At 38.6% G+C, this 63,981-nt stretch overlaps 1 protein-coding gene across 3 annotated transcripts; it reads left to right on the forward strand.

Moving 5' to 3' along the window:
* Positions 1-17,422: 17,422 nt before the first annotated feature.
* Smp_055720.1 lies at positions 17,423-56,131 on the forward strand (the record flags this gene model as incomplete). Of its 3 annotated transcripts, XM_018797421.1 has the most annotated exons (21): positions 17,423-17,450; positions 17,522-17,592; positions 17,629-17,717; positions 17,753-17,821; positions 17,857-17,947; positions 17,987-18,095; positions 18,131-18,205; positions 18,238-18,470; positions 30,232-30,440; positions 31,780-31,862; positions 33,206-33,482; positions 35,059-35,298; positions 37,522-37,627; positions 38,866-38,977; positions 39,474-39,839; positions 43,351-43,529; positions 47,713-47,794; positions 50,750-50,787; positions 52,699-52,831; positions 54,037-54,132; positions 55,849-55,920. In XM_018797421.1, 20 exons carry the CDS (start codon positions 17,531-17,533, stop codon positions 55,918-55,920), a joined length of 2,721 nt encoding a protein of 906 aa, XP_018652465.1. The 3 variants fall into 3 exon arrangements, with proteins under 3 accessions (XP_018652465.1, XP_018652466.1, XP_018652464.1); XM_018797422.1 differs by lacking the exons at positions 17,423-17,450; positions 47,713-47,794; positions 50,750-50,787 and having other exon boundaries at positions 17,531-17,592; positions 55,849-56,131; XM_018797423.1 differs by lacking the exons at positions 17,423-17,450; positions 47,713-47,794; positions 50,750-50,787; positions 55,849-55,920 and having other exon boundaries at positions 17,531-17,592; positions 54,037-54,520.
* Positions 56,132-63,981: the final 7,850 nt, after the last annotated feature.

The following is a 63,981-nucleotide window of genomic DNA, read 5'->3' on the forward strand; positions in this document are numbered from 1 at the left end:
CCAAATAATTAGATGAAATTCTAGGAATGTTAGATCGTTTAATCATTCGTTTCACGATTGATTTTTTGTTTTTGAGAATTGCATTGAGTAAGCTAGGAGGGTATCCATACGTTTTCTGTGATACAACTTATGACTTCTGTCAACTACTTGAAAGGTTTAAACCGTCCTAATAATCAAGTCTATGCAGGTGAACAACGTAGCAAATTTCTGAATATGGAAGATTATGCGGAGTAACAATTTGTAAATTGACGATAACTGTGCTTCATATTGACTACTGCCACGTTTATTCACCTAACGAATTATCTAAATATAAATATAACAACTGTACAGTTGTTTGCATTATAATTCTTATTAGTATGTGTAATTATAGTCTAATTCGGTACTAATACTACTTTAATAATAGACCTAGATCCAAAACGGTAAACTTATCGTGTGATTGCCTAATCTGTAAGGTTTTGTGGGGAAGTCGCAACACTATCTACACTGACCTATAGTATCGTGACAATTAACAATGATACTTAGTACTTCTGAGGAACACATTTATGCTGGGGATAGAATGTATCTAATGTGAATAGAAACCAGTTTAACACAATGAGCACGTCTACAAGACTGAGCCATGCCATCCAATTGAATGAATGTCTCCACGTCCATCACTGCCGAACTTTTCCAAGTGCTACATGTCGAATATACATCTTTCCAGTCATTATATGCTTGGCTTCGGAGACCGTATGGTTAGGAAACAATGCCACCACAAGTATTCATCCGAATATACTGTCACAAAGCAACATTTAGCGAAACATCTAAACCCGTACAATACTACAAGTTTTTGTAACGAAACTGGTACTTATGAAACAAACACTTAGTAGCTTTTTAATTTAAATTTAAAATTGTCGGTATACCTCGCCATAAAAGTATGAAGAAGACGAAAATAAAAATTGGGCAAATGTTCATAGATGCATCATTACTACTTGTACAAAAACAACAAAATTCGATGAAGAAAAGTCAGTTTGCAAGTTGTACATATAGTGAAATCAAAAGTACAAACACAAAGAACTTTTTACAGTAAACAGCTCTTGTCACGTATCCGCACTTTGCTACATCCCGAACCGTATTTTTGATTGTAAAGAGGAGTGTAGGAAGAGAAGCGTTTGAGAAATTGCAGTCCTACCCAGTTATTGATGGTTCCTAAGTAAAAATTGTCGACTTTCCTCTTCACCACATTTCTCAATTATCTGTTGTTTGTGCATGGGGAAGATGGAATACTAGGTTACGCACCATCAACGCAACCCCAACTTGCAGGCGCCTGTCTTAATCGTCCACTAAGACAATTAAAACAAATTATGCCACCTCACCATAATAAGGATTTTTTTCTGCCTCCAGAAATCCCTTGTTCCACTAACACTACAATTCGCTCAAGCTATAGCCCATGCGATCCGGCAAACACATTAAACCGTAGTCCAGGCATATCTAGAACTCATACCATCGATAAGGATGGTCTCGGTTTTTTTACACCACACAACCCCTTTTTAAACTTATTACTTATTAACGCACGTTCACTTTTGAACAAAATTTCAGCCTTGAGAACCTTAGCCTTTCTAGCCAAGCCTTCTTTTATACTTATCACTGAAACATGGTGTTATCCAGCAGTAGCCGATTCCGAATTAAATATCCAGGGAGACAGCCATTTGTATCGGAATACTGTTTTCAGCACTTTATTTTATAGTTATACAATTCCATACTTCCTTCTGAACTACCTTCATTTGTACAGTTCCTTACCCACTCATACCTTGCCCACACTTATTCTTCTTTAACACATTAGTATGTTCTTACCTAATAAATACTTCAGTAACAGACAAATAGACTAAAAGGTTACACCTCAACTATTCCTCCATGAATATTGTGTGCTCTGCTTTTCGTCCTTCCTTTTTCTTACACCTTTTTCAGCCTCCTGCAGATACTCCACCGAAAACAGATATGGCACGGGTGACGTCGTCTTACACCGTTATTAAAGCTTCCAATATTCTGGAGGGATATAAGTTCGAAACTTCTAAAGGCCCCCAACTTCGCATGTATCTATTCTCGACCATCAGTTGTATGTTGCAACGCTACCTCCACAAAGTGCGCCAAGTGTGATATTGATATGTTTCTTACGAAATCCATTTACATTCATATCTTATGAAATATCAACCCAGCTGAGTAATTTTCAACAGTGAAAATTGTAGCTTCTGTAACAATTTGATCTTGCCTGTAAACCGGCATGCCTCATGTAACAATCTGTTATTTGAAAATAAATTATTATTATTATTATTATTAAAACTATCGACTCTATCGCTGTGACAGAGAAACTAAGCGAGGAGGCGGTTGTCTTATATTTGCTTTGGATACCTTGACAACTAACAAAGTTGAAGATAGTATCTTGAATAGTTTACCAGAATCGATCTGGATATCAATCAACACCCTGAATCATAGTCTACTCCTAGGTTGTATATACAGAGCTCCTGATAGTTCGGATAATTTGAATGATCTTATTATCAATGCATTTATACATGCATCTACTCTAAACTTCAGCGCTAAGATTATCACTGGCGGTTTCAATTATCCTGGGATTAACTGGAGTGCCGATAGTTGTCAGTCAAGCAATGATGAATTTTTATCAATCCTTAATCTGTACTGCTGGTCACAGTGGGTTCGTACCCCAACAAGGGGTGATAATACACGTGATTTAATATTTGGTAGAGATGTCATCCCCCTATCTGTACAAGTATACAACGAGTTTGAAAGCAGTGATCATAAGATAGTAGCTTGTGCTCTCCCCATCTATCCCTCCTACAACCGACCAATTCAAAGAACCTGCAATTATAGAGACTATAAGCATGCAGACTGGGACCTCTTGCGCTCACTGATCAAACTCTCAGACTGGGATGAATTCTTCTCATGTAATAGTCTGACAGATGCCATCAACATATTCTATTTCATTGTTAATTCTTGTCTAGACTCCTGTGCACCAATTAAGACTTACAGGATTAGTAAACATTATAAATTATATATACCAGCTAAATATCGTGATAAACTAAGACGCCTAAAGAAACGTTATTTTAAATCAAACGACTTCACGGCAGTCACACAAATAACAATAATTTTTAACCAAATTAGAGAGAAACATAGGTTAAAAGCCATCAATGAAGAGCTATTAGCACTAAGCACTAGCTCAAAAGTGCAAAACCTAATCCACCTTTACAATAAACGTGCTAAATCAACTCAAAATGTTGATATACCATGCATCTTGCATAATAATAGTTTTATATATGACCCAAAAACTATAGCAGACCTAATCAGTGGTAATTTTGCAAATGGCAAAGAATCCATAAATGGCTCTGTTTCTAGAGTTATATGCATGACTGGTAACTCAATAAAATCTATCTCCTTCACAAGGTTATAAATAACCTCAAGGTTTCGAAAGGTCACGGAGCAGACGGGATTTCATCATCCGGAGATAAGACTGACATGAACAACTATCGGCCAATAAATATTACTCCAGTTATCTCTAGCATTATGGAAAAAATTATTAGTGACGAACTATCCAACTATTTATTGACTGAACAATTTATTGATGATTCGCAACATGGATTTCTTACAAATCGATCTTGTATGACTTGTCATTTTGACTTCTTTAATTTAGTCTATTCTCTTCGTAGCCAGGGATATCTAGTATTAGTGCTATACCTGGACATTTCTAAGGCCTTCGACATGGTCAACCACCAACTTCTCATAGGTAAACTCGCATCTTATGGGGTCCAAAACCCGTCACTAGCCTGGTTTGATTACTTCCTCAGCAATCGACATCAAATAGTTAAAATCAACTCTTCATTGTCGAATGCCGTCCCTGTTAGAAGTGGGGTAATTCAGGGTAGTGTCTTAGGTCCTTTGCTCTTTTTAGTTTTCATTAATGATATTTGTGAGTGTTTTAGTGTAGGTAAGTCCCTTTTGTTTGCAGACGATCTTAAGGTGGTGTACTCATTTTCTCCACATGAGCTGAGCAATATTCAAAATTGTATCAGCACGGAGCTTAACAAGGTAGCACAGTGGTGCTCGAAATAGCAACTAGAGCTTAATACAGCTGAATGTGGATGGTTATGCTTCGGTGATACATCACTCAACCTCGATTTCACCATAAATGGTGAAGTGTTATCTAGGTTACACACACTTGTAGACCTAGGACTTAGATACTCCTACGACTTGTCACTTACCAAACAGATAATGAAACAAACTTCCAGGTCTCAACGCCTTATAGGTTACATAACTCGGAACCTTCGTAACAACGAATCTCGTATTCTAATGTACAAAGTTTGTGTTCGACCACTCCTCGAATATTGCGCGTTTCTTCTTAGTAGCGCGCGCATAAAGGATAAATTAAGGCTGGAATCAGTACAGAGACGATTTACACTTCGTACTCTTGGAACTGATTGTGCCTTGACATATAATTCTAGATGTAGTAAACTTTACATTAACACTGTCACTAGCAACTCTAAGTCCTTTGAATAATATCTAACATGAACAGTGGTAACCTGACGGGCATATTTTGACAATCATTGTTTTGTTGTTCCGTGCTCTTTGCTTTAATCTTACTTTCTCTAGTTGTAGATAATTATCTGGAATTAACCTTAAAGAAATACGTTCATAAATCATCAGGCTATCCACTTAAGAAGAAATTAAAAGTTCCCTGGTGTTGCATTGGCTTGCCGTGATATATGCCATATATAAACTACTTATCAATTACTAAACCAGCAAACATAAAGCAATCTTATATTTCATGTTTGTTCTTTACATTAAATGTTGCTTTTTATATCAATCTGATCATGCCTTAAACTGGTGTGAATTCTGTGAATATTATTTTCAGAATATATTATTATTATTATCTTCTGGCTTCTCTGTATCCGCATATACTGTTTCCTCCGTCTGGGCAATGATGTCGTATTATTATGGAAGCTATGTGTGTTATTTATCTTCCATCGGCCGCATTGTCTAAGAATATGATGAGCTATTTAATTTATTTATTTTGTAATTGATTAAGATTACCTGTAAGAGTTCGTCTTCTGAACTTATAGAAGATCCAGGTTGCATCTGCGCTAAGTTCCTTTTGCGTTCTTGCGAACAGAAAGGGAAGGCCCCGTCCAAAATTATCGGCTATTACCAACTGCAATAACTAGTTCCTACAAAGTAGAATTGAAAAAAACAAATCCTATATATTATTGGTGTTTCAAGTAGAACTAATTCTATCTGCACATAAGTACTAAAACAGATTCTGATGACATATCCGTTTTCTGAATACTCTCTTAGTTCACCGGTTTTCCGCAATATATCAAATACTTGCGGTCGTGTATAACAACATAAATTTACTTTTAGACAACTACCTGTGGAGAGTTGAACTTCCATAGTCTTCACATCAGCGGCAGTAACCTGCTTACCAGTTTAGTCTTTAATACCGGCTTCAAATTTTCTTTTTCTTCTAAGGTCAGTCTTCTGGTTCATGGATCACAAACCATCCATTAACTACTACAAGGATGATTATGAAGCATCTTGTACGACTTTATGACATATTCTTCACCGTCCACGTTTACACGGGACCTTGATTGGCAGTTTACAAGCTTAGACCCTAAACGTCACATGATAAATGAAGTTCTCAGGGTTTCTTGTTCGCTGTCAGACCCAGTGGTTTACACCTATGACCAAATAATAATATATTCTCAAATAACAGATTGTTACATGAGGCATGCCGGTTTACAGGCAAGATCAAATTGTTACAGAAGCTACAATTTTCACTGTTGAAAATTACTCAGCTGGGTTGATATTTCATAAGATATGAATGTAAATGGATTTCGTAAGAAACATATCAATATCACACTTGGCGCACTTTGTGGAGGTAGCGTTGCAACATACAACTGATGGTCGAGAATAGATACATGCGAAGTTGGGGGCCTTTAGAAGTTTCGAACTTATATCCCTCCAGAATATTGGAAGCTTTAATAACGGTGTAAGACGACGTCACCCGTGCCATATCTGTTTTCGGTGGAGTATCTGCAGGAGGCTGAAAAAGGTGTAAGAAAAAGGAAGGACGAAAAGCAGAGCACACAATATTCATGGAGGAATAGTTGAGGTGTAACCTTTTAGTCTATTTGTCTGTTACTGAAGTATTTATTAGGTAAGAACATACTAATGTGTTAAAGAAGAATAAGTGTGGGCAAGGTATGAGTGGGTAAGGAACTGTACAAATGAAGGTAGTTCAGAAGGAAGTATGGAATTGTATAACTATAAAATAAAGTGCTGAAAACAGTATTCCGATACAAATGGCTGTCTCCCTTTTTTTTCGAAGCTGTTTGAACTCTCTTTTTTGTTTTTAGATTTTATAGGGTATAGAGTGGGCTTCGTTTTTAGCCAATTGTCTAGTTTGCTTGTAGTAGGATTACTCGGTAGGAAGTGGAACCAATTCAGCTTTTTTTTAGCATGATTCAAAGTGGTATTTTGCATGAATAATTTCGCATCAATACCGTTGGTTCGTGACATCCCACTAGACATAAAGAGCCGTAATTTATATGTTCTGCCTCACAGACACGGGTGGATTGAAGTTATCTCCCCACCATCATGTTTGCTGGTCAGTAACGCCACCCTCCCTCCTTTTATGATGTTAGGCTCTCTTACGTTTGTGGTCGGTTTGAATATTGCTTTAATCAAGGACCATAGTTGGAATACACTGTCTCTACATGTTCCATGTTACAAGCAAATCAGATGGTAATAGCATTTGTAATGTGGGTTAGATATCCATTTAATATATCGTACTACTATGAAGATAACTAATGGTAAAGGTTATAAGAGACAAGCAAGATTATATGTGGTTATGAGATGGTAAGGACTAATAGCAAACCAGAGGATATGAAAGAGAATATTGTAAAATTTTCAGGGTAAGGAAAACAAAACATTGAACAACTCACAAGAATTTAGGACATTTGAGCTTCTTTTGATCGGCCTTAGTTGGTCAGCATCCATAAGATTAGTGAGTTATCTGTCTACTTGTACTAAGAAAAATAAAAGGACATGACACTTAGGAAGAATAATTTGGATTTAACCATTAGAGAGATTCGGAAACCGAAAATGAGGGTTAGGAGCGGAAGGCCATGGTTAATAATCAATAAATAGTGGTGGAGGATGAAGTATGTTTTCTTTAGTTTTGCTATATTCAAACTAACGACAATGGAGTTCGTTATATTCCTGTTCCGTCTAGATATTGGGCGGTCCATAATAAAGTGTCTCATTGGTAGGCGGGAGTTCAAGGAATAGTTGAAGTTCTTTAGAGTTTAGTAACAGGGTTATTAGCCTTTTAAATTTGGTGAAGGTGTCACAGTTACGGATAGGTATTGGCAACCTGTTCCACAATAAACTATACCGAACTGTAAAAAACCTACAACGCATTTGTTTTTGGTGTTTTTCGGTAAATAGTTTATATGCATTGTTTCTTAGTTTATAGGCTGGGTTATTGATCGTAGTTGGGCAGGAGGTTAGGAATGACAGACCATTTATTGCTTTGTAGAGAAATATCAGATTGTTCCTTAACCTACGGTGCCATAAAGGTTCTAAAGAGAGGTGCTTACATCTACTTGTGTAATCAAGAGTGGTGTCACTTCCTAGCAGTTGGCGTGTAAAGCGTTTTTGAACATCTTCTACTCTTATTTTGTCAGTGGTATTCATATTAGAGAAGATAAAAGAGCAGTATTCTAAGGAAGGTCGTACACATATTTTGTAAAGGGTAAGCTTAGCATCTGTCGTGAAGAAATTTTTCGTTATAAAGCCAATTAGACGTCTGGCTTTAGAAATAATAGAGGAGGTGTGTGCTTTAAAGTTTAGGCTTCCTGTGTAATTTATTCCTAGATCGTGTACTGAATTAAGTGTCTGGACTTTACTTTTATTTAAGTAAAGTTGGGGTTCATAGGGGTGCTTTCCAAAGTGCATGATCCCGCATTTGTGGAGGTTAAATGGTAATTGCCACTTTTCGCTCCAGATAGTTAGGTTATTGAGATCATCTTGAATCAGGCGTACACTTTCATTTAGAACCTCAGGCTTATAGCTGTATACTATTTTGAGATCATCAGCATATAAGTATGGTTTCCCATATTTTGTGATGTTACATATATCGTTTATATACATGAGAAACAAAAATGGGCCCAATACACTTCCCTGGATGACTCCACTAGTTATTGGTCTAGGTAATGAGAGACAGTCGTTGTACTTTACCATTTGTTTACGTCCCTTTAAGAATGAAACAAACCATGAATAGAGTGGGTTGTTGATTCCGAAGGACCGTAGTTTGGCTAGTAGCCGTTTGTGTGGAACCTTATCAAAAGCTTTCTTAAAGTCTAAAAATATGACTGATACAAGGAGTCCATTGTCTCGTTTCAGAGTTATATCATTCATGTAGTCCACTAGGCATGTATCACATGATCTGGACCTAAGAAATCCATGTTGGGAGACCGAGATGAGATTATTAGTAATTACATGTTGGACTAACGCCGCCTTAACTACTTTCTCCATCACTCTAAACACCACTGAAGTTATGTTTATGGGTCGGTAATTTTCAACATTTGCTTCAGGTCCTGTTTTAATTTTGGGAATGATGTGTGTAGTTTTCCAGGCAGTAGGGTAATGCGCTGTAGAGAGTGATATCTCAAATAGTTTGAGTAATAAAACACATATCATCGCCTCCACGTTTTAGCATGCTAGCCGGAATACCATCTGGTCCATCAGTGTAGGAGTGTTTCAGTGTACTAATTGCCTTAGAGATATTCTGTACACTGAAGTCTACGTTAGTAATCTCACAGGCAGATGCTGTGATAAGTTCTGAATCATTAAGTGGTTTTTCATCAGTTAATGAGGAACAAAAGTGTTCATTAAATAGTTCCGTAACAAGTTTAGGATCTTCGTATACTTGTTTGTCTTTAATAAATATGTTTCCTCTCGACTTAGAACGTTTAAGTTTATTTTGAAAGAGTGTGGTGAGTGCTGAGGAGTTATTATTAAGTTCGACAGCACGTTTTTCCTGTTCGATTGCTTTTTGTGTACTTATTGCGTCTGTCTGGACAAGTATTTCTGTCATCGTTACTAAAGAGGAGAAATCATTAGAGTTGTAGAAGCGAGTACAATGTCTCTGCAGACGTCTTCGTGTACCGACCGGTATATACAGATCTTTAGAAAACTTAGGTCTCCAGTACTCTAAAGGTGCGATTTTGTTGATGATACTTTCGATGTTGTAATAAAATATATCGGTTAATGTGTCGGTATTGTTTGCAGTAAAGAATGTTCCCCAGTCAGTGCTTCTTAGGTAATTGTGAAAATTATTCCAATCTACCTTGCGATAGTTTCTACGAAGGGTTACATTTTTACGTCTACCGTTTGTGTTTTTTATATTAAGGCTACATACGACAGTGTTATGATCACTACCTGGAAACTTTTGTCCAATATACACCAATGAAACACCATAAACATGTATTTAAATCTCATGTCCTTCAGCAGTTTACCTTCGCCGTGAATGTACTGAGTATGGGTAGTCTGGGAATAGATAGAATTATTCTTCCACACTTTTTGGAACTCCTTTAGGACACCATCAAATTCAATCCAGCTCCCGAAACGTCTGTTCAGTATTATGCGTAGAAACGCCTCGCTTAAGTCTACTGGAATGTGTTTTGAACATGAATCACTACTAACAGCACTTAATAGTTAAAAAAAAAGTTATTTCTTGCGATAATACTTTAATAACTGAAGAAAGCATCACAAACATTTAGGACTTGCCGGTTACTCGAGACTTCGTCTTAATTCTTGCAGATAACAACGATTCACACAGACTCAGAGCATCTTTTACTGTTAATTTATTCCCAATACGTAGCTTTGTGGACCCCAACAAATTTTAAACAAGAACAGTGAGGTTCAGAAGGGTGATTAGTACCCTAGATCAAGTTACGAAGCAAAAAAAGAGCCAAATTGTACACTACAAAAAAGAGGAAGCTAAATAAACGCTCTTCACATTGATTTCGCGAATTAACTGCAGCAAAATACAACTGAAACACGAGGAAACCTGATGTTCGTGCAACTCAAAGCACAACCAACAGACCCTCGACAACTCAAATACGGAATGACCGCCTCTTGTCAGGCCGTTCAAGGTCGTTAAAACGAAACGGCGGGCGTCCTTAAAATCCGCTGACTTTTTTACCGTGCCGTACATTCGTTCGTGCTCATTTTATACTTCTTGAATAGATTGCGTTATTCCTGAGATTACTAGTTTATACTATAATCCAAATACTTCAAGTCATCACGTTATTATATTGAAGAACTTTACCGTACTGGAACAACAGTGAAGCTCTTAAGATGTACAATGATTGCAATAAACATTCACTACGCAGATGATGATCAGCGTGATGAAAGTGTGATTCAGTAGTCCCAAATGGACCCAAACGAATTTTCTATGTGTATTTATCCCATATTTTTGATAAATTAGACTAGCTACTTGTTCTAGGCCAGCAAAATCGATGTTCATCCAGCTTACTAGTTCACTGTACATCAGGATGAGGTATGTTGTGCAACATATTTAAGACGTTGTGACAATATGGTGTCACCACAAACTGGCGGTCTTTAAATGCGGAAGTCACGTAGTTAAGTCTCATCACGTTTTCCATCCGGCTTTAGATGTAGTTGTAGAGCTCTTAGTTACATGTCCCAATGAGGATCATGAATTTCCCTTTTAAAGCAAAGACATTTCGACTAATTCAAATCCTAGTAAATAACACAATGAACATGTGATAGACAATAAAGTCATGAATTCACCGTTTTCTCCAGAACAGTAGCTATCAGTGGTCGATAGGAGATGAGTGACTTTAATTTGGTTCGGGTTTTTCGTCAAATTCCCTATAACAACCTGTAGGCTAACAACTACCACTCTTCTTTTAGTGGATATTATCCAGCTTAGATTGCCTTTGACTGTTATTCTTAAATGTAGGGTACGGTCAAATTCTTTCCCCATTTTCACTAGTATGTCGGGCACTAATTGAGCTCTTTTCTAGAATTCAGGCTGCCCCACTGTAGAGGTGTAATATAATAATAATAATAATTTATTCTCAAATAACACTTTGTTACATGAGGCATGCCGGTTTACAGGCAAGATCAAATTGTTAAAGAAGTTACAATTTTCGCTGTTGAAAATTACTCAGCTGGGTTGATATTTCATAAGATATGAATGTAAATGGATTTCGTAAGGAACATGTCAATATGTAACATTGGTGGGTACAATTTTCATCATAATTCGTTGTTTTCGGGATATTTAACAAGTGTTACGTCCAATTTTTGTTTTTGTCCGTTATCGAGATACAGTCAATTGATCGACTCTTGACTTACGACTCCAAGTCACAGTAGAATCAAATTCCAATTCATGCACCAAAGTTTATTCTCAAATTACAAGTAATTAACCTAAATATGTTGTTCTAATGGTAATTATAACAATTACAAAACAAACCTTCAATTTTCGGGTCCCTGGAGCAAAACGTCTACACTACCAGACCAAAAAACAGAGTGAAACCAAGATGTGCGAGGTCAAGTATAAAAACAAGATCAAAAGTTGAGCAAAAAAATTTAAAACACATCGAAATCACTAATATTCAACATAACAGTTCCGAATCGATCAAATATTTCCAGTTTTCCTATAACGCTAAGTGCTGGCTAAAAGTACAAGTAAACTACTTGTTCATCTCGGGCTAGCATAAACCATGGAAAAAGTATCGCACTGCTAATGGACAAGTTAATATTCCTATCTATTAAACTTACTTTTCTAAAGTCGACAAGTGGGTTGTGATATTCCAGTAGGTCCATGACAATGACAAACACTGGAAATTTCACAATCATAAAATTCTAACGCGTTGGTCTGAGTAAACACAGGCTGGGATGCGTGTGCCATTCTCATACTTCGGGTATCTGTTGATAAATACTGTCTCTTTATGATAGTTAGCTAACATTTGCCTCGACATCAACAAGAATGGAGAACCGTCCTCATCACATGAGGAATGTATAACACTCTGACATGTGCTAAAGAGAAAGTCTACAGAAGTGATGGTTTTACGTTTAACGTCAAAATGACTATATTGTTTTCCATAAGTGCTGTTTCGCTTATTGAGAAAGTACTCATTCATGGTAAAATTATGAAACTTGCTGAACTTCTTGTTCCATCAGAGGAATGATTACTGGAAGCCAATTTGTCTATCGAAGAGGTTGACCAGGGCCCAAGACGGCTAAATGAAATGACTGCACGGAATCAGCCAATGAAGCAGCCTAACTACAATTTACCACAGGACAAACATTTATCAAACTTCTGCACAAGTTCGCGAACTGCTTCGCAATTCCTCGATGAATTGTTACCTGCATGACCTTTTGTACGCATTGGATTGCGACAACTAAGTAATGCAATAAAGCTCTTAATGTCCTGGAAGTCAATTTCATGCACTGAAATCTTGAAAAGAACACTTCTGCATTTGCATGAGCTCTCTATCCAAATTTGGTGCATTAATCTCGAGATCTACTCACAGTTCATGTAACTAAGAAAGCTATAACGATAGAAGACGTTTTGCAGAAACATAAGAACGTGTTCCAGAATAAATTGGAATGCTGCATTATTAAGTAGGCAAAGTTATACTTACGACAGGATGTAGGACCTGTTCTTTGTCCAAAACGCCAAGTTCCATATGCAGCTATCGACAAAGTTGACAAAGAATTAGATCGAATAGAGAAACTCAGTGTTATACAACTGGTTAATTATTCGGCATGGGCGGCACCAATTGTGGCATTTCAAAAAGCCAACGGAGCTATTCGCCTTTGCGCAGACTTTTCAACAGGATTAAATGACGTTTTGCAAAATCATTTATACCTACTTCATTTACCAAAAGATTTATTTATTGGGCTGAACGGTGGACTTTATTTTTCTAAACTTGATGTGTCTGAAGCTTACTTCAAAGTGGAAGTTAACCAAGATTCAAAGGAGTTACTAACCATTAATACCCACTTCAGACTTTATCAGTTTAACCGAATACCGTTCGGCGTAAAGCCAGCTCCAACAATTTTCCAACAGATAATGGATACTATGTTGTCTAATCTCGAAGGTGTGGCAGTTTACTTGGATGATATTATAGATGTTGCTTCTTCTGCTCACGAACTAATGGGTCGGTTAGACGTGGTGCTCAACAAAATGTTGCAAGCCGGTGTTCAGTTACAAAAAGAAAAGCGTGAATTCGTGCTGGAGTCTGTTAAATACCTTGGATATATATATGATAAAGATGGTCGCCTGCCAGATCAAGATAATATAAATGCCATCAAAAATGTGCCCACATCAACTGACGTTACAACCCTTCGTTCATTTTTGGGGATTATTAGATGTTATAGCACGTCTGAACCCCATATGTATAAATTGCGACACCCATTAAACCAACTTTTGATGGCTAATTCAATGTGGCACTGGACAAAGGAATGTCAACATTCTTTCGGTGAAATCAAAGGGATTTTATCTTCTAAATTATTGCCGACTCATTACAATCCTAAGCTTGAAATAATTGTGGCCGCTGATGCTTCAAACTATGGAATTAGAGCCTTTATCACCCATCGTTTTCCTGATGGTAAAGAAAAGCCAATTGCTCATGTATCCTGAACACTTAACCCAGTTGAACGAAAATAGTCAGATTGAGAAGGACTAGCTATACTTTTGGCAGTAAAGAAATTTCATAAAATGATTTATGGTCGTCGGTTTACTCTTCTAACAGATCACAAGCCGCTTTTATCTATATTTGGGTCAAAGTCAGATATTCCTGCATATACAGCGAATCGATTAAAACGCTGGGCTATTACACTGTTTGCTTATGATTTCCGAAATCTATATAAATCAACTTAAAGGTTCGGACAAGCTGATGCTTTGTCTTGACTAATTGCGAATCAGAAGCAGGAAAGCGAAGATTCTATTATTGCAAAGATATTATTGGAGGAAGATATCCACCAAATACTACAAGTTGCTATAAAAGTAACACCATTATCCGCTGAAGACATTAAACGCTGCACCCAAGGAGACGGCGAGCTGAAGCGGGTTATAAGTTACCTCGAACATGTTTGGCCTGCTCACATAGACAGCAAAAACATTGAACAGTATACTCACCGACAAAATTCCCTATCACTCGTAGACGGGTGCCTAATGTTTGGAAATTGATTCATTTGTACCCACAAGCTTACGCCGGAAGGTGAATTTAGAACCGCATGCTGCACACCCAGGGGCAGCACAGACTAAAGTACTTGCACGCGGTCATGTATATTGGCTGAATATTAATGCGCAGATTGAAGAATATGTTGCTAGATGTTCAGTACATGCAAGAGCCATAAAAGCCCCTCGCAAGACAGAAATACAGATTTGGAGAACATCGTCAAATCCGTTGTCGAGAGTGCATGTAGACTTCGCCGGTCCTATAAACGGGAAGCAGTTCTTGGCAATTACTGATGCCTTCTCCAAGTGGTCAGAAGTCCACTACATGAAGTCTGTCTCGACACAAGCTACTGTAAAAAAACTGAGACAAGTATTCAGCTGTTTTGGTTGTCCAGATATATTGGTGTCGGATAATAGACTACAGTTTACCTCTGCTGAATTTTCGAGATTCTGCATTACCAGTGCCGTTAGGCATATCAAGACACCACTATACCATCCACAATCTAACAGTTTAGTCGAAAGGTTCGTGGACACTTTTAAAAGAGATTGATTAAAGCCGAATGGGGAGGGAGAAACAGAAGATGTAGCTCAAATACTTTTACTAAGCTACCGCGCAACACCCAACCCAGCAATAAATAATCAAGGAAGTCCGACAGAAGCAATTTTTGGAAGAAAGATTAGAATACCTATATAACAAGTGAAACCGAAACCTATAACCAGTCTCTGCAAGAATAAACGAATGGAACTGCAATGCACCAAGCGACATGGTGCATTACCAAGAAGGTTCAATGTGGGACAAGCGGCAATTGCAAGAGATCTCTAGGGAGCAAAGTCGACCTGGAAGTTCAGCATCATAGTCTGAAGAAAAGGGAAAGTTATTTATGAAGTAAAAGTTGGACAAAAGATATGGGTGCGACATGCAAACCAGACACAATCAACCAGACAGGATTGGAGGATATGAAGTGATAGAAAGCATGATATACCATCAAACACATTAACTGAGTCAGATAATGAAATCTAAAAAGATCCGAATAACAAGAAGACGTGTACAACACTTCCAAGACAGTTGCATCGCATGCGGCGGAAACCTAATCGTATAAAAATAAATCCCAAGGATCGTTATTATCGATGATGCTCCAAAAAAGGGGAGATGTTATATCCTAGTGAAGACGTAAGTACATGTAACTTCCGGGACCTAATAATGGACTATTGTTCTATATATATATATTCTTACTGTTTAACTATTGAGTAGCTAGATTGTGTATATATATATTTATCTTACTATGAGCTTCATTTCGACCTATGAATTATTAGAATACGGTTTTATGTCCCTAAATTATATTCAGTTTATTGATTATTGTCTCCCACCTTCACAGCCACATTTGGCTTGATCTTGTACGAATATTATTTTCTATTTTATGATGTGATGTGATCTGTCTGTCTGGTATATAAACCGAGTATGCTTGAGATAAATGAATAACATATTAGGAGCTGCAATTGGTGTTCTGGACTCAATTGGAAGGGCTAGACGGATAAGGGACCAATAAGGACGCTAGACTGCTCATACTGGTCGAAAGTCATTGATTTGGTACAGCGTTAAGATTAGACAAGTCGTATTTCAATTGGCGGGTAATTCACGTGACAAAAAGCCGGACATAAAATCATAACGAATTGGCAACGGCCTTCTTTTATGAAGTCATAACAAAGTTGTTACTGGTTAAAACGTTGTCAAACTCGAAATTCCTGCGGCACCTTCTGTTAAAAAAAACCAAAACGCAGACAAATATATATGGACACATAGCAATGGAAGACATATTACATGGAAAATGGTAAACAGGGGAATACTGTCACAGGTAGTGTATTAGTGAAGTGACTTTCAAACACACAACCGTAAGCATACCTGAAGCGTCTTGGATTAGGGACCTCTGCTCTATATTCACGGACCAAAACAGAATAAATTGTGTGAGAGATACAAAAGTCTTTCCTCTACTTGGCTTACAAGTGTATTTTCATGACAAGAGAGGAAGTAAATGAAAAAATGAAAACAACCAAAGCATATCTGTAGAAGTTACATAGAGTTTTATAGAGAAGAAAACTACAGTATCTTCTCCGGGATATGAAATGATAGGGTGGAAAATTAAGATCCTGTGAATACGACAGAACGAAATAATCGTGGCTTCCATACCTTACAGACTGACAATGATCCGGGTAATAATGATTATGAGGAACAGTGTGCTTGTATTTGGGGTGGGGCAGAAAAACTCTATATTTTCAATCTGTGTACTAAGTAAAGCGTCTTACGAAGTCTGTAGTATGGTATGTCCACAATACTCAACCCAGTAGTAACCTCTCAAAATAACAAAGCTCTGTACGCTTTCATACAAATCACCTTCATCAAGCCTCCCAATTTCATGAAGAACGGGGTTTAGGTCAACATATCTAATTCCAATCAGTGGGGCATCTAAAGAGGAGAATTCCACCCTATATCTTTATTATCTGTAAATGACCCAGCAGGGATTAAAATAATTTGTGAGGATGAGACTATGAGCTTGAGTGAATAACTTTTTAAAAGTGGAACTCTGTGACTAAACACAGTAAGCTCCAGTTAAAGTGATTTTATCCAACTCTGTCACGTTCAGTCACATTATTAAGTGGTTACTGGAACAAATTCATAGGAGGTTACCGATTTTTAGAATCTCATTGTCAATTTAGTCCTTGAAGTAAGAACCACAGCTAACTGTGAAACATCAGTCCCCAAAAGCTCCTCAGTTTTGCAATTAGATTTTATACCTAATACATAACAGACCACAGCAGAAAGATGAATCCAGACAACTATCCGCTGTCCTTAATATATTTGAAGAGGTCCAAATGATAGCAACTCAGTGGTACATTGGCTCTTTGGTTCGTTATACAAGTTAAGGTTGATATGACTCAAATCTTAAGGCTCATATGCTCATAGGTGAGAGGTTATCATACGGCCCTAGGAATCGCTAAAATTTGTGTTCATCTGACCTCCTCTTCTAACTTATGATGATCAGATTATCAACATATCGTCAGTTTTACTAAATAAAATATCCATGAACGCTATCCGACCGGCTATAAAACCAAAAACACTATGAAATAAAAGATTTTGTTTCAGCTAGTCTTTGAAAATTTGGCGCCCTTGTCGAAAGTTTTTAGTCTTGAGGTATCCCATTGCCTACTGTTGTTATTTGTTGTCTGTTAATAACTGCCAGAATTAACAGCATTTCATTGTAGAATTGTCTTATGGAGACATATTCTCAACTAAATCGTGCTCAGCTCAGTTATGACTATCTCCATACCAACTCGTAATTTTATCTCGTAATAACTGGATTTATTTTTAGAACGACACATGAATTCCTTTTCGGTGCTATTGCGGAACTTATTGATAATGCACGTGATGCAGGTGCAACAGAGTTGGACATATACACAAGTTAGCTTTGAGTTTTCTTATTTGTAAAATTGTAGTTAAAGACAGCTCAGTGCGTGGTAACTTTCTTCTCTGCTTTGCAGACAACGGTTGCGGTATGACACCAGGTTAGTACGATTATTTTATTTTTTTATACCTTAAGATGATGTGAAAAATGTAATAATTTTCGGGAAGTCTTTAAAGAAGTGTGAGGATACTGCCGCTATTGGTATGTATGGGAACGGCCTGAAATCGTAGGTTTGATAATAGTTATTATCTACTATATTTTATAGTGGCTCTATGCGCATTGGAAACGACCTGGTTCTGTTTACTAAAAAGGATGGTATTTACACCTGTCTATTCTTATCAAGGACTTTTCATGAAGAGGAGAAACTTGATGAGGTTCTACTTTGACTCTTAATATTCATGTCTTGCAGGTAGTTGTCCCGATGCCCTCTTTTAGAGGTCCTGAGAAGACCCCTATCGCAGAGACTCCTGAGGATAAGAAAAAAGTAGGTTTGTCTTGTTTATAATGTTTCCTTAGCATGACCTCGAAATGCATTTAATCCTGAAGTACTCGCCATTCCGCTGCCTAAAGGATTTCTATGCACAGTTCGATAAACTTAAAGAAAATTCAGGAACTGTTGTGATTATATATAATATGAAACTTCTTGATCATGGAGGACCTGAATTAGATGTCACTACGAACCCACGCGATATCCTACTTAGTCCGGGATCAGAACAAGAAGAAACTGTTGAACCTGATGCTGAGGTTATGTAAGTAGAATGTTCTGTTTCTCTTCTTGTTAAAACACATACTTCACAAACAACCATTGGGTTGTTTGATCAAACAAAGCGTAACCTGATTTAGGAATCGCTAATAAGTGCTAGGCAAGGCTTGAAAACATCTAATAAATGCAAGCGGTTTGTGTTCGTTTTGACTCTACATTCTCAGAACCCAAATTTATTTGAAGAAAACTAACAACGTGGCTCTAGAATACTTGTGTTATAATTTCCTAGCTTTTGTTTTTATCAGTAGTTAGCCTTTCTTGTATACCATTTTCTTCCACTCTTTTTCAATCAGTTGTGTTAAAATGGTATGCCAACCCTAACCATAATACTTGCGTACTAATTTGTACTAGGCTTTAATTCCCGGTTGTGTTTGGTCACCTAATCAAGTTTAGGTATGGGTTATAACTACTCACTGTAGTGTCCTAGAAGGGGTTGTTAACGATGGATATTGGCATTGACTGATGATTTTGTCAAACCTAGTAGTAATTTCGTATCAAAGCTAGTTACCCTCTTTATGTCCTGTCTAGTTTGTGGGGACCTACGTTTCCAATTTAAAGTGACTCAAGGAATGACATCACTTGTGTGTTGAAAATTACCAAATGTAGCTGCCGAAACAGACTTGACTTCACCTGAGTTCAGTCAGTCAGCTACAACGTAAGAATAGGTACGTATATGCATCGATCCAAGATACCACACCCTATTAGCACAACAAGATGAACACCAAATTCATAGCAGTTACTCCAGTGTTAGTAATATACAAAGGAAAGATTGTGTATAAGGATACAGTACAGGAAGAAAGAATTAGTTAATATAAAGGAAGATATAAAGCAATCACTTGATTCAAGCGTAGTTGTTAGTCCCTATAGTCATAGTATCAATAGGTATGCGATGCAACCTCATCACGAAGTTTCCAAATTCCCAAAAGTAAATCTGTATTTCGGTTGGGTTATTTAATCATTTAACATACACTACTATTACTTTTTGCTTATCATCGGAAAGCGACTAAACGTTGCTGCTACCGTTGCTGCTACCTTGACGTGGTGGTCGGGCTTGCCTATCGTGATGATCCAATCGAGCTATGCTGGCTGGAACAATCGTTCCTCAAGGTCCTACCATGCCAGACAGGTCGGTTGAAGAGCGGTGAGACTAAAAGCAGCAATCCCAAGGTCCGAAGGCGAAGTCGTACTGCTGACTGTACAGAGGTGTGAAAGCAGTAAGGTGTTTCCTTCAGACAACCAGCATGACAGCGATGCTGCCTTCCCACAAGGAGGGGTGGGGTTAGAAAAGGTCGACCCTAAAAATGCACACCTCGCCTTATCCCACGGATTTCCGTCTCCGGCGGTAAGGACTTTTGAAGAACGGAGCTAACACGTCAAAAATCCCCCACAAAAAGGCCGTGCGTGACCGGCCTCAAGCAGATGTCCCTTGGGCACTGCGGTCACGCTCCCAGGTCGTTAAGACCAACACTAATCCAACTTCTTTTTCAGGTCCCTCAAGAAATACCCTTCCACGGTGTGGGCAGCCGGGAAGTGATACTAGCCCTCATACCCTTAACTGCACACAAGACCAAGTTGGTCGCTTTCAAATCCCTCCTACACCTAATAACTCTGTTATCTCCTCGACTAACCCTTCCCACGTCCTTTTATCGCGTCGCACCGCTAGGGCAAACGATTCGAGAACACAGAACGTTATTCCTGGTCTCTTGAAACCACGCTCTAAACTACATATAGGAACTTTTAATGTCCGAACATTGTGCCAAATAGGACAACAGGCTTCCTTAGCTAGAACTCTAGAATCTTACACCATCGATGTGTGCTGCGTCTCCGAAACGCGCATACAAGATCCGAGTAGTGTCATTCATTTGACCGCACCTAATCAAAATAAAGTTTCATCTCGATACACGCTCCGTGTATCTGGAAGCCCTGACGCTGCTTCCCGTGGCCTCGCTGGAGTAGGTATAGCATTAAGTCCTAGGGCAGAACTAGCTCTTTTAGACTGGATCCCAGTAGACAGTCGTCTATGCGCTGTTCGACTAAACGGATCAGTAAGGACTCGGAAAGATAGGGAAATTCGTCGTTGCCTCTTCGTCGTCTCTGCCTACTCTCCCACTGACTGCAGCTCAGACGATATAAAAGATGAGTTCTACAGGAAACTTTCTGACCTTCTCCGAGAAGCTAGGCGTTCTGATGTAGTAATAGTAGCAGGTGACTTTAATGCTCAAGTAGGTAAACTAAGTGAAAGGGAAGGACACCTGGGTGGATCTTATGGTGTCATGGCGAAAAGAACAGATAATGGCGACCGTCTGTTGCAGCTATGCTCAGATAACCGCCTATTTCTTGCAAATACTAACTTTAAGCATAAGGAAAAACATCTTTTGACCTGGCGACCCCCGAATTCGTCCCAACGTTGGACCCAATTAGATCACATCGCTATCAGCCACCGATGGAGGGGCTCGATAGAAGACTGTCGCTCATTCTGGGGCACATGCTTAGATTCAGATCATGCTCTAGTGCGAGCACGTATTTGTCTGCGTCTTACTGGACGTAGGAAAGACACTGCAGGGAAGCCTCTAAGGGTTCTACTTAATGGTAGGCAAGCTAAGAATATATTTCAGGAACAACTAGAAAAACAGTTAGGCAGCCATGTAAGTTGTGTCCACCCCGAGGCAGCGTGGAATGACATCCGAAAAGCTGTGGAATCAGCAGTGATATCCGCTAATAAGGTAAACCATAACGTTAGGGAGAAACAATGGATCTCGGCAGCATCTACCGCACTGATAGATGCTCGTAAACTCATCCCACCTGGCTCTGAGCATAACGAAGAGCGGAGTCAACTTAAGCGCAGGCTTATAAGAAGTCTACGTAATGATCGTGAACAGTGGTGGGTAGCGAAAGCAAGAGAGATGGAAAAGGCAGCGGCAATAGGTAACAGTAGGCAGCTATTCAGACTCGTTAAAGAAATCGGTATTAGGAACCCGAATATCAGTGAAACCATCTCAGATAAAGATGGGCATATAATTCATTCTCAATCCAGGAGGTTGGATCGATGGGCAGAACACTTTAGGGATCAGTTCAACTGGCCTTCAGCCACACTTCAATTACCCACGATCCCCAGTCGTCCTGAATGGCAAATTGATGTAAGTCCTCCAACCCTCTGTGAGGTTGAAAAAGCTATAGGAAATCTGAAGCGAGGGAGAGCAGCAGGCCCTGACAGGTTGACCCCTGAGATTTTTAAGGATGGTGGTCCAGTACTAGCAGTGAGATTGACTGAGGTCTTAGGTAGAATCTGGGAACTGGACGTAATTCCATCTGACTGGTCCCAATCACTGATTGTGCCAGTTTATAAGAAAGGACAAAAGTCCTCTTGTGATAATCACAGAGGGATCAGTTTGACTAATATAGTGTCTAAAATATTAGCTTCAATAATACTAGGTCGCCTAACCAAAGCTCGTGAAGAGCAGACTAGAGAAAACCAAGCTGGTTTTCGACCTGGACGTGGTTGCATAGACCAGATATTCACCCTACGTCAGGTCCTAGAACATAGACACAAATTCAGACGTCCCACAATAGTAGTATTTCTTGACCTTAAGGCGGCATTTGACTCTGTTGATCGTGAGGTTCTATGGCAATGTTTGTCACTGAAAGGAGTACCAAAGAAGTACATTAACCTCATAAAGGCTCTCTACTCGAGCACAACTGGTCGAGTTAGAGCCTATGGCGAACTGTCATCAGAACTGATTACCACAAGTGGCGTTCGTCAGGGCTGTCCACTCTCCCCATTCTTGTTTAACTTTGTCATTGACTTACTTTTAGAGATAGCACTTTCATCAGCTAAACCTCCAGGAGTTGAACTTTTACCAGGAGACTCACTTGTCGACTTAGAATACGCCGACGACATAGTTTTACTCGGTGAAGACGCTGACAACATGCAGAGTCTTCTGACCACTATAAGCAACTATGCAGGCATGTTCGGAATGCGATTCTCTCCCTCGAAGTGCAAAATGTTACTTCAGGATTGGGTTGCATCGACACCTGAACTAATGATAGGGAGTGAAGTAGTTGAGCGTGTAGACCACTTCACTTATCTTGGAAGTCTCATCAGCCCTTGTGGTCTGGTATGTGACGAAATCTCAGCACGGATACAGAAGGCTCGTCTAGCTTTCGCCAACTTGCGTCATCTATGGCGTAGGCGAGATATCCGTCTAGCAACCAAAGGACGGGTTTACTGTGCAGCAGTTCGCTCCGTCCTACTCTATGGCAGTGAAACATGGCCAATAAGAGTAGAGGATATTCGTAGGCTACTAGTGTTCGATCATAGGTGTCTTCGAAGCATTGCTCGTATATCCTGGGACCACCGGGTAAGTAATGCAGTTGTTAGGAAACGAGTACTAGGTAGGGATGGCAAATCGATTGATGAAGTAGTGAAACTTCATCAGTTGAGATGGCTGGGACATGTGTTACGTATGCCCGACCACCGACTGCCCCGACGTGCAATGTTTCATGGTGTAGGAGTAGGTTGGAAGAAAGCTAGGGGTGGCCAGACCAAAACGTGGCACAAATCAATGAAGTCACTGACAAGTGGACTGGGCCATGTTGGTAGGTGTAGACTACCTGGTTGGGATTCGCGAGATGACAGCAACCGATGGTTAGAGACCTTGAATGACATGGCTCAAAATCGTTTGCAATGGCGAAGATGCATCCACTCTTTGTGTTCTACCAAATTCTAATCTTCTGAATTCCTCATGTCTTTATCTTTTTCTCTTTCCAAATTTATTTCACTGTACTATACTCCTTCAATAATTTCTTGAAACCCCTAATCTTTTGGATTTCTGATTATACTCCTACTACTTCTACCACTATGGGATTTGAATCGACAACTGCATCTCTGTGCTAATGTGGTATGGCAACTCGAACTGATGTACGTACGTACGAAGTTCTACGTTGTGACTGACTGACTGACTAAACGATGTCTCTCCACCTTGAATAATAAGAAAACAACCGTTTTTATTACCCATTAAGTTATTTTTCCTCCTAATAAGCGGAAATATTACACAGGATTTTTTTTTAATTTTCCTTTTTGCTGAACAACTAGAGGGTAAGTTTTAGACTTCATTTGCTTGAGCAACGTTTCCCGTGTGAGTTTCAGTGTTACACCTGTTGTCATGTTTTTTTTCTTACTGGAAATTGATTACTAATGATACTGACATTAAAACTTCGTATTCCTCATAACTTGTGAAGCATGAAAATAAAAATGAGAGTAAAATAAGCTTTAGACATAACTTAATCTCCTTGAAGCCATTATTTTCTGGTTTTTCGTTTAGATAACTGTAAATTCCCGTGGCTAAGAATCTAAACAGTACAATGTTACTGATAGCAATAACCTTATGTTTTCGCTTTTTTCATTCCCACTACACGTCTACTTGAATATAGAAGTGGTTTGAAATTATTTCAGTGGTTATGTCGGAAAGCAGTACCAGCCTATTAGATAACTCTGAGTTAGCAAGTAAAGCTAGGTTATTTGGTGTCAAACAGTAAAAATTAGTAATAACTTGCCTAGTGATCTAAATTTTTCTCAGCACTTCCCAGATTCCAAGTTATTCTTACTTATCTTTAAAATAATCACACTATTAATTGCTTAACGCGTATAGTTTCAATAGAAAATTATGATTGGAGTTAATCATAAAAATCACTGAAAAATGACTGTTTAAATTACTCATATTGTTTTCTGGAACAATACAACTTTGGCAAAAGACGTGAGGCAACTGTTATACAATTTCCTGATGTATGTTAAACATTTGATCTTCAATTCCAGACAGATAAAGTCACCTTTCACTTTACTCGACCAAAACTTTTTTGGCCAAACGAAATCGTTCCTAATACCCTCTTTACATCCTCTACTGCCTTTAAAAGGTTTTTTCATCTCAGTTGCTGTGAATTTTATTAGTACACTCTTATAAACTAATCGTAACTCAGAAGTTAACTTATGCAGGTACACCCAGCTGACGAGTCCCAAATAGAACGAAACGCGCGTCCTGGATTCCACTGCTAGCCACTATCCATCTTTGCTTATTTGTAGATTGTTTACCTAGCATGTTTTTCGACTATATTAATTTGTACTTAGCGAATTTTACTGATGAACATGTTTATGCGTTAACTTTAATAGACATTTAAGTTCACTGGGAGAAATTATAGTTTCAGTAATTACCGATAATCTGAATATCGGGTATTCAAACTTTGGTGTCGTTCGGTTAATAAGTAATAAAAGAAATAAGCATAATTGTTACGGAAAAATTATCAAAATTTCTGAATCCTAACTTTACATTTAGGGGTATTACTTTGTAAGCTCCATTTTTATCGTTTGACCCAAGCATGACATTTAAAACAGTGAGATACTACTTGTCCTCATCATAAAGCTGGTGTAGCGTCCATTTAAAGATAATATATATCTTCTAAATCTGGCTTTTATGTTTTTAAATATTAGTCGTATTCCAGATATCTTTGGCACCAGAATATAGTTCAAAAAGATAAAATACATTTCTGGGAAAGTATAAAGTAGTAGAGGAAAACACCTTGTGAACTAAGTGCATTACTAATCAATTGTAGACCTCTTCAAAATCCAGTCCATCGCATGACAAAAATACGTTATTTGGACACAAAAGCGTTTGATCCTTCTTAAATCCCATAGAAAACACAAATCAAGCTCATATTCTCTTTAAAAAATCAACTTCATATTTCATCCGTTTCTTTACATTTGTATTGCTTTTGTCTCGATTTCTATTAAAGCTTATATTCCTCTTCCTTACGTTCCATTTTTTGTTGATTCCCTCAGTGTGTGTGATGTGACAACTTGAACTGACCCATATGTGCCTGGTTTTACGTTAACTATAGCTGATTTCAATGATAGTGTGGCGTATTGTAAGTTTAAAACAATGAAAGACAAATAAAAGGACAAAAGAGAAACACTCAATGTTTATAGTTCGCTAGCGGCTTCGAGAATGTCATTAATAGCAAACTTAAAAGCTAGTTAGTAGATTGGTCAGCTATCGCACTCGTCGGTTTCAAATCGCGGAGAGACATTTGCATACTCCTATTCTGCCTAAAGTATTTCTGCATAGTGTTATTAACGTATTGATAGATCTTTCGGACATAATCTCTGACGAACAATTTCTAAACTTAATCCTAACAAATTAGTCAGACTTAATATCAAAGAATAAAACTTTTTGGCCTATACTGTGTGATGTCCAAGCATCTTATTATTTATTATTATTTTAAACACATATATATTGGTACAAAAGGGCACCAGGTACATATGCGCCACACAAAATAATGAAAGTAGAAAGAGAAGGGATGAAAAGATAAGGCGGACTGAAATGTACAGCCAGAAGACTCTTTCAGTTAAGAAAGTTAGAACCATTCTTTATGTAGAAAGTAAAAGAAGGTTGCAGCAGGATCGCCACTGGCTTCTATTCTGAGCCATATCTGATAACGTCTCTAGCCACTGTGTTGCACCATCTCTCGGACCCCAGCCAGGGAGTCGTGAAGGACCAACAGAAGCTAGCCCTTTGCAGCTTTCTTTCATACCACGACACCATGTCATACACTGACCTCCTCTCCGCTTTTTCCAACCAGTCCCAGGGTCGGCAAATAATGCACGACGTGGAAGTCTCTGGGATGACATTCGTAAAACATGTCCAAGCCACCGAAGTCGGTGTTTCAAGATGGTGACACCAATTGAATTATCGTCTCTGCGCCCGAACACACGATGCCGAACCTCTGCATTACTAACATGGTGTTGCCACTGGATGTCAGCAATCCTCCGGAGACAACGATGATCGAACACAGAGAGTCGTCTAGCATCCTCAACTCGGAGAGGCCAGGTTTCACAAGCATAGAGCAAAACTGCTCTCACCGACGCGTTGTAGATCCGACCTTTTACAGCCAGACTAACATCACGAAGGCGCCAAAGATGGCCCAGATTGGCATAAGCCGCTCTGGCTTTCATTATACGTGCACCAATCTCATCACTCACGCCACCACCAGCACTTATATAGCTACCTAGATACACGAACTTCTCAACTACTTCAATCTGCTCACCATCCAGGGTGAGTACAGGATGAGAATCCTGCCAGTCTTGTAGGAGTACTTTGCAATTGGAGGGTGCAAAGCACATGCCGTACCTGCGGACACTGATTGCCAACTGATTAAGTGCGGATTGCATGGCTTGAGCATTATCGCACAGTAAGACAATATCATCCGCATACTCAAGGTCGAGAAGTCGTTCTCCACACCGCCATTACTTACATCCATCAGAGCTGTTTCCAGGATGTCGTCGATAGCAAAGTTGAAGAGGAATGGTGAGATCGGGAGATTGGGCAACCCTGCCTAACCCCACTGCTCGAATGGAACAAGGGAGAAAGGTGGTTGTATGCCCTCACTCTGCCTGAGGTGTTCGTATACAGGGCCTTTAAGATGTTAATAAACTTCTCAGGCACACCCTTCTTCAATAGACAATCCCAGAGAACAGTCCTGTCCAACGAATCGAAGGCAGCCCTGATATCAAGAAACACTACGATTGTTGGCCTGCGATAAGTATGACGGTGTTCTAACATTTGGCGGAGGGTGAAGATGTGATCAATGCATCCTCGACCAGAACGAAAACCAGCCTGCTCCTCGCGAGTCAATCGTTCTCGGGTTTTAAACAACCTACGAAGAATGATAGAAGCCAATAGTTTGGACGCAATCGAAAGTAGACTTATCCCCCGATAGTTATTGCAGGAACAACGTGAACCCTTTTTAAAGATAGGGACGACTATCGACTCATTCCATGATGTTGGAACACTTTCTTGCTCCCAAACCTTTCCAAACAACACAGTCAATTCCTTAGTCAGAAGGTCACCACCATCTTTAAAAAGAGCCGGAGGTAAGTCATCTGGGCCAGGTGATTTGTAACGTTTCAAGAGTTGGAGTTCCTTGCGGACTTCCGCCTCGTTTGGTGGAACAGTCGTCACCGGCCATGAGGGGCAGGACAAGCTGGTTGATGTTGCCGGAGCAGCAGGCCAGTTGAACTGCCCTTCGAAAAATTCCGCCCATCGTCCAAGACGTCGAGAGATGTTAGTGATTGGCATCCCATCATCCTCGTAGATTGTTTCACTCACACCAGACTTGCTGCCAGTGGCTCGGATGAGTTGAAAGAGCTTCCGGCAGTTACCAGATGCAGCTGCTTCTTCCATCTCATTAGCACGCTCCGACCACCAGGCTTCCCGGTCCTTACGCAAGCTTTGCCCGATTTCATTACGTAACAGCCTTCGTTTGTGGTCAAACTCACGGTCACCCGGAGTAGACCGACGGACTTCCATCAGTTGTAAGAAGCCAGAAGAAACCCAGTGCTTGTAAGCGGGACGTTTCGCGAAGCCGCAAGCGGCTTTACTCGCCATTTTCATGGCGTCGTGAAGATGCAACCAATGCTCATCTATACTTTTCGGTGGGGTGGTAGCTAGCCTAGAGGCTAGCTCCGCTCGATACTTACTTGCAACAGAAGTTGCAGCCAGTTTACTAACATCAATCCGTTGGTGGTGGTCAATCCTTCGGCCACTGAAAAGTAAGGTGAGATTGGCGCAGACCAGGGCATGATCAGACTCCAGATAGGAACTCCAAAAGGAGCGGCAGTCTTGTACACAACCACGCCAGCGGTAGCTGATCGCGATGTGATCAATCTGAGTCCAGGCTTGAGATGCAGAGGGAGGACGCCAGGTGGCACACCGGCGATGACTGTGCCGGAAGTTAGTGCTGGCCAGAAACAGGTTGTGGTCTGTGCACAGTTGCAGCAAACGGTCCCCGTTATCTGTCCTGCGACCAACAAGTCCCCATCGGCCACCTAGACGACTCTCTTCTGTGCCTAGACGCCCGACTTGTGCATTCAAGTCTCCGGCTAGTACTACAATATCTGTCGAACGCGCTTTCTGGAGAAGAACTGTTAACTGATGGTAAAACTCATCCTTGATTGCATCCGGGCTGCAATCTGTCGGGGCATAGGCGGAGATGACGAAAAGACACCGTTTCTCACGCCGATTTCTTCTCACTTTGATGGAACTTTCTAATCTAACAGCACATAACCGACTGTTAATGGGGATCCAATCGATTAGTGCTGCCTCAGCTCTAGCGCTTAGTGCAACACCAACGCCAGCAAGACCAGACGAAGATGCCACAGGGTCCCCGGATAAGCGCACGTGGAACAAGCTTTTCGAGGCGACAGATGGAGAGCGGATTTGTAGTACTTCACTAGAGTCTTGAATACGGGTCTCGGATAGACAACAAACGTCAACATTAAGACCTTCCAAAGACATAGCCAGCCCTATCTGTTGTCTGATATGCATTAGTGTGCGAACGTTGAAGGAAGCCAGCTTGAACGGCGTACGTGGTTTCAGAAAGACTGCTTCAGTATTCGTAATCGGTGGAAGCATTCACTTTCAACCAGACAGTGACTGGAGATCGTTTAGATAGGACAGATTTTCCACCATGGGCGAGCTGCTGCATAAGTTGAAAAGTAAGGTTACACAAATTGGGGATAAAAGGGGGTGAGTTAGCGATATGGTAAATAATAATAATAATAATAATAAAGGTAATAATAATAATAATGTAAATTGTCTTGCTTCTAGTATGAGCAGGAATAGTATCGTCAATAGAATTCATCATTTCATTTATTTGTGTGTGGGCTGTGATACTGCCCGGGTGCCCAAACCGAAGCAGGTGGTTTTCTTAGGGGGCCACACCCCGAGCCTTTGACCAAAAGGTCTGATCCACAAGGCAGTGGAGCATCGTGAGGAGATGCAGTCCCATGGTAGCCGTTGACCAATGACAGGTTCGTCCGCCATTCGTTCCATCAGGATACTGGAGCCCATGTGCACCATTGGTTTGGAATCAGGGTTTTCCAACTCCCCTAGGTGGACCCTCCGTGTCCACCAACCCGGTTGAAGCGCCGAACATTCGCTTTTCGTCCTCTCAATTTCGTAAACAACAGTAATGCCACGAGAAGGCAGTGAGTAGGACTTCCCTGGCAAAGGCTATATATTCGCTGGCCATGTGAGAGCATTTCGAGAGGGAGAGTAGACTCTCCCCACTCTCGGCCGTACCAGGGCATTTGGGGGCACCAAGCATCTGACATACACTGAATGACTTGCCTGATAGCCTCGTAAACCAGTCCTTTGCACATCGGAGGAAAAACGTACGACGCATAGACACCGATTTAATTTGATACAACAAAGCCGAATTAAATTAAAACCTCTGTAGTTCATCACCTCTTAGTGGCAGACATTGATTTGCATAAGCAAATTATTCAACGTTCTTTTTTCGTCAAATGACAACTATACAAATGCACTCTTTCTTCCTATTCGAAAAGTTTATGGATGACTTCAATGCTATTTTAGTATCAATAAATAGTTACTAATATGCTCATTTTACTCTAACACCAAACTTTTTCATGCTACTGCTAAACTAAGGGTTTTCACACTATCAACCAGTTTGTTCTCTATAAAATTTGTTTTTTATCTTGCACCTTATTCACTATTTATTTCTAATATGATTTAAAAGTTATGCCACTTAATCAACCGATTGCATTTTTTATCTAACAAGTCTTTGTTTGCTTTCTTGACCAAATGTATATTGTTTCATTTCACATCGTATATTGTATAACCTTAGGCAAGTACACAATACATATCTTTATTGTAAGTTCTCTCTTTCATCAATTTTAGGCTCCCACCAGAAAGACGTAGTCTTCGTGCTTATGTGTCAATTTTATATTCTGATCCACGTATGAAAGTATATTTGCAAGGACGAAAAGTTCAAACTAAACGACTACTAGCAACGTTGCATAGTACTAGAAAATATAATTTTGCAAGCAAAACCTTCCGTACTAGAGCTGAAGCAGATTTAGCAAAAGCTAAGAATGATGTGAGAATAGGTAAGTTGTGATAAATGCATTTGGAAATAAGACTTGATTTTCAATACATACTTGCGTTGTTCAACTTGTATTCCATATAATTCCTCCTCTAATCTAGATAATACTTTAGATTGTCTTTTTAGTCCAAATCATTTTTATTTAGTACCATAAAACTTAATAAATTTTAGCTCAAACACATTAACTGCTTAGTGACTTCCAACAAAATATTTTCAAGTATAAAAACTAAAAAACTGTGATATTCCCATCGCTTATTAATTAATTCTACCCAAGCTACTATCAGTAGCTTGATTGGGAAGATTGTGTGGTTAGACTACTTCATTAAGCACATATCTTTTTGTAAAAGCAAACGGCACTCTTGTATTCAACCTGAGAACTGTATGTAAGAAGCACTTCTTTTCACCTAAGTGATTTTAAAAGCATAGGCTCCGCGACAAATAGAATAAATATCAAAACGATTGTTGTTTTGGTATTGATATGTTTAGGCAAGAAGAAAGCCTAAAATTCAGATATTGATTGGTCATCTATGAATTCGATGTCGTCTAATCGTTTATGATATTTGGGCATGTTTATCCTTTTGTTCAGTGTTTTGTATATAAGCATGTTATTTTATCAAAAAAATTCTAATGGGCAGCTGTTTTATCTATTCAAATGGAGGTCTCGTGAGCAATCACTGATCGATCAGCGCGTTGCATTCATTCATTTGACAACCATAAAATTGTAATCCTTAATAGGTATTCACAGTTATGCATAGAAAATTAATCAATGTTAACGGTTTAGTGCACAAATCACAAAAACATGAACAAATGCAATTTGCTTCTGGAATATTTTCCTCACACAGGTTTCTTAATGTGTACCAGCTCCCGCATATTGTAACAACTGGTGTGACGTGTGTCTACAATTGGTCAATATATGTGTAGTGACCAATGTCGTATATGCCAAGTCCTTCTTAGTGCTGGTCTAATTCTGTCGACCAAGTTACATTGTGGCCACTAGTTTGAGTGACCCGACACCCGTGTGCACTATGTTAGCATGTAAGGTGGTGGTTTCGACTACCTCCAACAACCGCTTTATATCTTAAAGTGATGAGATTTGTTCCAGTAGTTTACAGATGCTTTTACTAAAAAGTATAGTTTTATAGATAAGGTCTTGATAACCACATGTAGCAATTATATGTTTATGGTATAGTTAGTCTTTCCAGTAAACGGATTTTTTGCACTAAACCAAGTTTTATGATAATACTAGTGTTCTCCAATCATATTATTTGTTTAATAAAATGGTAGAGATGAGATGTTACTTCATCGTGAATTTCTTTGCTTGTACTTTACTCTTCTCGTTTAAGCTGAACTTAGAGCTCAGGAGGCGGAAAGCAAAGCAAGGGATTGTGAACTTCGTTACCAAGGTTCTGAAGATCCCGAACATTTGGTAAGTTTTGTGATTCGAACTGTATTTTGTTTACATATAGCTATAGCAAAATGTTACGGATAGATACTAGTGAAGCCATATCTATATTGCATCACACATTTGCTACCGTTTCTGGGAATACCTTTTTAACATGATCAAAAAATTGTTTTTATGTTGGCACTTGGCTAAATACCACAGTATTAAAATACATAATCCCCAAATAATTTACGTATATTGACTACTGTAAGCTCTACTTGTTTTATGATTGTCCCGTATTTGTTCTCTCTGACACACATTTCATGCTTCATTTGATTACATGCTAACCTCCAAAATTGACCAATGGATCTTACTCCTTTACTCCCCATTAATATTATATTGCCTTACAACCTATTAATTATCTTCTATAAACCACACCCGATGAGTTTATTACTAACCATAGTCCCTGTTTGCTTAAAATTGGGCAATGTCATTATTACTTAGCAATAATTCGCACGCACTGCTCAAACCGAAATATTTTAAAGCTTTTATTTCGTAGGACATCGTACTTTATTCAGTCAAATTTCGTAACTTACCTCACCAACAATAGTTTGTAAAGTACTTCTCTTTACGTGTTAGGTATTGATATACTTCAAAGGAAAATAATCAGGCTTTCACTTAGGCCAACAGTTTTCTTCACCTCAGTTGGACAGTATTGGTAAATTCACACGGGCATCACGGATTTCAGTCTTTTTCGGGAAGTGTTTTATTTCACTGTATTGTTACACCCACCACAAAATGAGTTTCGCAAACTAATGGAGCTGAATGGAATTGCAACTAATTCTTTTGGATACTCAACTTGCCAGTCACAGGTTTGGAACCTACTTGATTCACTAAGATTTTTGTGACTTAATCGTTCACTCACAGTTGGTATGACTTGTAACCTAATTCCCACTCTCACATGCGACTTCAGAAGTGAAAGTTTTTTTTACCACTTGTTAACCACATTTTTACAATACAGTCACTGTAGAATATTCGATTTAGCATTACTAGAGGGTATAAATTTCAATCGTTAATTCATTCTCGAAGTTCACCTGTATTTCATTTCATAATATTGCATACTACTGATTTGTACTTTTTTAATAAAGTCTCCTGACAATTATCTTAATTGAGCGGCTGAATATCCAGAATGTAGATGATTATTTGTTATAACGATTCTTTTGGGTTTCACGATTTCGATAAATTATCTATCAAAAACCGACATTAGAATTTTTAAAAAAGTGGTCACCCTTCTTCAGTGAATGTATTACTCGAATTATCAGAATAGTTATGAAAATTCAATTCAAAACATGGTAACGGCCACCAAACACGATATTTTTTCCTTTCAGCGTCAAATACGCCGTCTTCGAAACACCGCTGCCGACCTACGCGGAGCTGTGGCGATGCGACAGAATGTTGTCACGCGCAAACTAAAATCAATCAAGGATCCGAAAACACTGACTTTTTATTTCGGTGTAAATGTTATGAACCGCGCTTGTGATGGTATGTTTGTCTATAATTGTTCCCGTCTAATCAAAATGTATCAACGTATCGGACCACAACAAGATTCAAGTATGATGTGCCGTGGTGTAGTTGGAATTGTCGATGTACCTTATATGGTTCTTGGTGAGTACTTATTCAAATAAGTTGTACCTATATCAATAATATAATACTCATCTTCAATGATTTAAGATTTAGACCACTGGCATAAATATATTGTGCATTGACCGTGTGATTCCTAATGCTCTATTTCATCATTACGTGAAAAACACTGGTTAGCAATCATCATCAACGTGTTTCAGCTTCATTTTAATTTTAAAAATCCAAATATTATGTGTTGTCTAATACACTGTGCTAACAAGGTATGGCAACTTGTACCGATGCATATGTGTGCCTAGTCCTACGTTGTAGCTGACTGTGTTAAATAAGTTAAGTGATTTGTAAAGATTTTTCCGTGAATTCCTAAACTAATGCCAACTGAAGAACCACTAAGTGTTAAACAGCTGTTTTGTCCTAGTTCGAGATTCCTCAACCGTATCAAACCTACAACCCTACACAATATAAAACCCAAAATAATTAGGCTTCAAGGCGAGCACGATATTTTAAATTGCTTGATTGCATTCCAGTCGTCTACATTATAAGGTAACACAATCCTCATCCGATATCACGATTGATAAACTTTCATTTCCGAATCGGTTAACATCATAGGTCAGAATTACACATTATAAACAGTTCTCTTTCCTTTTATATGAATATGATATGCTTGAATGCTAATTACGATTTCTCCTTACTCGTAAACGGAACGAAGGTCAATGACACAGTGACACGATAGGCTATTCTAATTCGTTGTCCCAGATCCCGCTAACTAGAGTAAGATGTCCAAGACAGAAGTGGGGAAAATCTATTCAGCAAGCAGCCAGAAGCACAAGCAATCAAAACAGGAAGAAATCAAACTTATATATACAGCATAAAACTGTCCTTGGGAAACGTTAAAAAATAGCATACTAAAAGATACAACGGACGAATAGCGTTTAGGATTTTCCCGAGTGGGAAATACAACGTGAAGGTGAAAAGAGCGCTTTTGGCGCGAAAACAGCGAAATTCAAATTTTCAAGATAAAATTACAAAAATAAGTCATTTACCAAGTGAGTTCTGGGGATCTGACATCCCCAACAGAATAAATCATTAATTGGTTACTTGGTCATTTATTATTTATTTAAACACAAACATATTGGTGCAAGAGCGCACGAAATACATATGCACCACACAAATCATTCAATATGTGTGGGGGTTCAAACACTGCTCGGGTGCCCAAACCGGAGCAAGTGGTTTTCTTAAGGGATCACTTCCCAAACCTTTGACCTACAGGTCTAACCCACAAGGCAGTGAAGCAACGTCAGGAGACGTAGTTTCATATTAGCCAGTGACCAATAACTGGTTCATACGCCATTCGTTTCCTCAGGATCCTGGAGCCGATGTGCACCATTGGTTTAGAATCAGAGTTTTCCAACCCCTATAAGTGGATCCTCCATATCCACCAACCAGATTATTGTTTCATTTCACTTACGTCATAACAGATTGTTGTTCACGTCATCAGAAAAAATATCTAATACAGTTCTACAGATGATCTCGAAAATAAGAATAACCTTATTCCCTTTTTTTCTCAACTTCTTTTCTTTTCAAAATTGTTTTATTCCATCAGAACCTACACATAACAAGCAAGATTTTGCTGATGCTAAAGAATATCGTCAGCTTATGCGTGCAATGGCGGATCATTTAATGCAATATTGGGATGACCTTGGGATTGATAAAGAACCAGATAGTTTAATACGATTCTGGAAAAGTTTTGGCTATCTATCAGCACGCTGGAGAGACCCACCTAGCATAGAGGAAAAATATGCTCGTCGCCGCTGTTGTTCTGTCTCCATTTGTGTTCAGTGTGGTAATCAGATATTTTTGTTGAGTTTAATTTCCCTTGATAAGTGTCTAAGTCCACTTACGCTTATAGTATGTCTATCTTTATCATTATGAAAGTTCATGAAATTAATTTGCCGCTTATTACGTAATCTACTTTTTTAACCGCCAAATTATTGGTCTTAGGAGCAAACTTTTAGTGTAAACTCCAGTCTTTTTAGTCAGTATTTTATTTCACTGACTGTACAGTATATTTACTCTCCTCTAGCCATGATGATGGTTCCGTTAAGAGATTTCATTTCTTCATTTTCGGTGAACCCATGTAAATAAAGTCAACCTACGAACTTGCTCTTCGATACTCTTGTGTAAATTCTTTAAGAAAATAGAGAAAAGCTCCGAAAACAATCAGTCAGTCAGCTACAACATAAAACCAGGCACATATATACATCGATCCAAGTTACCATACCCTATTAGCACAACAAGATGAACACCAAATTCATAGAAGCAGTTACTCCAATGGTAGTAATATCTAAAAGGAAAATTGTGTATAAGGATATAATGCAGGAAGAAATAATTAATTCGTAGAAAGAAAGATATAAAGCAACTTTAATCTCACAGTTTAAGGGAAGAAAAAGTGCGTATACACCTATACCATTGTGATCGATTCTGAGCCATGTCGCCCACAGTCTCCAACCATGAGTTACGATAGCCACACGGACCCCAACCGACTAGTCGGCATCTACCAACATGGCTCGGACCAGAAATTAGTGACTGATGCCACATCTTGGTTTGTTCGTACATAACTCTTCCAATCGTCCCCAACACTAGTTAGCACTGCGTCGTGGTAATCGGTGGTCGGGCATACGTAACACGTGGCCCAACCATCTCAGTCAATGAAGATTCACGACCTCATCAACTAATTTACCATAATTCTCTAATACCCTGGGTCTAACGCGTTTATTACTTACCCGGTGTTTCCCAGCAGATGCGAGCAATATTCTAAGACATCTGTGGTCAAATACTAGTAATTTACAAGTACCATCTACCCTTAATGGCCACGTTTCTCAGTCGCAAAGTAAAACAGAACAAACTGCTGTGCAGTATACTCGTTCCTTAGTTGATAGACGAATATCTCTCCTTCTCCATAGGGAATGTAAGTTAGCAAAAGTCAAATGAGCTTTCTTGAATCCGTGCAGAGATTTCGTCAGACACCAACCCATTAGGGCGGACTTGACTTCCAAGTTAAGTGAAGTTGTCGATGCGTTCAACTACTTTACTCCCTATCCTTAGTTCAGGTGTTGATGCAGGCCAGTCCTGGAGTAACAATTTACATTTGGATGGGGAGAAACGCATTCCAAATATCCTGGCATTATTACTCAGTTCTAACAGAAGACTTTGCACTTTGTCAGCATCTTCACCAAACAGGACTATGTCACCTGTGTATTCTAAGTCGATAAGTGGACCTCCTGGTAGGAGATCAATTCCTGAAAACCAGTCGACGAGAACGTTATTTCCAGGAGTGGGTCTATAGTGAAATTAGGCAAAAATGGAGATAGTGGACAGACTTGTCGGACACCACTTGAGGTTGTAAAGTCAGATGACAGTTCACCATAATCTCTCACTCGACTAATTATGAATACAGTGGTCTTGAGTGCTGTTAGAGATATGAGGGTAGTTATCATTTCCCGGTTGCCCAAACCATGAAAGGGTTCTTCTCGAAGTGCCTGAAAAGGAAATTGGGTCAGGGGTGGTCTTAGTGACCTGAGAGTGTGACCTCTGCTCAAGGGACAACTGCTTGTGGCCGGTCACACACGACCGTTTTGTTAGTAATTTTTGTGTTAGCTCCGTACTTGTTGGGACCTTACCGCTGGAGACGGATATCCATGGGATAAGGCGAGGTGTGCATTTCTAGGGTCGACCTTTTCTGACTCAACCCTTCCTTGTGGGTAGGCAGCATCGCTGTTATGCCGGTTGTCTGAAGGAAACACCTCACTGCCGTAACACCTCTATACAGTTAGTAGTACGAATTCGCACTCGAACCTTGGGCTTGCTGCTCTTAGTCTTACCTTTCTTCAACCGACCTGCCTGGCATGTAGGACCTTGAGGGACGATTGTTCCAGCCAGTATAGCTCGATTGGTTCGTTACGATAGGCAAGCCCGACCACCACGTTAATATAGCAGCATCGGTCGGGGTGTATGAATTTTGAGTGTTTTTATGAGTTTGAACCTTGTATGGTTTTTCATCTTTCAGATAAATGCTTAAAATGGAGAATACTTCCATTCTCACAGAGCCTTGTTGGACGCGATGTTCCAGATAATTGGCAGTGTCGTGATAATCCAGATCATAAACACAAAAGGTTGTTGCATCTATTTTGTTCACTATTTTCTTTTGAGAAATTTCTTGCACTCACTTCATATTACTGATATGTAAAATTAATAGCAATTTTTGTCATACTATTCTATTAGTCGAAACTGATGTGTATTTGTGTTTGTACGCACATTCCAACATTATCAACGTATTAGAATTCTGTGGATTGTTGGCTGACCGTTTCTGATATCGTTTGTTGATTCATTATTAAAATTAATAGGGAAAAAGTAAGAAACTAGCAAAATTCAAGTATATTCGATGCTTTTCTTTAGAAATTTGACTTTTAGCACTTCCGATCTGGAACATCATTTTAATTACTACTGTAGTGAACAAAGACCTGGTGGGGTAACCAGTTTATTGCCTAATGCACAATCACACAGTGGTTTAGTAAAATGTGAAAGTCATACATCATTCGCACATTTTGTCATATTGATTCCTTTCAGTTTCCTTTCCTCTTTTCATTTCAGTCTTTTCAACCTTCTGATCACAGACATTCCACTTCTGGCTGGTGTTATATACTACTTATACTTGTCAACATAAGTAGTATACATTATATTACAATCTTTAAATTAACTTTACACATAAAATATATCTGGTTTTATTCTATGGATATCATTTACAACTCAAATTCCCATTAGCTCAATAGGATAGAACATATTATTACAAGTAAACTTTATAAATTTCAACAAAAACCCGAAGCATGATTGTAGTGTTCTACACCTAAGCAACTAATTATACAACAATAAATGACCTTAAAATACAAGACTTAAAATTTAGTTCATAATAATGTCTTTAGGGATTATTCACTTATTGTAAGTGAAACTGTATTGTTCATTGTCTTTTGAATTCATATGAAACTATTTGTAGCATAACAAGGTACATTCATTAAGGAACTCCACAGTTCAAATTAGTTTCAGATTGACATTATTCTTAATTAAAAACTAGATTAGTTTCAAGTAAAAAAGAAGGTATAATCTTTACCAAGTTTGATGGTCTTTGAGCTGTATATACATATCATGTGAGGATTGGTTACTGAATTCAGTCAACGACTAATTTTCAACTAATTCGTTTAGCTGGGTTACCAGCTGTTTGCCGAATCAACTTAGTGTTTATTCATCTAATTTTTCCATGTCCGATAAGTTAATAAAGTGATATAAACGTTTTTCTTCTTTTATCTTCTCTCTGGCTTTCTGCTTTAAACATTATTGGTTAATTATCACTTTGAAGATGTGAGGATCCTGAAGAAGATATGAGCCCACCTATGGGTGTCTTAAAGAGGAAAATAAAAACTAAGGAACAAAGACAGGCAGAACTCGAAAAACAAATCCGTAAAAAACAGGTACGTATCTATTCATCGTTAATTGCATTCAGTTAATAGAACTAGTATAGACATAACTCATAGGTTAATAGCATTTTGTTAAGTCTGCTAATTGAACGCTCGATCCGATTTTCTAGCCGCCTCTAATAACCTTACACTAAATCTATACGGCAACTTGAACAGAAGAGAAAATGTGCGAAGTTCTAAAAAATATTTACTGCAATGTACGGAAAACCGTGTGCATTTATACTATTTGACGTGGCCTAAACCGTCTAGAAAGTTCTAAAAGGTAACTATCCAATCAAAAATATAAAACTATCTGTCATCATTGTAGATGTTTCAAAGAACTAGCTAACACATTTATTTTTAGTCTTATGTTTCAATGCACCAAGTTATTTAATTCGCTCCGAAAGTGTATCTGTTTAAGGATAGTTCATTTTGAATAATCTTATAGGTTACTGTATTCATGATCAAGCTTAGATTTTTGACGAGATTTCATTCTGTTTTATCCGTATAGGAAGAACTTGAACTTATTCAAGATCCTGATGATGAAAAAGCTGACGATTCCAGTGCTACTACTCGTAGTGGTCGCTTAAGTGGCTCTGGGAGTTCAGCTCTCTCGAAATCTCCTCGTAAACGCCCCCACCCACCTCCAGCTATCTCGGATCTCCCCAACAAACGATCTGCTCAATCCTCTTCCACTTCTCGAGCAATGACTGTTGCAGATAAAAAACGTCAAGCTGGATTGTCGTCATCAAATGGCCCTGTATCTTTATCATCCCAAAAACGTACTGGTTTACCATTACCTACAAGTAACCAAAGACAACCACGCCCCAGTGGTCTAGTCCCTAAAGCTCAGCAACGGAATTCAACTACCCCTAAAGTAAGTTGTTGTAATATATTATTATCCTCCAATAACAAATGTCTGCTCTTCTGTATCGAAATTCATTCAGTTTCTAAAAGTTACAGACTGAAATTCTCCTATCATGTAAGATATAGCGATCCAGTTTGTAAAAGGTGCTTGTTTCCTGAAGTTCTATTATCCCAGCTAATTAATGTTACTATTTGGTAATTAAAATAAACATTTCTAGCACCTACTACTCTTAACCAAGCGAGGAAACGAAGTTTTCTTTTTTTCCCTAGACCCAACTAACCTCAACGTAGTTAAAATATTAGGTAGAAAATAAATCTACCAAAAAAATAATTTGGTTATAACATACAAATGTATTTACAAAGTCCTTGTAAGTTCAGCGATAAATTAGTTTACGGAAAGCATAAGCAAACTATTAGGCAAATACCATCCTTGATGGAGATAAAAGTGGAAACACAGTGAAGCGTGAAAAGATCTCTAGCTGTAAAAAAATGTGTAGAGTAAGTTATAAAATCGTAAACCTTACGATTTAGTTTAAGGGATCTAATCAAAATGCAGGGTCTTCTGTTCGCTTTCAGCAACAATGCAAAAACGTTTGGAATGCGTTTCTCCTACTCTCAATGTAAAATATTGCTTCAGGATTGGTCTGCATCAACGCCTGAACAAAATTGTTGTATGTCGACTGCTTCACTTAATTCGGAAATCTCAACAACCGTGCTGGGTTGGTTTCTGACAAAATGTAGACACAGATTCAGAAAGCCCAGTTGTCTTTTGCTAACTTGCGTTACTTGTAGCATTGGTGAGATGTAAATCTTCCAACTGAAGGACGAGTATACTACACAACAGTCCGCTCTGTATTACTCTATGGCTATGGAACAGTCTATGAAAGTAGAAAGCATGTATAGACTTCAAGTTCTTGGTCGTAATTGTCTTCCAAGCATTGGTGCAACAACCAAGCAGGCAATGTCGGGGTTAGGCGGAGGTAGATAATCGGTTGATGAGGTTGTGAATTGACTGACGTGGCGAGGGCATATGTTACATATGCCTAACAATGACTTACCTCGACGGACAACGTGGGATGGTGTGGGAGTAGGTCGGGAAAAGGCTAGAGGCGTACAAATCAAGACAGTGAGATCAGTAGATGAAATCATTAACTTTTGGTCTACTCTATGTTGGCAGATGCAGATTAGCTAGTTGGAGACCGTACACTAATTGTTACCAGTGATTGTAGAGACTGTATGATATGGCTGAGAATCGTTCACAACTTCGCAAATATCAACACCGTTTATTTTCTACTACACCAGGAATTCTACTATTTCTTAATAAGTAACTTTTCGTTTTGTTTTTCCAAACCACGTTGTCAATATTTGACCTTCCTCATTGTCCTTTCTGGTATATTATTTCGAATCCTTCGCTTTTCGTTTTGGTGATTTCTGTTTGCCGCACCAACTTAATCTGGTAACTTTAGTCAATGCATATTTGTGTTAAGCACTACGTTAAGTATGACTGACTGATAAGTCATAATCCGTATTTTAACTTTTTTTCGCTCATTTATTTATCAAAGTAGCTGTAAAAATTCGGACTCTTCTACTTTTTGTTTAGGGTCGTAAAGTCACAACAGCAGAAAGTGAAAGCAGTGAAGAAGAAGAGACAAGTGACGATGATGAAGAAGAAGACGAAGAAGAAGAAAACGAAACCTCTAAATCAACTTCTCGTAACAAACAAATTACATCTTCTCTTCCAAAAGTAAATAATTCCATTTCTGTAGTGAGTTTTGTTTTTCATTTTTAAATTCGACGTTTACATATATATCGCTTAGTACATATGTGTCTATATTGTTATTGTTCACTGTGTGTTATGTATTTTATCGTTTGTATTGCCTGTAATGTTATTTACCATTGGTGTTAAATTCCACTTGGAGTATAAAACACTCAAGATAAACTAAAAATTGTCTAAATGAAATGGATTTACATTCTAATCTACCAATGATGAATCGGAATAGTCATTATTTCATTCATATGTCCGCTTAACATCGCATTCTTAATATTGTATTCTACTGACTATCACCAACAATTTCATTATAATCAATTTTCTTCTTTGATGTGGTCAAATTACTGTAGAAATTCTTTTTAACCATACACAGTATGAAATCAATAGATTGACAATGGTCATTCAGTAAAGTCAACGTATTATTTGCCTTTATTTAAAGTTTGTCAGTTTTATAAGCGTTTTAACAAATCGTTTATATCTCATACGTCCGATACTGAAGTATACATAACGGTTTTCAGTTAATCCCTAATGCCTTGGTACGGCCGAGAGTGGAGAGAGTCCGCCCTCCCTCGCCAAATGCTCTCACATGGCAACGCGTATATAGCCAGGGAAGTCCTACTTACTGCTCTATCGTGGCATCACTGTTGTTTACGAAATTGAGAGAACCAAAAGCGAATGTCTGGCGCTTTAACCGGGTTGGTGGATATAGAGGGTCCACCTAGGGGAGTTAGAAAACCCTGATTCCAAACCAATGGTGCACATGGGCTCCAGTATCCTGAGGGAATAAATGGCGTATGAATCAATCGTTGGTGACCGGCTACCATGGGACTGCATCTCCTCACGATGCTTCACTGCCTTGTGGATCAGACCTTTAGGTCAAAAGCTTTGGGTGTGGCCCCTAAGAAAACCATCTGCTTCAGTTTGGCATTTGGGCAGTATCACAGCCCTCACACTAATCAAATGAGATTTGTGCGGCGCATGTGTATCTGGTGCTTCCTTGTACCAATATTTATGTGTTTAAATAAATAAATAATCATCTAGCTATTATCGGTGGTGCACTAACATAGAATTTATTTTGTTTCCGGTTAACTATGACGATAAACCACCACGTCTTTTAACAAAGTATCAGAAACTTTACTGATTCAACCAATACACGTGGATAAACACCTCAAACTCCATTAAAAGTCAGGCTTAGAATGTAATAAAACGGTTTTAACGTTTGTTTTGTTCTATCATGTAAATAATTTAAGTATTGTATTGGATAATATACAACAGAAAGTTTTCAGACCGGTTCATATTAGCTTTATCCAAAATCAATATATTTATGCATAAAAATATAAGGTTTCATTGAGTCAACATCTAAGCGAAAACCATTGAAAGCTAAAGGATATATCCAAATCATAGTTCATATAGATTTCTCGACTTAGTAACGCACACATACAATTGTGAAGCAGTGTCTTAGTTAAGATGTTTGTCTTCATCTAGGCATAATCCAGAATATCGTCATGGACATTCTTTCCTTCTTAACTGTATTTCTCTTATTTCGACTTCCGTTCACTTCAATATTACTGTCCATCCTATACTTCTGATTTATTTGATTTCCTCTCTCTGATCACTGTCTTGTATATAGTAACTGATTCTACACACCCCTCACATATCCCTACTTTGATAATGACTTCAAGTGACCTCAAACCTGTGTTTTTGTTTCAATAAAGTATATAATGTAAACGTTTTCATTTCAACTTGTTCCCAGACTAAAATCAATACTTCACAAACTCCCGAAAAAAATCTTCCGAAAACAACTGATGAATTAAATGGCAAACGAACAACTAATAAAGATAAAAGTCCCGCTCACGATTCAGTCACAATGCATCATCGTAATCGAACTTCCATAGGTCCAGACAACGGTGATGCTGCATCCATAATAAACAAGTAAGTTAATACACGGTTCAAATCCCCACTATTATTATTATTATTATTATTAATTATTGATACTTAAATTTCCTTCTAGACTGTCTTCTATTAAAAAAAATAATTTATCACTATTAACTGCTCCATAAATGCGAAAGATGCAAACAATGCTGAATCTGACGAGAAAAAAAGTACAAATATACACCAGTTTGACCCCCCAGTACTTTACATCATTAAACTGAGGTGAAAATCACCAAGACTATTGAGGGATATAATAGTAATAGTAATGTCAACAGTAATCGAAAACTTAAGTTGTAATAACAAGTGCTAAATGTATTGTTAACCGCTTTCGAGTGACTCAGATGTAAAAAGTGATTTATGGAAGTCTGGGGCTTCCTAATTAATCAGAAATGCAACAAAATTTTAAGATAATTCATGTGAACTAACATGAGTTGATCGATATGACTCCGCTAAAACAGAAGCATCAACCATTCATATCGCAGCTGTCTAAGCGATCAGAAGGTTACTGTTCAAGTCATTTGTAAAGCGTAAAGTACGTCATGAATACAGTATTGGAGAGAAAGTTTAAGTGTATCAATGCCACCGATGGAATTGGTAGTTTCAAATAAGTTAAGCATTAGGTAGAAAGTTAATAATGAATATATTTTTTGTTATATCCTAAATGACTGAATTCGGTTATTTGTTTACTCTGAGAAATGGCTTACACTAAGGGTCATGAACAGTCAAAAATATTATTTTTCTACTCATTGGGATTTAACAAAAAATACATTTATTATTAAAGTTTAAGTATGTTAGTAATGATATATTAAAATAGAAAATAGACAGGTAGAGGGAAATGACAGTCATCTATTAAGTGAGTTTGTGAGTGTGGATATGAGAACATACTGGACTTGATTATCTGACTGCCCCTAAATGCCCTGGTACGACCGAGAGTGGGGAGGGCCCGCCCTCTCTCGAAATGCTCTTACATGGCCACCAGTATATAGCCTCTACCAGGGAAGTCCTACTCACTGCCTTCTCGTGGCGAGGGTGTTGTCTACGAAGTTGAGAGGACCAAAAGCGAATGTCTGGCTCTGTAACCGGGTTGGTGGACACGGAAAGTCCACCTAGGGGAGTTGGAAAACCCTGATTCCAAACCAATGGTGCACAGGGGCTCCAGTATCCTGAGGGAACAAATGGCGTATGAATCAATCGCTGGTCACCGGCTACCATGGGACTGCATCTCCTCATGATGCTCCACTGCCTCGTAGGTCAGACCTTTAGGTCAAAGGCTCCGGATGTGGCCCCCTAAGGAAACCACCTGCTTCGGTTTGGGCACCTGGGCAGTATCACAGCTCTCACACAAATCGAATGAGATTTGTGAGGCGCATATTTATCTGGTGCTTCCTTGTACCAATATTTATGTGTTCAACTAAATTAAAAGAAGGAAATGACAGTTATCTATTAAGTGAGTTTGTGAGTGTGGGTATGAGAGCATACTGGACTTGATTATCTGATGACTGAACTAAACAAATTTAAAAGATAGAATAATAATATTTTTTCCAGAAATTAGTAGAAAATAAATACATTGATGTGTACAACTGTGATGGATTTCAATCTATATCACTTAAAATGTCCAATAAATAGTCAAGGTTATTTACAAAACTGATAGATGAAAATTCTTGGTTTCCTTTTTAAATCTTTCCCTATACTACAGTACACTCAGTCATGCTCTGCATACTTATCTATACATTAGATGATGGACGTTTTGCACTGACTCCAAGATTGTGTCTGTAACCAGTGTACCTAGAATTGATTAAACTACTTTTTTTTCAATATTACCAGCTTAAATATTGACATGAACTAATATTGAAGTACTAGTTATCATTTTAGAGATGAGGAACGCATTCCAAATATTTTTGTATTTCCGCTCAAAATGTTTAAAAAAATCATCCCCCTGTAAAATGTATGGTAACTTAAGCAGTTACATATTTGTTCCAGCTTATTAATGTTGAAAATATACTTTAACATCTAAAGATTTCGTTTTAAGTCTTTGATCGAAATCTACTCTCTAATAGAACCTGGAAAACTCAACTTTGGAGTGTACATTCGTTAACTAGTTTGAAGTAATTCCTGGTGGTCGCAGGCGATTTGCCCCCAAATGCCCTGGTACGGTCGAGAGTGGGGAGAGTTCGCTCTCCCTCGCCAAATGCTCTCACATGGCCACCAGTATATAGCCTCTGCCACGGAAGTCCTACTCACTGCCTTCTCGTGGCATTACTGTTGTTTACGAAATTGAGAGGACCAAAGGCGAATGTCCGGCGCTTTAACCGGGTTGGTGGATATAGAGGATCCACCTAGAGGAGTTGGAAAACCCTGATTCCAAACCAATGGTGCACATGGGCTCCAGTATCCTGAGGGAACAAATGGCGTATGAATCAATCGTTGGTGACCGGCTACCATGGGACTGCATCTCCTCACGATGCTTCACTGCCTTGTGGATCAGACCTTTAGGTCAAAAGCTTTGGGTGTGGCCCCTAAGAAAACCATCTGCTTCAGTTTGGCATTTGGGCAGTATCACAGCCCTCACACTAATCAAATGAGATTTGTGCGGCGCATGTGTATCTGGTGCTTCCTTGTACCAATATTTATGTGTTTAAATAAAATAAAATAAATAATTCCCATGATAAGAAGTTACACTTCATACCCCTTAATATTTAAGGTAATTAGTTGAAACAAGAGTAGCTATGAACCAGTTAAGAAAACAGATTCTTTCCAAACATTGGATTCCAGCCTAATTATGTTATATGATTGGATTGTAAAGAATTTTGCTAATAATGACTAACGTTCACTGTGTGGTAACCTTTGTTCCGAATAATTCCACTAATTAATGAATGAACACTCAGTAACATCTCCGCACACATACATATGATGGTACATGTAGTCTTTTTTTTGTGTTATGCGTCACAATTCAACCATTTCATAGTCGATTATCTCATTATTCTATCAGGTTTTTTGTTTACTAACTCGTCTGAATTGTTTAAACTATTCCTTGATTATTTTGTTGCGAATTGATTCCTAGGTATTTTATCGAAATCCTCTACGAGGTAATACAGTAGCTGATTGTCAATTTAAGGAAACTTTCTGTGTTTTGCATATTAATTGCTAGTTTTGCTATGATTACCCTCTGAGTGATTACTGCTCTGTCGATACTGTTAATACCTCTACTATTCTGGGGTTTTGATACTTGTTGGTTGAACGCTATATTCGGATCCTAAGCTAGTCTCGTAACCCCCCAAGCTGGAACTTCACAGCGACTTGAACACGAGAGAAAAGTCCAAAATATGCGAGAAGCACTTTACTCCAAAGGTTCATTTGTGTACAGAAAATATATGGTTCTTATAGTATTTTAGAAGTCCTTGGGTTTTCCTGAAAATTCTAGAATGCTACTAAACATAGTAGCAGTGTAGTAATCAGCCAATCAGAACCTCTACATGTGACTTTTTATTTTCGCGATATTTCTAGCAAAACTTCTAATCAAACGCTGATTGGACAAAATGCTTCTTAATGTTTCCTGAGCTTGTCATGTCTATTGCGAGTAATTTTCAGGATCGCCCCAACAGATTTGCCCTAAAAATTCATCTCTCAGTGTTAATGTGACATGGTAACTTGGACCAATGTACATACGTACCAGATACCACGTGTCTGACTGACTAATTGCTCTGTTGATTAACTACGGACACCGTATCATAGTGAAACATTCAAAACATAACAAACACTGAACATTATCCTTAATTACAATAGCCTTTAACATTACATTCAGAATCCTTACTGTGCATATATTTTAAATAACTGAATTGTCAAGTTTTCTTTTGTGTCATGAAATGATTAGCTAGTAGTTGAACCACTTAGCTTTCAACAGTTGGATCTTAAATTTCAACCTCTCCTCAACTACTTCTTTCCAGGGAAACCGAGTAGTAGAGATGGCTTAGTGGTTAAGGCATTCGACTTATGTCCAAGTATCTAGTGAATGAGATTTTTTTATTTATTCCACAAGCACTGTTGCTCAAATCTATGTGCCTAGATTTGCATATGATGAATAAGTAACATTATCATTGCTTTTTCATTTTGCTGCAAATTTGTCGTTCAATTGTAATCCAACCAATCGGTTGTATATATTTATATTTATTTCTTTTTCAAAAAGGGATCAAAATAAAAGCAATGATTCCATAGGGAATAAATCAAAAGAATTGAATTCAACAGTTAACTCTTTATCATCTGAAGCTGTAAGAATTATTCATTAATTAAATGATTTAAACAATTTTTGATATTAATATTTTAAATTTCTAGACAAAAGAATAATTTGTGTGTTAGTTCACTAATTTCCTGGTTGTCAATGTTCCTTAGTCAACCATATATATATATTCCTAGGACCGCAACCAAAAAGTCGTGAAGGACCAAGAGATCCTAGTCCTGCATAGCTTTCTTTCATACAACGACAATACACATGACATCTCATATCAGAAATATAATTCATTTATTTTTTGTGTAAGCTGAGACCATAGGAATATCCAATTTTAGTATATTTGACAAACGAAACATTTTATTATATATATATATATATATATATATATATATATGGCGAGTGGAAGGAATAGACCGTCTTTTCAACAGTGTGCCAATTATGAGATTAGATGTAAACACTTGTATTATTTTCTACTATCACAACACAACCACCATAACTAACTAGGCCCGCTAATGCCCTGGTATGACCGAGAGTGGGGAGAGTCCGCTCTCCCTCGCCAAATGCTCTCACATGGCCACCAGTATATAGCCTCTACCAGGGAAGTCCTACTCACTGCCTTCTCGTGGCGAGGGTGTTGTCTACGAAGTTGAGAGGACCAAAAGCGAATGTCTGGCTCTGTAACCGGGTTGGTGGACACGGAAAGTCCACCTAGGGGAGTTGGAAAACCCTGATTCCAAACCAATGGTGCACAGGGGCTCCAGTATCCTGAGGGAACAAATGGCGTATGAATCAACCGTTGATCACCGGCTACCATGGGACTGCATCTCCTCATGATGCTCCACTGCTTTGTAGATCAGACATTCAGGTCAAAGGCTCCGGATGTGGTCCCCTAAGAAAACCACCTGCTTCAGTCTGGGCACCTGGGCAGTATCACAGCTCTCACACAAATCGAATGAGATTTGTGAGGCGCATATTTATCTGGTGCTTCCTTGTACTAATATTTATGTGTTTAAATAAATAAATAAAAACTACACTCGGACTTTTATTCGAATTCGTTTATTGTTCTTATCGTAAATTACCTACCAATTTCTTTTTGACCGTAATCAATATATTCCACGAAATTGAAAGAAAAGCGCATCACTTTAGTGCTTACCGTGCTTTCAATAGATTTGATTTCAATCTGATTGGAAATCAGTGACAAAATATTTGTTCTTAGTGTGATGTTATGGGTACTGCCTAGTTCTGTATTCAAACCCAATTCATCTACTATGTTTATCACTCGTTACACAACTAAAAGGTTCATCGTCAACTACCTCAATATGTATATGGTTGTTTCTGCGTTTATTATCGTCATTCAGCCATTTACTATATTAGTATTTAAATTTTACTTACTAATATTCTCTAATTTCCGTCTATGAAGCTGTAACTCACTGGTGATAACACCCAACTTTCGATGTGGTAGGTTCGAAACCTGCAGCACTTTCAAACCGCAGTCATATACTTCTAGTTGTTTGAAAGCTACTACGACATGAGACTTAGCTTGTTCATCAGCAGCAAAAAACTGGTCTTAGCTAGACCACTGTTGAAAACCTAAAAGCACTAGACAGCCGCTTCGTTCTAATATGGGACTCAGCTGTACGCGTCCACGGCCTTGTGTGTGTGAATCGAACCCAAGACCTTCGATCTCACCCCCAAACCCTCAATCTCCCGATCACTGAGTCAGCATCCAATGACGTCAATGTTTGACTTCAATCAATCCATGATCTTGCACAACTCCTTACCCATTGCCTGCTGTGAATAAGTGTTTCACACCCAACAAGGACTATACTCTACTGTCCATGGCTTCTCACCAGAACTCCAGGAGTTACATCTTGAAGCTAGTCACTAGTGAGCACAGGATTAGTATTAATATAAGGGATTTATGGAAATTGTAGTTATTGCTAATGTTCAATCTCATACAAAATCCATGGAACTCAGTATCATCTGGTTTTGTATATTTGTCTGATACTTCAAATAGGAATCAAGCCTGATATTCAGGTCCTAGCTTCATTGACATTTGATTAATTTATAAGATCGGTATCTTCTTGTTACTTATGAATCACCAGATCATGTTTATTTTTGTGCTGAGAATCGGGATGTTCTTTTGTTGAAATCCCATTCTCTGAGTAATGGTAATTTCTTTAATATCAGTTCATTCAGAGACGTACGTCAGTGATACAGTTTTGTAACCACCCATAATTCGGCTACATTGACCCATTACGTTCTGTTTACTTATCTATCGGTGTTCCATTCAGTTATTTTAATAGTCCTCAAACTATTCATTATTCATCGTAACTCATAATATTATCCTATTAAACTTGTTACAACAAATGAACTAGAAGATGGACTACACAAAATATCATAGTAAAAATAAATTTGACCATCAGAACCGGTAGCAAACGATAACATAATAACTATGATAGGATACTTTCAAGAATTGTTTGCTAAATTATCCACATAAACAATCAGACAAATCAATACACCATTGGTTGTGACTCAAATTCCGAACCTCTACGTTGTTTGTTTTCGAAAATAATCATTGTAAACACCCCCTAAATTTCTTCAACCAGAAGTGCTTATGTCTTGAAATCGATTAGATTACTAGCTCCATCACTTATCCCCCACAGCCATCGATATTTACCTATGTAACTGTAACATACAGTGCCATTTTATGTTTTTAAAACAGATTCCACTAATAATGTTGTAGTAGTCTTAGATGCTCTATATTACGACTGAACTGCTAAATGAAATAAGAGAAAATACTTAATAAGATTTGTCCTCAGTTTAAGTTGTCACACCTGTTACTGTTTTACTGGATGTTAAAATATTTATCGGTTTATTTGTTTCTAGTTCATAAAACACTCATATGAAGAGGTATAGTATTTATCGTTCCTAGAATTTTACATAATTCGGTCATAATATTTGACTCATGTGTTTCTGTACATATTTTCTGTAGAATACTGCAATTAATAAGAAGATTCAGGAGAAATTCAAGTAAGCATTTCTGTTTTTATTTATTTATTTATTTAAACACATAAATATTAGTACAAGGAAGCACCAGATAAATATGCGCCTCACAAATCTCATTCGATTTGTGTGAGAGCTGTGATACTGCCCAGGTGCCCAAACCGAAGCAGGTGGTTTCCTTAGGGGGCCACATCCGGAGCCTTTGACCTAAAGGTCTGACCTACGAGGCAGTGGAGCATCATGAGGAGATGCAGTCCCATGGTAGCCGGTGACCAGCGATTGATTCATACGCCATTTATTCCCTCAGGATACTGGAGCCCCTGTGCACCATTGGTTTGGAATCAGGGTTTTCCAACTCCCCTAGGTGGACTTTCCGTGTCCACCAACCCGGTTAAAGCGCCAGACATTCGCTTTTGGTCCTCTCAACTTCGTAGACAACACCCTCGCCACGAGAAGGCAGTGAGTAGGACTTCCCTGGTAGAGGCTATATACTGGTGGCCATGTGAGAGCATTTGGCGAGGGAGAGCGGACTCTCCCCACTCTCGGTCATACCAGGGCATTTGGGGGCTGCATTTCTGTTGAAATGACATTTTTCACTTCTTGTAAAATATTCTCAATTCAATTTATCAAAAGTAAACTATATAAATTAAGTTGAGCGACTTCTTCCAGCAAGTCAGAAAACAGTGTTTAGTTATAAAACAATTTAAAATAAAAAAAGTAATGAAGTTGCAATAGCGAAATAGTTTTGACATGATTAATGAACTTTTCCATGTTGAAAATTAGATCAGTGGATAAAAAGTTGAAATATGTCTGGTAAATGAACTCATTCATGTGACTGAAGAATAAGTTTCCTCCTGAGCTAGAATGTGACCCTAAATAGTTATTCAAACAGCAGCTTCCTATATCTTCTATGTTAATTGTGTGTAGGATTCATGAAATATAGCTTATTTATAACAAATCTGTGGTTGTATCCTTCGAGCTATATGAATATATAGTAGTTCCCGACGGAACAAACTTTTCACGGTAAGAATTAATATTTTCGCTTGTTGACTTTGAACATAGTCAGAATCCAGCTTTCTAAATAGAATATCCCGAAAATTTACTACAGATAGAGGAACAGAGTGGATACTCAACCGACTTTCATGTTATGCTCCCCGTTCCCGATGACAATTTCAGTCACTTCAACAATCTTACTAGTACCACCTAATGTTAACAGTGAGCGTATCAGGATTTTAGAACAGACTCCGCTACAGTAATTGCACCATTGCACTGCGCTAAATTTTGAAACACTCAAGCCCTAGAGGTTTTTAGTTGAATTCCTGGGATCAGATCATAAACAAGAACATTATCTGTTTCAGTTGTAACTTCAATCTGTTGGAAAACAAATTGGCTGAAATGATTCTCCTCGCCCACATCTGTTGTAACAGAATAGGACCTTTCCTTGTGTGTCTTCAGATTGTATGAGCACCATTTCTTGTCCGCCATTTTGTAAATAGTTTAGGATGTTTTCCTTCCCATAATCGCTGGTGACGCGTTCCAATGGAAGAATGTCTAGGCCTCCGCCATGACACTTATAATTTCGCGCAAAACTTTGAACACCTCCACCCCAAATCTGATTGGTTTGGCATTATAGTTTACCCCCACCTTGAATTTTACTATAGATCTACGATTGTAGCTTTAAAGGAGTAATTACTTGTCCAACCATCTGCAAATCTATACAAAAATACTTGTATCTCACACTGAATGTAAGATTTTCTGTATACTTCTTCAGCTTTTATTTGACGTCGCATGGTGTCTCGCTCGTCACACATCTAACCTGTTGCATGTGAAGATATCTTTCATAATATCACTCCATATAATTTGGCCTTAATGTTATTTTCGAAATCTAGTATAAATGTAATTGTATGGTACATTTATTGCATTTTTCCTACCATTTAGGGTTTGTCTACGGTACTTCCTACCCCCTGAATGGCCAATGGAAAAAGACCAAATTCATACCCTTACAGATTCTGATCTTGCTAGCTTTCCTTTGGAAGACTTCTTCGATCGCTATGAACAAGGTCTCCGATCTGTAAGTATCATCTCCCTTTTATTAGACTAAACAGTTTTGTTTAAATCATTTGCGTTACTAAACTTTCAGATAACTTTCTACCTTTTCTAAAAGTTTGAGTTTTTATGAACGATACGCCTAAACTGTCTTCCTAACTGGTTCCTATAATCCCAACTACTTCTACACATCAACTGGAACAATGGAGAGAAGACGCGAATTGCGAGTAAAAGCTTTATTTAAAGGTTAGGTCACGTACTGAAAAACCAGTGTATTTAAAGTGTTATATATAACTCTGGACTTTTAGAAATTTCTGTTAACATGGTAAATATGGTAGCAGTATAGGTTAATATCCAATCATAACCATGACATGATTCTTCATTTTGTAGACGTTTTTGCGAAGCTTCTTTTCAACACTGATTAGGTTAAACGTTTCCTGGCGTTTCTGGGTCTCTAAAGACTTTGACGAGAGATATTTTGGGACTTTCCCAACAACTAGTCACTCATTTGCTTTGTTTCTAGTGCTCCGATTTTGTTTGGAAACTGACGCGATCATCATGATAGTTGGGTAAAAATTAACCGGTAATTCGAGTTCTATGTCAATTAACATATTGTCTTCTAATATCAGGTACTAGTCCCCTTTTATTATGACATAATTGTCTGAAAAAATCTACAAAATACATTGCGTTTATTAAATATACGAATTGAATTACATTTGCTTTCGGATGAAATTTACGAAATGTGCAAGGTGTTGAGGGCGATTTATTGAAATAACTCACTGAAAAATAGCTTTTCTCAAGCGAATGAAGACTTCGAATAAAAGAGGGATAATATAGCATCTAGAAAAGATATTCCGCTATCAATGAAAAAAAAATTCGTTTGTATGCTATCTTATACTCTCCCATCCTCGATTAACTAACAGAATAGTTGTTCCTGAACTGAATTCGGAGACATCACTTGTATACACTTATCTGACTAGATACGAAATGACTAGCCAAATTCAGAAGCTGACTCTTTATAAAAACTTCGAGGTATATTTCGAACAACAGAAATCGGACTAGAATAAATGAATCGCCACAAATGAGTTATAAGATTGACATATCACGAATAAAGTATTTTTTTCATTCCAGTTCGCTTATTTACTGGACAAAGTCGTCAGACTAGTCTTTTCCTTTTATGGTTTCTCACTCAAATTATATACCCTTGAAAATCTCATTTCTTTTATACAGCTTTTGGCCACTTTCCAGCAAGAAACTAAAATATGCTCTGATCGATTAACTGAGTTACGATTCAACGTTTGTGAACTATTGAAGAAATATGATCCTGTAAGCTTTAATTAATTAAATAATGTTATCGCAGAAATAATAGGTCAGTACTTATGATCTCAGTAATTAATACTCTTTTAAAGATAAAAACAAATGGTCACAATAATATGTTCATTACGTGCAGTGTTTAACGCTGTACAAAGAAAGCTGAGTTCAAAATACTTGTTTCATTAATTCTAAGTTTTAATTAGTACTATTTTCAGTCCAAATTGTACATTTCACCATACATTAACGTACGCCTGTTACACCTTATGGAGGAGCATAGGCCAACCATCAGAATTCTCCATTCAACTCTGTCCTGGACAATCCTTCCCAGTTGTTTTCAGTTGCTATTCGCCCTTTTGATTTCTGCTTACAATTCTCGACGTAGTATATTCTTTGATCTTCCTCTTTTTCGCTTCCCTTCAGGATTCCAAGTTAGGGTTTGTCTCACGATGCAGTTTGGTGATTTCCTCAATGTATATTCTATCTACATCCAACGTCTTTTCCTAATTTCCCCTTCAGATGAAAGCTGGTTTGTTCTCTCCCACAGTAGGCTGTTGCTCATGGTATCAGGCTAACGAACATTGAATATCTTAAATAGACATTTGTTTATAAATTATTTATTTATTTATTTATTTATTTGAACACATAAATATTGGTACGAAGGGGCACCAAATATATATGCGCCACACAAATCTCATTTCATTTGTGTGAGGGCTGTGATACTACCCAGATGCCCAAACTGAAGCAGGTGGTTTTCTTAGGGGGCCAAACCCTTTGTACTTGTACCTTTTTGATGATGGTTGTGGTAGTTATGGAAGTTCCAGCTCCATACAGTAAAACTGTCTTGATGTTCGTACTGAAGATTCTGACTTTGATATTGGTTGACAGTTGTTTTGAGTCCCATGTGTTCTTCAACTGTTGGAATGCTGTCCTTGCTTTGACAATCCTTGCCTTTACGTCTGCATCAGATCCTCCTTGTTCGTCGATGATGCTGCTACTCAAGTACGTGATAGTTTCCACCTCTTCCAGAGTTTCTCCATCAAGTGTGATTGGGTTGGTGTTCTCTGTGTTGTATTTCAGGATCTTTATTTTTCCTTTTTGTATGTTGAGGCCTATTGATGCAGAAGATTCTGCTACACTGGTTGTCTTCACCTTCATTTGTTGGTGTATATGGGATAGGTAGGGCCAGGTCATCATTCATATTTTCTGTTTTTTCATCGGCTGAATGAAGTCAAACATTCGTTTGGATCAACTAAAATGTTGCTCAAGCTCACCGTTGTACTTCAGTTCCAATCTTACAACTCAGTAACTTCATGTAATTTTATCTATCATAGACTGACCTTAGTCTGGGTAATAGTGAAAACCAGGAAAAATTGGGTATCTTTTTCTTCCTGCCGTGGTACTAGAGCATGCATCCACGACCAAACTTATAATATTCAGGTTCTTTCAAGGACCACGTTACCTTTAGTCCACGTTTCCAACTCCAACGATTTTGCCACATATCTCAACGATCATCTAATGCTGTGGGCAACAATGGTCTTAATCCTCATACCCACTCTGAATAGCTTTCGAGCTAAAACATGGTGTCCCGATTTGTATGTTGTTTAAGTGGTCTCTAATCAATGGAGATTTTAAAACTAGTTTACCATGATATTTTTCTGACAAAAAATTTCTAAATTGATGCCACTTACTTCCAATCTCAAATAAATACCATTTTACTTTCCTCTGTAGAGCTTTACTGAACCATTGAGCGACGGTGAAGAAGTTGATAATTATATCAGAAATTTCCTTAATAAAGATTAATTTAACTGTATTAAAGGCAGCCAAACGTGTTTTTTTTTAATTATTATGGTCAACAAGATCATTGTATACCATTTTTTTATCTCATGTATTCGATCACTCTGCGAATAAATTATCCTTTCGCTCCAATTTCTCTCATTTTGTAATATTCCCATGCTTTACTCATTCCTCTATTATTGGAGTGTACATGCAGCTATTGTCAAATATAATGTTTACCTATAGATATAATTACTTATGTACGCCTTACCATATTATTCTGATCTTGTTGAATATATCAAAGGATCACCAAACTTTTTTTTGTGCAGATTATACTCTCCTACAGAACTACGATTAATTTCACGCTTTATTATTTCAAAGGGGGGGACTATATACATTTGTCTATTTAGTACATAAACATTCACTGTATATGTTTATAAACCTTGTTAATAATCGTAATCGGTATAAAGCACTCTTTTTCTTTTACTCCATTGTCTTTGTAATTATTTCTCTAATCCTATCTATTCATTTCTTGTTGTCAATCATTTAGTCAATGTATCTTGATAATATGTTACTGAATGAATGGTTTCATGAAAAAAAAACGTCCATCATGTCATGTACTCATCTTTCGTTTATATTCCTTTATTCATGAAAACTTGATCACGACCACCAGCAACTTCACTATAACTACCACCATTGCTACTGGGAGATATTCGTAAATAATCGATTAATTTACTATTAGCTTTATCGCTGTACAGTCATGACCATTTTGTGTTACCCATTTTCCCTGTCCTTTTCATGTGTAATTGTTTTTCAAACTAAAGAGTAAGAGAGTTATCCCATAGTCTTTTCTTCTTATGCATGTTTGACATGCAAAAAAATTTCGTGTGTTGATACCTCATAATGAAACAAATGTTTCCCGTGTTATTATAAAATTGAATTAGTCAAGTATGTCCTGTCTGTTTGTTTGGAGTTTCGAAACTTAATTGTCCTAATCAGTAATTGGAGAGACGACCTTTGACTTAGGCTGTGTGAAGGGAATCGTTACGCTTGAAAGTACATTGTTCAATAAGCATTACTTAGGTAGTACACTCATATCTTACTAAAAGCAGTAATATCAATATGGTAAATGAACAGATCATTCTAGAATCGTCCATCCGAGTACATCGTATTAGATCAACTAAGGATAAAATATAAGAAATTGCTTCGTATAATCCAACCTAACAGTGACCTACACTGTTCGGTTCGATAACATGGTAGTTATAATGCTCAGCTTCCCAATAAGTCACAAAGTCAAACCTTGTTCAACTTAAGATTTAGCAGCCTGATAGTATTACTTTTCCCTATACAAACGATATAGCTTAAACTCAAGTTCATAAACCCTGTTCGGATTAAATGAACTACGATTAAGTTGAGTAAAGTCAGAGCAAGATTGAGAACGATCAGACTAGCACAAAGCACCAACTCAGAGTGAGGCTTGTGTATATATCGGTGACAGATTCAGACGACTTCATAGAATAAAAAGATAGCACGCTTAGAATTATCTCCCAACAACTATTCAGCACATCTTTATTTCCCATTCTGATGTGACAATCTTAATATACTCATACCTTCCAGTATTAACCTAAAGGCACACAAGGAAGCAGGGGGTTGATGGATCAATCAACCAATCACAAAGTATAACCTGTACGTACATACATCGATTTATATTCGCCGTACCCTTTTGGCACACCGAAATGAAATTGTCAGGCTAAATCCCAAAATAGTGTAGGCAGTGACAGTGTCAGTGGTAATATAAAATATCAGGCATCGAAAATATGATTCATGAGGAGAATATATATTTGTGAAGTAAAAAGAAAATCTATGGGGATTTTACAATCTGAGTTTGAGGAAGGACAAAGAATGGATGCACCTGCTCCGTTGCAAACGATTTTGAGCCATTTCATTCAAATTCTAGCAATTTGGTTACGATAATCACTCCAACACCAACCAGGTAGTCTACACCTATTAATATGGATCAGTCCAATTGTCAGTGACTTCATGTACTGATACCACTTTTCGATTTGGCCTCCTCTATCTTTCTTCCAGCCTGCTGCTGCATTAGAAAACATCGCACACTTTTCATTGTGTTCTGAGCCAGACGGTGAATTCTTGAGCATTTATCAGTTTCATAGACGCCGATCAAATCCACTGATTTGTCCTAACCCTTTGGTTTAAGCTACTAGTGGATACCACTGCTGCTTTCACAGCTTTTTAGATATGATACCAAGCTATCTCGAGATGGATATCAATTTACACAGTTGACTAGCTCCTCTAGTTGTTCCTGAAATATATTCTTAATTTTCTCATCACTAAGTTGAACTCCAAAGAATTTTCTTGACGTGGATTTTCTACGTCAAGACTCAAATACGTGCTCAAACTGGAGCACGATCCGAGTCTAAACATGTGATCCAGAATGAGTGGCAGTCTTATGTCGAGTCAGTCCAACAATATCTGATTGAAATGTGACCCAGTGGAGTTTGTCGTGGAGGTCACCCCGCGAGACAATATTTCTCCTTATGTTTACGGTTGGTGCTTGCCAGAAATAGATGCTTATCTTAGCCTCAACACCGTGTGATTTATTTATTTAAACACATAAACATCGGTACAAGAAGACACCAAATAAATATGCGCCACATAAATCATCCGATTTATGTGAGGGCTGGGGTACTGCCCGGATGCCCTGACCGAAGCAGATGGTTTTCTTGGGGGGCCACACCCGCAGCCTTTGATCTAAAGGTCTAATCCACATGGCAGTGGAGCAACGTCAGATGTAGTCCCATGATAGCCGGTGGCCAACAATTGGTTCATACGCCATCTGTTACTTCAAGATACTGGAGCCCATGTGCACCATTGGTTTGGAATCAGAGTTTTCCAATCCCCTTAGATGGACCCTTCATGTCAACTGACCCGGTTAAAGCGTCGGAAATTCACTTCTCATCCTCTCAATTTCGTAAACAACACCGCCACGAAAAGGCAGTGATTAGGACTTCCCTTGCAGTGGTTGTATGCACGTGGCCTTTGAGAGCATTTCAAGAGGAAGAGCTGACACTCCCCACTCCCGGCCGTACAAGGGCGTTTGCGGGCACACCATATGATGCACTCAAGTGCCTTTCAGTTTGCTTTAGCGTACGTACTTGAGCATTAAAATCAACTATAAATATAACGACATCAAAGCATTCAGCTTTAAAAAGGAGGTTGGATAGTTTCCCATAAAACTCATCTTTAACTTCATCCGAGTCGCAATCAATGGAGACGCAGACAGAGATAACGGAAAGGCAACGGCGTGCTTTTCTATCTTCTTGAGTTCTTACTGTACCGTTTAGTCGGACAGCGTACAAGCGACTGTCCAATGGAATCTGGTCTCAGAGATCCTGTTATGCTTTAGAACTTGGTGCTACATCTACACCAGCGTGGTTACGGGAATTAGCAGTGAGGTTTCCAGATACTCGAAGGGTAAATCGCGCCGGTTATTTTCATTGACAAGTAAGAGTTAATCATGGAGGTGGAACAACTATTAAGAGGTAATGGTGGGACTCGTTAGTCAACAATATGATCTCGGCTGCTGATAGATGTATGAGGGTAATTGTCACTTCCCAGTTGCCCACTTACTTACTTACGCCTGTTACCCCTCGTCGAGGAGCATAGGCCGCTCACCAGCATTCTCCATCCAACTCTGTCCTGCGTAATCCTTTCCAGTTAACATTCATCCTTTTCATATCTGCTTTTATTTCCCGGCGTAGTGTGTTCTTTGGCCTTCCTCTTTTCCGCTTCCCTTCCGGATTCCAAGTTAGGGATTGAGTCATGATGCACATTTGTGATTTCCTTAATGTATGCCCGATCCACTTCCAACGTCTTTTCCTAATTTCCTCTTCAGCTGGAAGCTGGTTCGTCCTCTCCCATAAAACGCTGTTGCTGATAGTATCCGGCCAATGGATGTTGAGTATTTTGCGTAGACAACTGTTTATAAATACTTGTACCTTCCTGATGATGGTCGTAGTAGTTCTCCACGTTTCAGCTCCATACAGTAGGACTGTCTTGACGTCCGTATTAGAGATTCTTACCTTGAAATTAGTTGAGAGTTGTTTTGAGTCCCATGTGTTCTTCAACTGTAGAAATGCTGCCTTTGCTTTGCCAATCCTCGCATTTACACCTACATCCGATCCTCCTTGTTTATCAACGATGCTCCCCAGGTACGTGAATGTTTCCACCTCTTTCAGAGTTTCGCCACCAAGTGTGACTGGGTTGGTATTCTCCTTGTTGCATTTGAGAATCTTGCTTTTTGCTTTGTGAATATGGAGGCCTATCGATGCAGAGGCTGCTGCTACATTTGCTGTCTTCATCTGCATTTGTTCGTGTGTATGAGAGAGGAGGGCTAGGTCATCTGCGAAGTCCAAATCATCTAATTGTTTCTGAGATGTCCATTGTATTCCGTATTTTCCCTCAGATGTCGAAGTCTTCATAATCCAGTCAATCACTAGAAGGAAGAGGAATGGGGAGAGTAGACAGCCTTGTCTGACTCCGGTCCTTACTGGAAATGCATCTGTCAGCTGTCCTCCATGCACCACTTTGCACTGTAGTCCATCGTATGAGTCTTGGATAATGTTTACAATCTTTTCAGGAACTCCATAGTGTCGAAGAAGTCTCCATAATGTTCTCCTGTCCACGCTGTCAAACGCCTTCTCATAGTCAATGAAGTTGACGTATAGTGATGAGTTCCACTCAACTGATTGTTCTACGATGATCCGTAGTGTCGCAATCTGGTCTGTGCACGACCTATCCTTACGGAATCCAGCCTGTTGATCCCTAAGTTCGGCGTCTACTGCGTCTTTCATCCGATTCGGCAGCACTCTGTTGAAGACTTTTCCTGGTACTGATAACAAACTGATGCCTCTGTAGTTCTCACATTTGCTCAGATCTCCTTTCTTTGGTATCTTTATGAGATATCCTTCTTTCCAGTCCATTGGCACTTGTTCCTCTTCCCAAATCTTCTTGAATAGAAGGTGGAGCATATTTGCAGTTATTTCAATGTCTGACTTCAGTGCTTCTGCTGGTATATTGTCAGGTCCTGCCGCCTTCCCACTTTTGATTTGTCTGATGGCCATCTTGACTTCTTCGATCGTTGGTGGAGTGACATCTATAGGAAGGTCAGTGTGTGCTAGTTCGATGTTCGGTGGATTCAATGGGGCTGGTCTATTCAGCAGTTCCTCGAAGTATTCTGCCCATCTTTTCCTCTGTTCTTCAATATCCGTGATTGTCTTTCCTTCTTTGTCCTTGACTGGTCTCTCTGGTTTGCTATATCTCCCTGCCAATTTCTTCGTTGTATCATATAGTCGTCTCATATTCCCTTCTCTTGCAGCTTTTTCCGCCGTCGTTGCTAGTTCTCCCACGTATTTCTGCTTGTCGGCTTTAATGCTTTTCTTCACTTCCCTGTTTGCTTCTGAGTAGTCTGCTTGTGCTTTGACTTTCTCTGCTCGTGTTCGGCTGTTGTTAATTGCTAGTTTCTTGTTCTTCCTTTCTTGAATTTTGTCCAGGGTTCCCATAGAGATCCATTCCTTGTGATGATGCTTCTTAGGACCAAGAACCTCCTGGCACGTTGAAGTTAGTGCTTCTTTTATCCCTTTCCAGTTGTTCTCCAAAGTAGTTTCTTGTTCTTTCAGTAGATCCTGTAGAGCTTGGAACCTGTTGTTGAGAGTTATCTTGAATTCATGGAGCTTGTCAATATCTCGAAGGAAGGCTGTATTGAACCTCTGTAGTGCTGTTTGTCCAGTTGTCCAGCCTTTCTTTAGCTTCAGTCTCATCTTGGCCACAACCAGGTGGTGATCTGAAGCTATGTCAGCTCCTCTCCGGGTTCTCACATCTTCCATTGATCTTCGGAATTTTTTGTTGATACAGATATGATCTATCTGGTTCTCTGTGGTTTGGTCCGGTGAGATCCATGTAGCTTTGTGTATGCGCTTGTGTGGGAATATTGTGCCGCCTATAATCAATTTGTTGAATGCACATAGATTTGTAAATCTCCCCCCATTTTCATTTCTCTCTCCTAGTTCATGTCGTCCAATTACATCTTCATATCCTGTGTTGTCCACTCCAACTTTAGCATTTAGATCTCCCATCAGGATGCTGAGGTCCTTTCGTGAGCACTTCTCTATAAATGATTGCAGCCTTTCATAGAACTGATCTTTATCATCGTCGTTGCTATCATTGGTGGGTGCATAACATTGGATAACGTTCATTGTGATCCCTTGCTTCTTTGTCCTGAATGATGCTTTGATTATCATGGGTCCATGAGATTCCCATCCCACAAGTGCATTTCGTGCTTCTTTGGACAGCATTAGAGCAACTACCTGAGTGTGTGGAGCATTTTCCCCTTCGTGACCGGAGTACAGCAGCATCTCTCCTGTACCTAGCCTTTGTTGTCCAGTTTGTGTCCAATGGGTTTCGCTGATTCCGCGTACTGCCAAGTTGTATCTCCTCATTTCCATTGCTATTTGGCTGGTCTTTCTTGTCTCCCACATTGTCCGGACGTTCCATGTACCTATAAAGAGTGTTGCTCTGGTTGTTAGAAGGTGCATCGGTCTCGTGACTTCCGAAGAATTTCGGCTTTCATCATGAGACGTCATAATTATTCCTTCAACTCCCAGGGCAGAGTTTAAATGGTTTGAATTAATTTTTTCTGGTTAGCGTTTTTTTAGCGAGTTAGCTTTTCTACGGGATGGGGACGCTAACCCCATGCCCAACCCTCCTTCTTTATCCGGTCTTGGGACCGGCAGTAACTCTAGAAGAGCTACAGGCGGAGTTCCAGTTGCCCGCACCGTAGAATATTTCTTGAGGGACCTGATAGAAAAGCTGAATTAATGGTAGTCTGAGCGACCTGGTGGCTTGACCACATAGCATGAGACAAATGCTTGAGACCGGTCGCGCATGGTTTTTTCTTATGGAAAATCCTTTGTGTTAACCGCCCACTTCAATTCGCCCTACCATGAGAGACGGAAGCTCATAGGGTAAGGTGAGGTGTGACATATCTAGAGTCTACCTTTCCAAATCCATTCATCCCGTTGTGAGAAGGCAGCATCGCTGTCATGCTGATTGTCTTGGACAAATGCCTAACTGTTGTCACACCCTTCTACAGTCAGCAGTACTTCACCTTCGGACCTTCTGCTTTTAATCTTACCATTCTTCAACCGACCTGGCTGACATGGTAGGATCTAAAGAAACATGCGCCCCAGCCAATATGACCTGGTTTAGTGCAGGATAGGCAGTCACGAGTACCACCCCAAGGTAGCAACTAAGGTCGGGTTATTTATCACCAACTCCACTTGTCAACTTAATAGCAGAGATGTGTTTCCCCGATGAATCCGATAATTCCCCTTACCACAACACGTCTACCATTTTTTTATTTCCAAGAAAAAAATCTTCACGTTGTAGCTGTCTGGGCTGCAACTCTTGAAATAAGTTTCTTGTACTAAGAATAACCTTTATCCTCAAATGATCAGGCAGCTTTTGGGATGAATAATGGTTAAATATCTTTTTCATTTGGAGAAAAATTATGGTGTCCGTCAATTTATGATACTAAGTTTGAAGTGTTCGAGGAACAAGTTCACTAGAACGTCACTCAACTGTGTATGATTATTCGAACTTGTGGTGTAATTAGATTAATATATCAAATGGAATATGAAATTTTGTAAGTTTCTGTGTGGATATTTTTCTATGTGAATTAGTCTTAAGGTGATTCTGATTGATTGATAATAAGTTAATTATATTTTCGGAGTTTTGGATGTCTAGCTTTGTTCATGAAAGTGCGTAAAGAAATTGTTCATTAGAAGACCTTTAAGAACTTATTCATTCAGCCATGTATAAGCTAATAAGTCATAATTTAATTATAACGTCTGATACATTCATAGAAAAATATGATAATTTATTTTAAAATAATTTCACCTGAAAACTTACTATTCAGGTGTGATCAAATATTGAGTACTTGATGAAATGATAATCTCTGTGAGCTACACATTTTCCATATCACTTTAAACTACTGAAATGTAGGTGGTA

Source organism: Schistosoma mansoni, chromosome 4 (genome assembly GCF_000237925.1).
Source record: "Schistosoma mansoni strain Puerto Rico chromosome 4, complete genome".
Classification (NCBI taxonomy): domain Eukaryota; kingdom Metazoa; phylum Platyhelminthes; class Trematoda; order Strigeidida; family Schistosomatidae; genus Schistosoma; species Schistosoma mansoni.